This window comes from Capra hircus, chromosome 18 (genome assembly GCF_001704415.2).
Source record: "Capra hircus breed San Clemente chromosome 18, ASM170441v1, whole genome shotgun sequence".
NCBI lineage: Eukaryota > Metazoa > Chordata > Mammalia > Artiodactyla > Bovidae > Capra > Capra hircus.
In genome coordinates, this window is record NC_030825.1 from 15,592,401 (window position 1) to 15,654,107 (window position 61,707).

A 61,707-nucleotide genomic window follows, 5' to 3' on the forward strand; every position below is an offset into this window, starting at 1 on the left:
GATGAACTGTACACATTTAAAAGGTACGATTTAAGTTTTGACATTTGCATCCAGTTGAGACCATCACCACAACTGAGATCATCACCCACCAAGCTTCCTGTGCACCTTGGGGACCCCGGGGGCCCAGGGAAGAGGAGGCTATGGAGGGGATGAGGAGAGGGTCCTGAGAGTCCAGGGCACAGAAAGTCCCAGAGGTGGGCACCACAGGGGTGCCGTGGACACAGCCAGATGGGACCCTCAGGACAGAGGGTCCCCCTCCCCGTGTGTGGTCACTGGGGCCATGATGGCCAAGCAGCCCCAGAAGGCCCAGGATAGGTAGGTAGAAGAGGGGCTGGGGGGCTTCCTGGCACAAAGGCCTTAAGATGCTTTGCAGGAGTCCGTCTGTCCTTTGGTGTCAGAGTGCTCCCGGCCGCTCTGACCTAAGGACAGACCCAGGACCCCTACCATAACGGTTAGCTCCCCACACCTGATGGGCCCCTTCTGGGCCAGCCCCCCTGGGTGGAGGAAGACCACCGGCCTGAGGGCTGGAGATGCTGGAGGCTATTGGGATGCAGGAGTAAAGCCCAGCCCACCGAGGAGCACAACGCGGAACCCGGAGGCCCAGCCCCTGGCCTGGTGGTGCCTTCTCTGTGGGTCACCAGTGCCCGCAATAAGGCCACCCCAGGCCCCACGCTGTTTGAGCTGGGTCATTGTTGGGCCGCTCACTGGCCGTGTGGCTGGAGGCCAGCACTGGGCCGATGAGGAGCACGGGGGTCTCTGAGGGAGCCTCACCTCACACCCCCGCCTTATGGGAGGAGGCTGCTGGCTCTTGGGCCTTGGGGGTGCGGGGGCGTCCACAGGAGGAGGCACAGTGGGCAGGGCCGGAGCCCAGGTGTCCGACCAGGCCAGGCCAGAGGAAAGAGGAAGGCAGGCGGGCGCGGGGAGTTTCCCAGCCACATAGCCAACCCCTTAGACGCTTCCGGGGACCCGGAAACACGGGCTGGCCTTCAGTCAAGCCGGGCTCGTGACCCACCCCCGCCGACCGGCCCTAGACCATGCGATGGCAGGACAGGCTGGGGCCATGTGTCACCTAGGGAAAGGAGGCCACCCCAAAGCCCTCATGTGGACGTGGGATGCCACAGTCTGCTCACCGAGGGGCCTGGGGAAGGAAGGGACCGGGGGGCTCCCCTGAGACTCGGAGTCCAGTTGTTCATATCAGGCCCCAAAGTGGGCCCTGAGCAAGGCAGGGCCCAACTGGACAGGTGACGGTTGGAGTCCAAGACCTGCCGCTCACTGGCTGCACGTATTCCTCTCTGAACTCCAGTCTCTTCGTCTGCTGGCTGGGAGTAGGAGTCCCTAACACAGCTGGCCCATCTGAGAGGACCCCCATGCCAGTTCCTGTTCCTTCCCTGACCCGCACAGCCTTCATTTCAGGGCATGAGAAGCTGTCCTTTCTCACCCAAGAGTGAACTCCCTCTTGGGGGGCCATGTGGTGATTCTAGAAGACACCGAGTAAGTGTCTCCTAGGCCTGTTACCTGTGACCCTTGGAGCTTTACAAGCATTTGAGTGTCAGGGCTGTGCAGTGTCGTGGGTGTTATTCCTAAGACACCCACGCAGAGGCCTTTTAGTGGCCTCCTCTTTGCCAAGACTCCTCTGGCCTCTGCAGGATCAGAGTCCCAAAGCCTGGGTGAGTTGACCGCTGGGTGGACACTCAGTTCTGAGGATTCTTGATCCTGTGGGAACAGCAGAAGCAAAGACTGGCTCCAGGGGGTCAACCGCTGCCCCCTGGGCCTCCAGGACTGATCGAGGCAGCCATCCCACAGGGAGTCAGGCCCCTGCTGCCCTCTGCCATCGTCCTGGCAACCCGGAGAGGTGAGTGTTTGTACTTGTCCCAGCAGGTGTGTGGCCACATCTGACTGGGGCCAGGCTTGCCTGTCACATAAGAGTTTCCTTCCATCGGTCCCAGGAGGCCCTTCCAGCGGCCAGGAGGACACAGAGGCTGCAGGAATTACCCTGAAGAGCCCAAGATAGCAAAGTCCTGTGGAAGGGCTCAGCTCTGGCCACATTGCTTGGCTGCTGCTTCTGGAAGTTTCCATGAACTGAGGCATGTTAAAATGAACCATTTTCCTGTCTGATCACATATTGACCCTGCTGCAAGGAGGGTGTGCCAGGCCTAGGGCCTGGTTTGGAGGCCCCAGCCGCCCCTCCCCCAGCACGGCCCTTCTGCAGCTGGTCCTGGCCCTGGGGAGTGACCATCTATGTGGCTGCAGCCGCACAGACCTGTGACAGTGGAGGGGCAATCCGGCCAGCCCACGTGCTGGCAGCCGTTCCATCAGGCGCCTTGGGCTCCGAGGCCCGCGCCCCAGCTGCACCTGCGCGGATGCGGGCGCTGCGTGGGCGCAGGGATGTTCCGCCCGCTGCGCCCCGCCCACCCGCACTGGGAAGTGAAATTGCTGGGTGGGCGGGCGAGGGGCCGGCGAGCGGCCAGCTAGGGATGGGAAGGTCCACAGGCGAGGCTGCCAAGGCGTCGTGGGAGACTGGTCTTCTGCCCAGGCACAGGGGTGGACTCCTGTGTCCTCCGCACAGGATCTGCAGGCGATGGACCGCTAGGAGAGTGGGAAAGAGACCCCCGCCCTGCCGACATGCCTCTGACCACCGACCAGCCCAACACAGGGAGAAGAGGTGATTGTGCAGTCAGATCCACAGTGCCCATGCACATGGGTGGCCTGTGGGTCCAGCGTCCCACGTGGCCGGTCTGGGGGAGACGGTCCACCTGGCCTCATCACCCATCACAGCCCCGAAGTGGCGTAGTTATCCACGTCCTCCCCTTGTAGATAAGTAGTCAGAACCAGACCCAGGGCTGGCTGCCTCCTCCGTGCAGCCCATGGAAAATGAAAATTCAGGCCCTTGTCTAAAAAGTATGAAGCATTTCAAGACGTTAACAGCTGAGTCTTAACCAAGTGCAGGCGCTCCTGACCCTTGCAGAGGGCCACGGGCTCGCTCCTGCACAGCCCCCAGCAGGCCAGTGCCACCTCCAGGAGCTCCCAGGCCAAGCTGGGGGTCTGAAGCAGCCTAGTCCAGGCACTCTCAAACTGGGTTCCCTAGGGAATCAGTTCCCATGGGCCTCCCAGAGGTTGCCCTAGGGGGTGGCCAAGCAAAACCTCTAACTTCCACCACTGGACCCCCCCGGGAACTCCAATTCTAGCTTAGGTATTTGTGGTCAGTATTTTTTTTTTGGAGGAAAGATGGTTCAAAGAGTTATATGTGTTAAAAATGTAAAACATGCAGAGAAGGCAATAGCACCCCACTCCAGTCCTCTTGTCTGGAAAATCCCATGGACGGAGAAGCCTGGTGGGCCGCAGTCCATGGGGTCACTAAGAGTTGGACACGACTGAGCAACTTCACTTTCCCTTTTCACTTTCATGCATTGGAGAAGGAAATGGTAACCCACTCCAGTGTTCTTGCCTGGAGAATCCCAGGGACAGAGGAGCCTAGTGAGCTGCCGTCTATGAGGTCACACAGAGTTGGACACGACTGCAGCGACTTAGCAGCAGCAGCAGCAGTATGGGCTACCAGGGCCCTGGTGCACTGTGTGTCCCCCAGCTGCAGGTCGAAGAGCCTGTTATAATTTGAATCCCAGACTTTTTTTTTTCTTTTTCTGCTAAGCTTCTGCATTCTGTTGGTAGTTGGGTTTTAGTTCTGGGATTTTTTTTTTCCCCCACAAGGAGTTCATATTTTACAACTGTTAGGGTTTTCTTTGTTTCGATTTTCTTTTTCTTTGCAGTTAACACTCTGGTTCAAACCTGAGTTAACCCAAATATTTCTGCCAACTTTATAATTGTACAGTTTTGTATAAAACATTTATGAAGTTATTAATTTAAATAAAATCATTTAGTTTATAGTTTATATTGTAGTTAATAATAAATGCTATTTTCATTAAGTTGCTTTTTCAACTATTTTACTCAAATTGCCTATTGAAGTTTCCAGCAATTATTTATTTTCAATAAATTCTGTGTTGTGATTAGAAGGAAATTCTTTCAAAGATGAGTTGGGTGTCAAAATACAACAATTTGCTGTAATGTTTGATGTGAATGGTTTCAGTCAGCGGGTTTATATTGACGCCATATTTTATTGTTGTAAAAGATTTAAAAGGTTTAAATAAAACATTTTTCCAAAAAAAAAGTGTAAAACATGGATTTCATCCAAGCCCTGATTTCAACGTGAAGGAAACTGAGGCCCCAAGAGTTAGTGGGAGCTCCTGCAGGGCTGACCCAGGGTCCAGGTCCCCTGCCTAGTCACTCAGAGCTCTTGGACAGGCTGGGAGCCGGTCCCCTGAGTCGGGTCTGGGGGTCTCCTTGCTGACTGGAGGGCTTCTCTTGTGGCTCAGCAGGTGAAGAATCTGCCTGCAATACAGGAGACCTAGGTTTGATCCCTCGGTTGGGAAGATCCCCTGGAGCAGGGAAAGGCTACCCACTCCAGTATTCTGCCCTGGAGAATTCCATGGACTGTATAGCCCATTCACAAAGAGTACAGACACAACTGAGCGACTTTCACTTTTACTTGCTGGCCGGAGGTGCTTCAGGACTCCCGACACCATTTGCAGCACGTCTATATCCACACACGTGACTGTCGCTCAAGGTCCCTTCTTGTGGGACTGTGTCACTCTATCTTGAGATGCCTGCCCCCCTGTCGGGGAGCAGGACCCATGTGTGGGATTGCCTCGGTTGTGGAGGGGCAGGTAACAGGAGACCAGCCCGTCCTCACAGCTGGCTGCGGGCCCCATCCACACCAGCCCAGGACCAGGGGCAGCGACAGTAAAGGGAGGCCCAGCAGGTGCAGGCCAGAGGAGTCGGGGCAGGGGGAACAGGAGGGCACACCCTACCAAAGAGACCAAACTTCCCAGACGCCACTGTGTCCTGGCCAGGCAGCGAGTGTGGCCAGGTCTGCAGTTCAGGCCCCCGCCCCATGCCTTGCAGGCCCTCCTTCCACTACGTGGGGATGTGGGCACACCCCACCCGCCGCATCACTGCCAGCAGCAAGTACCAGCTGTGCAGCTGTGGGCCCCTGCCCTGGGGGTCAGAGCTGGGATCCCACTCTGCAAGGGGCCTGCTGTGTGGCCCTGGCAAGCTGGTAGGCCTCTCTGAGCTTCAGTGTCCCCGCCTGTAAAATGGGCAGTATGCTCAGAGCGAATGAGTGGATCACAAATGTGAAAGGCTGGCCCAGGGGAGGCTCATTCAAGAGGCATTTTGCTTGGGTTTTTTTTTAAGAGTAAGTGTCTCCTGTGAGCCTCGCAGCTAAAGAAAGATGAGAGGTGGGCAGGGGATGGCCTCTGGGGGAACTGTGGGTGCTGACCAGGTCATGTCAATGGTGCCAAAGCAGTGCCCAGCCTCTGGACTCTAGCTGCCATGGAGGCTGGCTGTCATCTGGTGTGCACCTCCAGTGCCGGGGTCTGGTCTTGCTGCTATGGCAAGGGCCCTGTGTGCCTGGGCAGATGTGTGGCAGGCTGCCAGTCAGCCCTGCCCCATCACTGTGGCTCTTGTCTGAAGAGTGTGTTGCCCAGAGTGGCCAGGCCTCCCTGTGGCAGCCCTGCCCCGATCGTGATGCCCAGGGCTGCAGGCCAAGCTTTAGTGGGCAGCTGCAGCCCTTACCTGTTCTGTCCTCTACTGGGGCTGCCAGGTCCCCTCCCATGCAGGAACTGCCTGCCACTTATGCAGCTCAATGTGCTGACCAGTGAGGAGTGATCACCGAGTCCCAGGTGCCATGGGAGACCCGGGGGCAGGGGGTTGGCCCCGTCCCAACACTGAGCTTGTGCAGGGCTCTCACCTGGAGCACTTAAGTCCCACTGCCCAGGCTCAGCCAGACCAACCCATCAGAACCCCCATCAGCCAGTGCCTGGCATCACTGACATGCACTCAGAACTGAGACAGAGCGATGAAAAGACAGTTAGGAAGGGATGTGAACAGAGTCCAGTCCTGGCCAGTCCCAGGGTGGTCTTCCAGGTCCACCACCCACCAGCTCCAAGGCCTTAGCAGATCCCTGCCTTCCCTAGTCCTCAGTTTCCCCATCTGTAAAACAGACGGGAGTACTTTCACCCTCCTGGGTTCTTGGGAAGATCGGACGAGAAGTCAGCCACCTGATATGTACTATGGTGTCATCTGCAGAGGCCAGAGGCTTTGATCCTCACAGCTACCTAAGAACAGAGGCATTGTTATTGCCACTTACAGGAAAGGGGACAGCGCAGCGGCTCAGCAGTTCACAGTTCATGAAGCCATGCAGCCAGGAGAGAAGGGAGCTAGAGATTCAACCAGGATGATGATGGTGACAGCGGTGACGATGGTCGTGGTCGTGGTCGTGATATGTAACACGTGCGTGTGTGCTAAGTCCTTCAGTCGTGTATGACTCTTTGTAACCCTATGCACCATAGCCCGCCAGGCAGGCTCCTCTGTCCATGGGATTCTCCCAGGCAAGAATACTGGAGTGAGTTGCCATGCCCTCCTGCAGGGGGTCTTCCCGACCCAGGGATGGAACCTGCACCTCTTCTGTCTCCTGCATTGGCAAGCGGGTTCTTTACCACTAGCGCCACCTGGGAAGCCCCTGTAACACTTCCATAGCATTTACTCCACACCTACCACTGTTCTTAGCAATTTATACATGTTAACTCCTTTAATTCTCACAGCCAACCAATGATCATCTCCAGTTTACAGGTGAGGACAGGGAGGCATAAAGAGGGGAAGTAAATCACCTGTTTAAAGCTGCACAGCCAGGAAGTGACAGAGCAGGGATTCAGAGCAACAGGATTTGTAGTCTGTGTCAGGAGCTCCCCCGTGAAGCTCTCCTGCCTCCCACAAAGGCACCCAGTGAGAACAGCACGGGGCTGAGCCTGGAGCTGAGTGAGAACCCCGTGGGGGGGGGGGGCAGGGTTGTGCAGGAGATCAGGTTTGAGCTGGGTTTTGAGCGATGCATATAGGGGCTAGGTGGGAGGGTCTACCCGGTATGGGCAGGGCTCTCCCATGGACCCTCACAGAGGGAGTCCCGCTCCAGGGAGCCTCAGCCCCCAAGTCACTCAACCTGCTGACCAGGAGGCTCCCCCCCTGGGCTTGGGGCTTAGGGCCTCTCCGCCTCAACCCTCCCGCCCACCTGGAGTCTTGCCTTCAGACCTGATCCAGGCCACACCTGGTGCCAGATGCCCTGGACGTTACTGGACTCAGGCAGGGACAGTGGGCTCCTGAGGGGGCACCACCAGCAGGTGCAGGCCTCGGAGCCCCTGCCTCCAGAGCCCTCGCTTCCCACCTCCTCCCCGCATCTCACTGCTCCCTCGGCCACACCGCAGGACACAGCCAGAAAACCCCAGACTTGGAAGAAACCTGGACTCCTCGCCCCCCACCTCAGTTCCTTTTCCCAGATATACACCCGCATTCGGCAAACACCACTGGCTGTCTCATTCTCCCTCAGCAACACGGCCCACATCTGCCCCCTGGAGTGACCACCCTGGCTCAGGTGGCAGTGCGGCCGCCGGCCCACCTGGCTGTTGGCAGGACTGTTTGGCAGCAAGGCCTGGGGTGTCCACTGGGGGTTTCCATCTCTACTTCTGCCAGGGGGCCCTCTGGGGAGGTCAGCTGCTCTGGGTGAGGGGCAGAACAGGTTCCCAACTCTTGGCTCTTAGGCCGGTTAGTCAGGCTTTCGGCTGCTTGCACCCATGGCCACCCCATCACCTTCTTGTCCCAAAGATCAGTGGGACGGGGTGGGACACCTGTGTTTGCTGGGAGGCGGGGCCCTTGGGCTCCTTCCTGAGTTCCTCTTTTCCAGTGGGACTCTACTCAAGAGACAGAAGGAGACAGAAGCGACGTCTGTCGGCCAAGCCTGCCTCTTCAATGTTCTCACTCAATCCCCCCCCCACCCCTCTGGAGGTCAGTGCCTCTGCTCAACCCATTTTACAGATGAGCACATTGAGGCTCAGGGAGGCTCGGTGGTAAGTGATGGAACCCGGACCCTCATGCCTGTGTCTCTCCTCTGCTGCCCCTCACAGTTCCTGAGGCTGCTTTCCCTTCTGCTGGGGCCCCAGCTGCAGCTATTTCTGCTCGGCACCCCCTTCCCTCACCCCATGGGGCCTGTCTGTGCTCGAATGCAGTGGTGTGTCTATCCATACCTCCATAAGGAGGACAGTCTCCGCTGCCTGTCACTCGCCACGTGTGGCCCCCCAACCCCCTCTCTGCTTCCTGGGCTGATCTGCACTGGGCAGTTTGGTGGCCTGTGCTGGCCCTGAGGAGAGCTTGGTGAGTTACTCGTGTCTCCACTTCCACCTCACCATCGAGACCACCCTGCCTTGTTTCTGCAGGGCCTTAAAGGCTCAGTCCATCGTGCTCTGGACCGTCAGATGACGGCCTCCTATGCCAAAAATCAGTCTGACCCGTGGCCTCTCCCCAGCCCAGGTACCCAGGGAGCAGCTCCCATCTGAGGAGACAGGACAGGGTCCTGCACAGGAACCATCTGGTCCAGCATCTGGCCCTCCGGGCAGGGAACAGAGGCATCAAGGGGCAGTGGCACAGCAGGCAAGGGAGTGAGGACAGGATGGCTGTGCTGCAGGCTGGCTCGCCCTGAGCCCACTCTGGAACGGCCTGGGGCGAGGGGCCCAGGGCACTCAGCTGTCATTCTGATTACATCAGACGCCCCTCCCACCGGTGCACGCGTGTCCTGGGAGCATTTAAATGAAAAGCACAAGGATGGAGAAGTGTTTCTAGGAACCGAGTGGGGCTTGGGGAGGAGCGAGCAGGCTGTGGGGTCTCCAATGCTCGCCCCTGGCCAATGGTCCTGGGCAGGGAGGTCCTCCCGCCTCTGCCCACTGCTTCCAGCCACTAGAACAGCCCATACCTGCTTGGCAGGAACTGGGCAGGTGTTGAGCATGGGCCCGGGGCCACCTGGCTCCCCTAAGGCCGCCCAGGGCGATGCCTGGGTGGAGCATGGCCCACTTGTTCTGAAGCCTCTGCCCTGGGTCTGGAAATGGGGCGTTGAGCCCAAAGTGACCTGAATTCAATTATTCCGACAGAGAAGAGCAGAGGAGACCAGGAGCGGAGGCTAAGTCCAGGCCCCAGCAGGTGCGGCATGTCAGCAGCCGCTCAGAGCCGGTGCTTGCTGAAGGGTGGGGCGGGGCCAGGCCCGGTGGGAGGGGAGGGGCCTCGTGGGGGAGGGTCCTCATCGGAGGGGAGGGGCCTCGTGGGAGGGGTGGGGCCTGCTGGGCTAAGGCTATGAGCTGCACTCAGGGGACCTCCTGCTCCAGGCTCGTCCTGTCATACAATATGGACGTGAGCCGGGCAGGACCCCGGTCCAGAGCCACCTGCTGAGTCCAGACTACGGCAGAGCTGGGCCCTAGACTGGTCTGGAACCTTGTCAGAACGTGGTTTTCCCAACAATAAACTGCTCTAAGGAGCTGGGGTGACCCTAGAGCCCAAGTGACCACTCAGCCTCTCATCCCCATGGCTCTGCCCTAGGAAACCCAACATCTTGCTGGACCTGGGGACACTGTGAACGAATCCCTCAGCTGCTGGCTTCAGGGGTAGCTCTGAGCTTGTGACTGATGTAGAAAGACCCATGGGGGAGTCCAGGTGCATTGTCTGGTTCACTACTGCCCCTCCGCCTCACTCTTCCTCCCCTCTCCATCCTCCACAGACTCCTAGCACCGCTCACCTTGCTGACACCTGCCACCTCCGTCCCTGCAGCTGCCCAGACTCCACCTTCTTGCTCTTGAGTGAGAAGCTGAGACTCAGATTGACTTACTTGCTATCACTATAACTAGTGGAAGCAGGGTAGTGGCTTTCTGTTACTATGTTCAAATCATCCCACACTTAGCAGCCGCCATGGCACACACTTATCTCACCGTTTCTGTGGGTCCAGAGCCCAGAAGTGGCTTGGCCTTGAGTGAGGCTGTGTCTCACCTGGAGGCTCGATCAGGGCTGGAGGCCCGATTCCTGGGAAGCTCCTCCCTCGACTGTGGGTGGGGCCTCAGTTCCTCCCACGTGGATTCTCCTCGAGCTGCCTGAGCGCCCTCACTACGTGGCTCCCCGGGTAAGCAATCTGAGAGTTAGGAGGAAGTTCAGGGCCTGTCATGACTGTGCCCAGAGCCACTCACAGTCCTGCCCAGGTCAGCCATCTTCAGCTGAGACAGACGGTACATGGCAGGGACACCAGGAGGTGGGTCCAGTGGGACTGGATCTCCCGTCTTGGAGGCTGGTGGCCACAGACAGGGGTGGAAATCCAGGCCTTGCCTGACTCTAACCCCAGCTGCTGACCGGTCTGTCCTCTGTGTGTCCAGGGCCCTCTTGGCGCCCTCGAACCTGTTCCTCACATGACGGCCGTCCCTCTGCAGCGGGAGGCTCCATGCTCACAATCTGCAAATGTTCCCCTCCCGAGAACGCTGCTGCCAGCACATCTGTGTTTTGCTTTAATCAAGTGAAAAGGTGTGACCCGACGCCCCCAGCAGTTTGGGCTCATTAAGCTGGAGGTGTGAACAGAACCAATGGAGGAAAAACCTGCTGCCTGGTCTCCTGGGGCCCGGGGTGCTCCAGCTGGAAGGGTTTCCCCAGGGGAAAGCTGGAGGTCAAGAATGGAGGGGGCCTCAGGGCAAGCTTCAGGTGGCGAGGCTCCAGTCTCAGTTGCCCTCTGTGGAAGCATCCCATTCATTCCACTCCCACTGACTGAGCACCTGCACGGGGTCTCTGTTGAGGGGCGGGCAATAAAGATACTGGTGACTCCAGTAGCAGAGAGTGTCCACAGTTAGCACTGATGAACAGCTCTAAGTGTCCCGGCTCCTGGATCCTCCCAGCAGGATTGAACCAGGAAGGAAGGTGGGAGCTGCCACCATCTGTTTTCATAGACCAGAGAGTGGGGATGCCAGCAGCACCGCCACACGTCCTTGGGGCTCTCAGTTAGAGGCAGGTGCAGACTAAGTGGCCGGTGCCCCACACCCCTGCTGAGGCTGCCCCCACCAATCCTTTCCCCGGGGCACTTCTCCCAGGGTCAGATCCAAGACCAGCTCAGGTCTGGAACAGCTGGACTCCTCCAGATGCCCCAGGAGCAGGGAGGCGCTCATCTTCTGTGGCCTCCCAGCTCCAAGGGGCTGCCATGCAAGGTGGCCCCCAGCACTGCACACAAAGGGATGGCCCCCTCCTGACCACATCAGCGACCATGGGGAGATCATAGTGGCCAAGATCCCAGCAGCCTCTCTCTTCCTCTTTCCAGCCACCCCATCCTTCAGGGCGTGTCCACGTACTCAGCAAGACACCTAGTGCACATGGTTTTGTGTTCCAGTTTTTAAGTGTTAGTATCTAGGAGTTATTTTATGCTATTGGTATCCAGCCAGCTATGGCTGTGAGCAAGTCTAGCATTTCTCTGTGGCTTCGCTGCTGTAGTTTGCATGGCCCTTCATCTTGCTGTTTTCCTCTCTCCTGACTCAGCATGCCCCAGGCAGTACTTAGCTTGTTTCCTGGTTGTGGAAGCAACACCTTTTGAGGACACAGCTGTGGAGACCACTCATTCTTGATGGAAGGAGCTGTCTTGCGCTGTGTGGGGAAGACTTTGATTTTAAGTACAGCAACACACGTCTGCTCATTCACTCAAGAATCTCACAGCCACTGAGAGACTAGAAACCCAAGACAGGGGGCAGAGCTCTATCACTTGGTCAGAGGGAGTGTGGACACTGGAAGCCTCAGTTTCCTCATTTGTAAACTAGGGACGACACAGTCCTGGTGTCACATGGCCCTCACACCCCCCGCCTGGTAGTGTACCCCTCCCAGGGCCCTGGGACCTCTGTGTCTGCAAGCCCCCATGGCCTTGCCTGACTTGATTTTGGTCCAGGTCACTGTCTGTCTTGGCTCAGACGGCCTGTTTCTCACACTTCTGGAGGCTGGACACGTGAGACCCCGTGCCTGATGAGAACTCATTTCATGGCCTCTTCTCACTGTGTCCTCACCGGCTGGACAGCAGAGGAAAGCAGGCTCTCTCATGACTAATCCCATCCTGGGGCTCCACCCTCATACCTCAAATAACCCCGTCTCCCAAAGACCCTGCTTCTTAGCACTGTCACACAAGGGATAGGGTTTCAATATGTGCATTGGATGGAGGAGATTCACTCTATAACATTATCAATGGCATATGACTTGTCTAACTATTCCCTTTTCTTCTCCCCGTGATCATGTTAAGTGACAGGAGGGCAAGGGCTCTGTTTACATCCTCAGTAGCCAGACCATACCTGGGGACACAGGTCACCGGCACAACCACCCGCTGGCCTGTCGTGAGCTGTGGGAGGCCATGGGGTCCTGTGTTGCTTAGCTGAGGTGGTGGCGTGATGATAAGAATTTGCAATGGCTGCTGATCAGGCTCCTTTTCCCATTGTGTGCCTGGTGGAAAGGAAACCCTGGCAATCCTAGAAGTGTTTTGAGAACTGGAGGTGAGAGTGCAGCCACGGAGACTCAATGATGGGCGGGGGCTGCCTGGAGATGGAGAGGAGCCATGTTCTCGTGGGCATTCTTGAAGCGTTTCCCTGTCCCCTCCCCATTTAAAAGTTACTTTATAGTCTAGTTGAACTTTTATCTTTATCACAGGCATAGGCAGCAATCCATCCACACAGTTTAAGAAACCACCCTTCCCTTCTCAATCACCAGAGGCACGACTTTTGGCTGATTCCTTGATATTTACCACCATGTGTCCAAAGAGCCTCCAAGGTTACCCTGTTACAGTTTGCTTCTGCGATGGACACCTGGCTTCAATCTGTCCCTCCATCCCACCCCCTTCCTGTGTCCCCATCCCTCCAAGGCAGGCTGGGGGGGAACTGCCTAAATGCAGATAGATCAGTGTCAATGTTTGCATTATTTGTTGTCATTCAGTTGCTCACTCATATCTGACTCTTTGCAACCCCGTGGACTGCAGCATGCCAGGCTTCCCTGTCCTTCACCATTTTCCGGAGACTGCTCAAACTCATCCACTGAGTTAATGATGCCATCCAACCATCTCGTCCTCCATCGCACCTTCTCCTCCTGCCTTCAGTCTTTCCCAGCATCACGGTCTTTTCCAATGAGTCAGCACTTCTCATCAGGTGGCCAAAGTGTTGGAGCTTCAGCTTCAGCATCAGTCCTTCCAGTGAATATTCAGGATTGATTTCCTTTAGGATTGCCTGGTTTGATCTCCTTGCTGTCCAAGGGACTCTCAAGAGTCTTCTCCAGAACCACAGTTTGAAAGCATCAGTTCTTCAGTGCTCAGCCTTCATTGCAGTTCTGCAAATGCTGTCTGAACCAAGCCTCCTAGAGCCACAGGATACTTTGCCTTTACTGCTGTTTTCCCAGTATTTAATTATCACCTATTTCCTCTTGACCAGTTTTCTACGTATTTATCCTTCTTCTACCCCCAAACTCTCCCTTGATGCTTCAGATCTTCTCTCAGTAGAGCAAATGCACCCATTATTGTCCCAGCTTCACCTTCCTGAGGATGACTGGTCCTGTCTGTCTGGTGGGAGACCCAGAGTCCAGGATGCTAGGATCTGACTCAAGTGGTCACTGGACCACTCCAGTTGCTGTGCTGGGAACAGACTGAGGGGGTTGGGTGTGCAAGCAGGGAAGCCAGGAGGAGGCTATTTTAGTAAGTGGGGTATAGGACCAGGCTCCCTCCTCCTCTGTGGTTGCAGTGCTGGTGGTGGGAAGTGGCTGGACTCTGAAAGATGCTGAAGGAGAAACCAGCAGAACTGCATGTGAGGTGGGAAGGAAGGAGAGGAGAGGAGTGTGCCTGACCCCACGAATGATCGATGCAACAGGATCACTGATTAACATCCTCAGGCAGGGGCAAGTTCTAGTCCATCCACACTGTTTTAACAGATGGCGCAGGCTGCGGGGGTGGGGTGGGGAATGGGGATAGTTATTCCAGTTATGGATGCTAGAAGTCCAAGGTCAAGGTGCCAGCAGACTCCGTGTCTGGTGAGAGCCCCTTCCAGGTTCATGGAACGGGTCCTCTCACTGTGCCCTCACCTGGAGAAGAGGTGAGGGAGCCCTGTGGGGTCTCTTTTCTAGGAACCCATTCATGGAACCCCTGCCCTAATGACCTAATCACGTCCCTGAAGGCCCCCTTCCTGACACCATCACATTGAGGGGTCCGAGCTTCAACACACGAATTTGTTCGGGCACAGACATTCAGGTCATAGCAAGGAAGATGCCAAGTTCAGGTGGGGCCACGTCCACGCGGCTGTCAGGTCAAGTGGGCGGTTAGGATCGTCCCCACCCCCAGGCTCGGAAACAGCCCCGTTGTTCGCCCAAGGGCTGTGGGTCTACTGCCACTCACTCCCACCAGGAGGTTCTGCTGATTTTCTTGAATTTCGTCGGTGACTCCTCCTTTGTCTTGTCTGCGGTCCCTTTCTGAAACTATTACACTTTTCTTACTGGACCGCTCGGAGGCCCGGGGATCTTGTCATTTTTCCTCTCCATCGCAGTCGTTCTGCTGCTCCTGGGAGATTCCCAGCCTCTCTTCCCTCAGGCTCCCGTCTTCAGCCCCCCGGGGATTCACGACCCCGAGGGTGCAGCGGCCCAGCCCTGGATAGGCCCGCCCCGGGCCGCGGGGCCCGGGGAGGAGGGCGGGAAGCACGCTGGCTCTAACCGTGTGTCTGCAGCCCCACAGTGTGCGTGTTTATTGATTTGTTACTTAGGAGAAGTCTCACGTTTCGGTCAAGTGGACTTCGTGCCCAGCTCCGCCCCACAGGGAGTTAGCACACCTGCGGCGCCTGATTCCCAGCCCGCTTTGAGTCCAGGAGTGGGTGCCGACCCCCTGAGGGGAACGTTCGCGCCCGGAACCCTCGCCGCCGTGCCCCGTCGCACCGGGGGAATGCGCTTGGGTGAGGGACGCGCGGTACGCGGGTACCGCGGTTCCTGTTCCGGTTTTGACCCGGCTAGGAGGAGGTGCGCGATCCCGGCCTGCGGAGGTAGAGCCCGCCCCCTCACCCCTCACCCTTCACCGCTCTCACCCCGCCCACCGCGTCCCGTCCCTTCCCACCGCTCCCCCTCCCACGCAAGGGCCGCGTCACGTGGGGACCCTGCGTGGCCTTCTCGGCTCTGAGGCGACGTCCAGGCCCCTAGGTTGTGGGAGGGAGTCGACTTCAAGTTCAGCCAGGGTTGGAGGGGAATTTGCTCTGTTGTGACGGAAGTAGATCCATTTCCTTCCTCGTTGGCTGCTGGAATCCTCCTCGAAGAATCTCCATACAGTCTTTTACACTAAAGAGGAGGTGGTAGTGAGGGGTACTCTGAAGGATGATTAGGAGTTTACCGAAAAGGGGAAGGATGACAACGCAGAGGTGGGAAGAGGAATCACATGTTGGGAAGTCCAGGTTTCCAGCCCGGGGAGGGGCGATGTTTGTCTGGAGGCCTAGGCAGGGACATTTAGGGGTAGGGGCCACCGGTGCTGAGCCCAGGAGCACACAGGTCCACAATGGGCTTCCGAGGGCCCCTGGCGGTTCTGATGTGAAACGTGACAGACCAGCAAGTCTAGCGACCTTTCCTCAGCCCCTGCTGGGGCTGGGCAGCATGCGGAAGATCCACTCTTCAAAGCAGACAAATTAAATCACGGGCTAGGGGTCATAAGCTTCTTCGCTCCAGCTGGCATCTTTAAAATGGTATTTTATGTCCAAATATGGATATAGGTTTAAGCATTTGTTTTCTTCCTTTTTTTTTTTTTAATACGGTATGAATGTCTGTTACTTAAAAATGTAACTTTGCAAACAGCTCCCAAACCTCAGGTGGCGTGCTGAAACAAGTATTCCACCCCAGAGGGAGAGTGTGGTCCCTTCTCCTGCCCCACACCTCCACCCAGGCCTCAAGACAGCAGGAAGGAGGATGGGGGGGAAGGTGGTGCTGACCCATCAGGTGCCATTTTACTCATTTCGAAACCAGCCGCCTTCATTTGAATGCAAGTATCATTCTTATCGAGTAATTTTTGTCACACGGCTCCGTGGTGAGCAAGGTGCTGAGCATGGCTGGTCCACTAGCCTCCCCCCTCTGTGGGTTCTCACAGGAACTGAAGGCTCAGACAGGTGAGGAAAACTCAGAAGAACCAGTGAATGTTTCAGTCTGGGTCTGTTTTGACTAAAATCTGTGCTGTCAACCAGCACCCTGGTTAGGACATGACAGATGTTATCATCTTCCAGGTGTCGGGCTTGTGTCCTGAGAGGGCCGTGCACCTCAGTGCTCTCACCCGAGCACTCTCTGATGGTCAGAGCACCGGGTGGCCTCTGCCGCGTCTCTGCTGGGCTCCAGCCGCCTGGCAGAATCTGAACACAGGGTGGCCTTCCCAGGAGCAGGTGTCTGGCTCACCACAGTTCAGGTTTCCGTGCTGTTGGCTGGGATCCTTTCCTGTTGCACACTGTGACGGTGGTCTCGTGATGTCGTTGACTGAGACGGAATATTCCTGGCCATGTTGCACGGCAGCATCACTCCAGCCTTACCATGGTGGGTGAGGGCAGCCCATGACCAAGCGCACCTATGGTTAGGAGGCAGGGCTCTTCCTGAGGCAGCTGCTCTGTCTGGACCTGGACCTGCTCAGGACACAGTCCTCTGGCCTGACCTGGTGCTTTTTGCTGCTCCCCATGACCTTGGACATGTCTGTGACCATGGACGGAAGAGCCTGGCTTGCTATAGTCCATGGGGTCGCAAGAGTCGGGCACGACTTAGCAACTAAACCACCCCTATGACCTTGGAGGTTTTAGCTCTATTGAACGACTGGAAGATGAGTGGCTTCAGGAGCACATGAAGCTGTTCTGAAGGGGTGACCCCTGTCCCCACACATTTGGCCGGAGAATAAGTTAGTGCAGCCTCTCTGGAGGCCACTTGGGCCGTATTTACAGTAAAAGTCACTGTTGTTGTGAGGCTCAAGGGTGAGTAGGAGGGGTCCCTCTCAGCCTCTGCTTCACAAACACCCCTGGGTGAGCACAGCTAAACGTCCCCCCAGCTTTCTTCCCTGCAGGCTGATGTGACAGGCTCCCTGTCTCCCCAGCTTCAGCCACCTGCCCCACTGTGCCACAGAACACCCATCTCCACACGGAGCCAGCTGATCTCGCCACCTCCGAGCCCTGGGACACTGGGGTCAGGTCACTGCTGCTGGGTACTGCCTGGCGGTGCTCTGAGCGCCAGTGTAGCAGGCCTTCCAACTGACTTGATAACTGACTTCTTCATTCTCCATGTGAGACTTCCGTGAACTGCTAGCCTTAATTAAGAGAAGGCCATGTCTCATTTTTATTTGCTTCTGTCATTTTGAGAAATTAAAGAGTTATTGACAATTACAAACACCCTGTAGATACACCATCCAGAACACATAATTTTAATATTTTCCTGTTTCTTTTATGTATCAAAATGTTTGTGCTGGGGTTGGAATAGCTCCATTTTAAAATATAAGCATCATTTACTAAATTTTTATTTTCTTGGGCTCCAAAATCACTGCAGATGGTGACTGCAGCCATGAAATTAAAAGATGCTTGCTCCTTGGAAGAAAAGCTATGACCAATCTAGATAATGTATTAAAAAGCACAGACATTACTTTGCCACCAAAAATGTGTACAGTCAAAGGTATGGTTTTTCCAGTAGTCATGTATGAATGTGAGAGTTGGACCATAAAGAAGGCTGAGCGCTGAAGAATTGATGCTTTTGAACTATGGCATTGGAGAAAACTCTTGAGAGTCCCTTGGACAGCAAGGAGATCCAACCAGTCCATCCTAAGGGAAATCAGTCCTGAATATTCACGGGAAGGACTGAAGCTGAAGCTCCAATACTTTGGCCACCTGGAGCGAAGAGCCGAAGCCCCTGATGCTGGGGAAAGATTGAAGGCAGGAGGAGAAGGGGATGACAGAGGACAAGATGGCTGGATGACATCACCAACTTGATGGACATGAGGTTGAGCAAGCTCCAGGAGATGGTGCAGGACAGAGAAGCCTGGAGTGTTGCATGCAGTTCATGGGGTCACAAAGAGTTGGACACAACTGAGAGGCTGAACAACAGGTAGACTTTTAAAATCTGATCACAAAAGTCATACATGCTCATTGCATAAAAACTGCAGAGAGTGGAGAAGCACGAAGAAGAAGAAAAAAGCCACCTGCCACCTGGAGGCTCACCTTCCCGTCCCTGGGTGGGATGTCCCTCCCCTGGGCCTCACTGAGGGGGCTTGTGTGGTCAGGCTGTGGCCCAGCCCTACACACACGTGTGTGCCCTGCTCCCCTCAGATCTTCCGGATCACCCAGGTCAGCCCTAGTTTTTCAGTATCAGAAATAATGCTGCAGTGAATACCCATGGTGAACCTTCACATACATCGCTGATTATTTCCTTAGGACGCATTTGAAAAACAGCCGTAGGAACAGAGGGCTTGTATTTCCTTTTTTTGTGTTTCATCTTGAAGGGACTATTGAATGTCCACTGGGATGGCTGAGCCGAGGCCCCAGGCCTCACTAGGCTGGGGGCGCCGGCCAGTTAATGTGCGGTATCTCTTGGGGCAGCTCGCAGCATGGTCTTGACCTTCCTCGCCCAAGGCCTTTCTCACCTCACGGTGGTCAGGGCCTGCGGGCAGCCGGGCCTGGGTCTGGGAGCTGCTTTTTCTGCTCCTCTCTGGCCCTGGGCAGGTGGCTTCACCTGTCTGTCTTCCTTGGAGGCAGTGCTCTGGCTGCTGGCTCACTGCATCCGTTTCCACCTGCCCCATGTGCAGTCAGAGGTCAGCTAGCCCTCCTGCCTTGGCTGGGGTGGGGGGGTGGGTAGGGAAAGTGGGGTTCAGCCCTCTTTTTTCCAGTTCCAGTCCTAGAAGCCCAGCTTTTCGCTGGGGTGATGCAGCCCGATTCCCCAGAGGGAGCAGGCAGATGGCTCGCCCCTCGGCCCCTTGTGGTGGTAGAGGAAGGCCGCTCCAGTGGTCTCGCTGGCAGCAGTGTGACACTGCCTGTGCCGCCCTGTGGGGCCTGGTAGGTAGATGGGTGGGAGCAGCAGCCACTCCTGGCCGTCCGTCTGCTCCTCTGCACCCCAGAAAATGCTGCCACTTCAGCAGGCATCCCTGAACATCTCTCTTGCATTGTCACCAGCAAAAGTCAGGCCTCGGGCCATAACCCAGAAACAGGCGGTACGTTTTCTGTTTACGGTTTCCCTTTGTTTTCATTTCTCTGCCCTTAAAGCAAATAGAGAAGGATTTGCTAGAAGTGAGAAGGGGAAGCACTGAACCCCTGCTTTGCTTTTCAGTGGCTCACTTTCTCTCTGAATCTGTCACATCCCACATGTTCGTCACATTTCTTGTTTTCTCTGGTCCAGCCGAGCTGTTTTCTTAGAACTTGTCATGTTTCTTTATGGTAACAAAAATCCAGAGGTGTGAACGGCTATGAGCCCACCTCTGAACCCTGCATAGAGGGTAAGCCATAAGACACTCCGGCTTTTGGTCGCTGCCTCTGAAAGGGGCGTGGGCCACGTGCCCTGGAGGGGCCATGGTGATGGAGGCCTGGAGCCTTCCGGAGCAGCTGCCGGCTGGGCAGGCGTCTCCCCCGTTCCAGGCTTCTGCCTGCTGGGCCTGGAGGCTGGCAGACCTTGTGTCAGGAGCCCCTGCTGCGGGGAGCAGGTGGCCGGCAGGCTGCACAGGGAGGGGCTCAGGACAGGCCTTTACTGCTGGGGGCTGTGTTTGTTTTGTTAGGTAATTATAAAGTGCTGTGTGTAATCTTGTTTTAAATGAAAAACAGAGGGCAAAACTGTTTGGTAGGTATACCAAACACAACACATTCTTTTTCTCCTGGAGCACATTAGTGACAGAGAAAGTGAGGCTTGTCAGGAACGGGATGCCTGAATCCAGGGCAGGGTGTGGGGGCTGGGGTGGGGGGGCAAGCCACCGAGCCGTGGGTGAGGGGCCACCCGCTCATTTTAGCCTCTGACATTCAGAAGAGCCCTCTGAGGTCCCTGCACCTGTCCTCTGTCCCTCAAACACGGAGAGATGCTTCCCCCCACAGTGCAGCCAGGATCAGGCCATTTCCTTGTGCTCTCATGAACGAGGAGGACATGGGGTCTGGCATGGTGGCTGATGGGGAACAATGGCTGGGGGTGAAAGGCTCTGGCTGGCTCTGGGCTCTGATTTAGGAGCAGGCTGACTTGGAATTTTCTCATGGGTGAGATAGGGTCACCAAAGGTTGCCCTATTTCTTGAACAAGGCAGTTGAAGATGAAAACACATCATGATATATAAAGTGTGGTGTTGCTGTCAAATAACACTTGTTAACAATCCTCTAAGAGAACTTCCCTCGTGGTCCTGTGGCTAAGACTCCGCTCCCAGTGTAGGAGGCCTGGGTTCAACCCCTGATCAGGGAATTAGATCCTACATGCTGCAACTAACACCCACTGCAGCCAATTAAATATTTTTTAAAATCCTTTGGGAACAACTCAGAAAGCTGGTCTACCCATCATCTCCTGGTCAGGATGCTGCTCTGGCCAAGAGCATCGAGGTGGAAGAGGTTGGGCCTTGAGACAGGGCAGGCAGTGGTCTGTGGACCTTGCAGGCCGCCCTACTGCTGGGAGGGAACCATCTTCAGTGGTACTGGGTGGCAGGCGGGTTCCTGACTGCTCCAGTTGTGGGGAGGCGTGGAGAGGGTGTGCCCAGGTCCCTGACCACCCAGGGTGGGTGGGGTCCTAGGGCAGGGCAGAGTCGGACTAGCCCTCCCCCAGGCTTTGTCCTCTGAAGCAGTCTGAAGAATTCCAGGTGCATGTGGCGGGTCACGGTCCTCCTCCTGGCTGTGTTGGTCGTTGTTTTGTCATCAGGTTGTGGGGGAGAAGGAGGGAGTTCTCTTCTAGCTTAAAGAACAGATGCACAGACTGTTGAGTGTGCTGCCTCTGAGGGTCTGCTCTGCTTTAGACAAGTTCCTGGGTGACCTCAGCGGGGCGAGTGTCCGGAGCAGAAGTGAGCCCTGTGTCTGTATCCGGCTCGCTGGAGCCTCCAGGCCCCTGCTGAGGGCGAGGGAGCACAGTTTGGGGCCTGGGGTGGGGGTTAAGGCACCAACCCCACACAGCTAGAAATCCAAGTAACCTCACAGTCAGCCCTCCTGTGCATCCTCAGTCTCCATGTTCATGTCGTGGAAGGACGTAAGTAGCTCTGTTTCTCCTTGACTTACCTAGTTTAGTTCATTGTCTTAGAATCTTGTATGTTTTTAAAATCCTTAACATAATGAGATTAAATTAAAAGCCATTTAAGTTCCAAAGGCATGCATGGAGAGGGCGTTAGTGTTTCCTGTCTTGGGACGACCCCCAGCTGGAGGTGAGGCTGCCTCTCCTGGCCACCATGGGAGTCAGGCCAGGGCAGGCTGTGACCTTAGTGCCCTCTTTTCCCTCCCAGGTACCGCCAGCTGGCGTCTGCTGCCGCGATGCCATCGCCACATGTGGGGATGGCCCTCCGGCGCCTGGCCTGGGCCATGGCTTCCCGCTGGCTGGCCCCCTGGACATGTAGAGCGAGTGGCCTCCTGCACACGGCCCCGGCCGCATGCTCGGACTGCAGTGCCCCGGTCTTCAGCCGCGCCCCAGCCTTCGGGGACAGGCTCGCCCTTGTCGACCAGCACGGCCACCACACGTACAAGGACCTCTATTCGCGCAGCCTCCGCCTGTCCCGGGAGATCTGCCAGCTCCGCGCTCGTGCTGATGGGGACCTCCGGGAGGAGCGGGTCTCTCTCCTGTGTTCCAACGATGTCTCCTTCGTGGTGGCGCAGTGGGCCGCGTGGATGAGCGGCGGCGTGGCCGTCCCCCTCTACAAGAAGCACCCCCAGGCCCAGCTGGAGTACTTCATCCAGGACTCGCGCAGCTCCGTGGTCCTTGCCAGCCCGGAGCACGTGGAGCTCCTAAGCCCAGTGGCCCAGAAGCTCGGAGTTCCGCTCCTGCCTCTCCCGCCCACAGTCTACCATGGGATGGCCGAGGACCCTGAAGAGGGCCTGGTGCCGGAGCGGGACTGGAGAGACCGGGGCGCCATGATCATCTACACCAGTGGGACCACGGGGAGGCCCAAGGGCGTCCTGAGCACCCACGACAACATCAGGGCCGTGGTGAGTGACCGGGCCGCCACCTTCGAGAGGGGTGAGCTGGGTCCCTGTAGTCAGTCCCTGCAACAGCCATGCCCAGACAAGTGCCTTCCTGGTGGCCTTGTCTTCACAGGCCCGTGACAGCTCTCACCATCACCCCCACCCTGCTGGAAGCACCCAGAGATGTAGGGCCAGGGCCGTGGGACCATCAGCCCCACTGGCCATGTAGGGGCGCTGTGCCAAGGTGCCAGGGTTATGGGCCCCCCAGGCTCCTCCAGCACAAGATGGGCCACTGTACATGGGGGAAGGTTTTCAAAGAAACCAGCTGCCAGTGAGTACCAGGATGGTGCCCTCAGCACCTTGAAGCGCAGCTTTTTTGGGAAGCAAGAGAGCAGGAGGTGCGTGCCATGGCTCAGGTATTACTCTGCATACTTAGTTACTGTCTTTGTAAAGCTCCGCAGCTGCTTTATTCATCTGTAGTTTATACTCTTCTTGCTTCCAAAAAGTATATGCGTGTACAGCAGGAGTGGGAAATAGAAGCTCAGATCCACCAGAGGGAGGCCAGAGATCTGGCTAATTCAGTCCGTAAGTCAGCGTGAACCGAGTTGGGCTGGCTGCAGGCCAAGCAAGATTACAGACTGTCCCTGTCTCCCAGGAGAGGCCATCTCTGGGCCAGTATTTCTGGGGGGTGGCAGTCACCACAGCATGCACGAGGATGGGCTCAGCAGTGACTCAGGAGTTTTTGGTGGAACTGGGGAGAAAGGTGCTGGAATCAGCAGGGTCAGGCTGGCAGCTGGATTCAAGCCTGGGCTTGAATCTACAGGAAGCACTTGTAGATTCTCTGACCGCCTTGGGGGAGAGCTGCCCAGAGTCTGAAGAGGTCTTGGGACTCCAAATCTAAGGTCCTTTTAAACTGGCTGAAACCCCTGACTGCATGCAGCCCTGCTCTCCAACAGAAGGGTTGGTGGCTGGACAGACAGCCCCAGGTCAGACGCCAGGTCATTTCGTTATCAGCTCCCCGGGATGTGCCAAGGGTGGGCCAGCGGGTCTCCCTCTCCCCACCTTGGCTAGGGAGGCCAGCCCTCCTGCCCTGAGGCTGTGCTGTCGTCCTGCAGGTGACGGGGCTGGTCCACAAGTGGGCCTGGACAAAGGACGACGTGATCCTCCACGTCCTCCCGCTGCACCACGTCCATGGCGTGGTCAACAAGCTGCTGTGCCCACTCTGGGTAGGGGCCACCTGTGTGATGCTGCCCGAGTTCAGTGCTCAGTTGGTAAGTTGGGGATGAGCTCTCAGTGTTGCCGGCTGGGCCCCTATGGGCCCAGCACCTCCTGGGGGGGGGTGTGCAGGCACCCAACGGGGAGTTTCCTGTTGCTGCTGGAGCCAGGGATCCCGAGTCAGAGCTTCAGGCAGCACAAGTTATTCTGTCAGTTCTGGAAGTCCAAGTCCAGAAGGGTCTCACAGAGCTGGGGTCCAGGTGTCTCGGGCCTGATTCTGTCTAGAGGCCCCAGCAGGATCTGCTCCTGCTTCTCCCAGATCCCTGCATCACGCTAGCCTCTGCTTCTGTGTCCTCGTGGCCGCCGTCCCTTCTGTGGTCAGACCTCCCACTGCCTCCCTCCCGTAAGAACCATGTGATTGCATCGGGCCCACCCAGCGTCTGGTCTGGTGGAGTACGTCACCGTGGTGTCGTCTAGTGTGTCTCGCTGTCCCTTCTACTTCTAGAGATGTGATGCCAAACTGTTTCCCAGAGTGGCAGTAGTGTTCACATTCTCACCAACAGTGCGTGAGGACTCCAGCTCCCCCCATTCTCACCAGCATTCGTTATCTCACTGTGGTTTAAGTTTGCATTTCCCTGATTACCGAGGATAGTGAACATTTTTTCATGGTCTTATTGGCATCTGTGTTTCTTTGGTGAACTGTCTATTCAGATGTTTTGCCCATTTTAAAGTCAGGTTGTTTGACTTCTTAAGTTTGTTTATTCTGGATGCTGGTTCCTCATCACATAGGTGGTTTTGCAGGTATTTTCTCCCATTTTGGCTTGTCTTCTCATTTTCTTAATGACATCTTTTGCAGCACACATGCTTTCTTTGATGAAATCCATTTTATCCATTTTTTTCATTTCTTAGATCATGTTTTTGCTGCCATACCTAAGAAATCTTTGCCTAACCAAAAGTCATGAAGATTTTCTCCTACATTTTTTCCTTGAAGTTTTATGGTTTTAGCTGATACGTTTAGGTCTCTGACCCACTTTGGGTTAATTCTTAGGTATGGTGAGAAATGGGTCTAGAATTCCTCTTTTTGGATGTGGATATTCAGTTGTCTCTGCACTGTTGGTCGGAAAGATTGTCCTGCTGGAGTGATCTGGTGCCCCTGTCACAGATCTGTTGGCCGTCATCGTATCGATTGTTTCTGGAATCTCGTCTGCTCCAATGGTCTGTGTATCTGACCTTAAACCAGCGTCACATGCTGTTGAATGTAGCGGTCTGGAGTCAGTTTGGGGGCATTCTTCACTTTCCTCCCTCCTTTCCACATTTGTTTTGACTCCTCCGAGTCCTCTACCTTTCTCTGTAAATTGTAGGGTCAGCCTGTTGATTTCTGCAAATCAGAGTATGCTGGGGTTTGGGGAGAACTGCTGTCTTAGCAACACTGGGTCTTCCCATCCGTGGACGTGGATGCATCTCTACTGACCAAGCACGCTGTCTCTCCTGACATGTCATGCTGTGTCATCTCGTCCTACACGTGGTGACACTCTTCTTTTTCCTCTTCTCTCCTGTATGTATTTCTGTTTGGATCGTTTCCATTGACTTGTGCCTGACTTCTGTCTTTTCTCTGCTGCGTCTAGTCTGTTAGTGTTTGCAGTGAATTCCTAGTTTTGCATAATGTACTTTCCAGCTTATAATGGTTCTCTTGTATTCCTACTTCTCTGATGAAATCCTTGATCATCCCCCAATTCATTCCTCTTCTCCAAATTTCTTAACCTATTTAATAATTTCTACTCCTTGCCATAATTTCAACATGTGTATTCTGAGGGTCTGCTCCTGTTGACTTTTCTTCTTTTCATACAGGCTTTATAAAGGGGCGGGGTTGTCTGTAAAAGAACGATACAGTTCTCTCCCTACAGAGGCACGCCTTTCCTGTGGAGTAGCTCAGGTGAGGAGCTAGCTACTAGCGTCTGATTAGGAGCAAGGGTAGGGGCTGCCTGTGGGAGCAGCTATCTGTGTGGGGTGTGCTGAACCCCTGTCCCACCCTGACTAGGTGCTGGCGCAGTGGCTCCATGGGAACGAGGGTGAGCACACACGAGCACTTTGCCAGTGTGAGCTGAAAAACTTGAAGCATCTCTATATTAAAACAAGAAACATCTGTCAAAGAGAGTAAAATACAAAATTGACGTGACTTCTTCGGATACAACAGTACCACCCTCTGCCCCCATCGTGTGTGGTCTGTGCTGCGCTCCAGCCTGCATGGCCCCTTGCCCAGCTGCGTCCACGCTCGTCTGCATGGCTGGAAAAGTCTGAGGTGCCACCTCTCGCCTGATGGTGGATCTGAGGCCAGTCCCTGAGCCAGGACCCATCCCCTGCCCACCCCCCCATCCTCTTTCACCTCAGACCAGACGCCAGGGTCCGCTGCACAGTGACCAGGAGCTTCTGTCACCCTGTGAAAGTGAGACCCTCTGGCACTTGAGAAAAGGGGGTCCTCTGTTAAGAGCACTATTCCTGGAACTGAAGGCCCACACATCTGTCTGTGCAGGTGTGTCTTCTAGTCTTTTTGCTGTCTGCGGCCTTTTCTCTTTTAAGGTTTGGGAGAAGTTCTTAAGTTCTGAAGCTCCCCGGATTAATGTATTTATGGCAGTGCCTACCATCTACAGCAAGTTGATGGATTATTATGACAAGCATTTTACCCAGCCTCATGTCCAGGATTTCGTGCGTGCAGTTTGTGAAGAAAAAATCAGGTCAGTGAATATAGTCCACCTTCCCATCTGGAAAGTCCTAAAGATCAATAAATGTAACTCACTTTTAGTGAGTCAGTTCCACTAAGTTTTAGGAAGCACTGTGTTCTTTGTCCTTTAAAATGTGTCTCTACGTCTCTCTCAACACACCTGTATTCCCAGCACAGCTGCCTGGGTTCTGCATCTGTGTCTTTGTTCTGTCTCTGGGTCCCTCTGTCCGTCTATCTCTGTCTGCCCACCCATCTTCCAGTGGAGCCTGAAGGATGAGGGTGAGAATGTCCTATCTGAGCCCACATCTGCAGGCTCTCAGCAGCCTCCCACCGCCGCCCACCCCCCCACCCCGCCACGCAGATACCCTTCCTAACAGACGTGCTAGCTCTTCGGCCCCATCTGTGGCGCGTTTGGTCTCCATGTTGCCACAGGTCTGCAGACCACGGCTCCTCTCCGTTTGTAGTTGCTTGGTTCACCTGGGAGTGCAGGTATGGAAGTGACTAGTTTGGCAGGTCTTTACATGTCTGATGACATGTGCACTGAGAGCCCGGACAGCCGTGAACTTCGCACCCTCTGTGTATCTGATTCCTGGTTCTTACGAGGAGCTCAGGAAGGGTTTCCTGGAGAGAGTTCCCGACTGCCTGAGATGAATATCTGATCTGGGCCTTCTGCTCCCGTTTAACCGGTCTCTGCTCCTCTTCTATAAGATGCTTGGTGGAACTGGCGCCCTCTGTGAGGGTGCCACCCTCCCACGAGGCACTGCTTTGGGGCCCCCAGGACAAGGATGGCATGCACTGTGCTGAAGCAGCCATATGCTCCTGAGAGACTGAGATGCCTGTGGTTGTGCTGGGCAGGTTGATGGTCTCGGGCTCTGCTGCGCTGCCCCTGCCAGTGCTGGAGAAATGGAAGGGCATCACCGGCCACACTCTGCTGGAGAGGTACGGGATGACGGAGATTGGCATGGCCCTGTCCAACCCCCTGACCGCAGCTCGCCTGCCAGGTATGAGCAGCACCCGCCATCTGTGTCCTCCCTCTGCTCTGGGTCCTTGGGTGGACCAGTCTACAGGCGATGCTGCCCTGCTGGGTTAGGGGAGCCTTCCCAGGTGACCCTGGATTCCACGTGACCCAGAAGCCATGTGCTTGGTAGAGCACCCCCAGGCTGAGTGCTGCGTCCTCCAGACCAGGTCACCTGTGGCCCAGAGCCTCCCATCCAGGTGCCCTGAGCCACACAAGGGCAATGGCAACAGAGGAGATGGCGGGTGTGGGGGGCAAGGGAGGAAGGGCCCCCACCTGTGCTTGGTGACCTGCGTGCCTCTGGATGGCCTGCTGCTCTGGGAGGCCTCCTGCCCTTTGGTCTTCCTGTCCCTCCTTCTCTAGGGCATTCCACACAAACAGCCTTCAGATCTCGGATCCCTGAGAGGGAACCTTAGGGCAGAATCCGAAGCCTGAGACGTAAGCCTGTTCTGTTCTGGGCTCTTTTCCAGCCCTCTTGGCCTGTCTCCTCCAATTTGTCCAAAACACAGGAGGAGTCTCAGAAATAAATCTAAGGTGATTCTGTGCCTGTACTTCTGTCTGTCCATTCACTTGTCTTACATGGACAGTAAAAGGCACCCTTCTTGGGGGGTGGTCTGTGAGTTCTCAGTATGTCCACCATCACTGTCAGGTAGACGACTCTGAGTCACCTCAAGAGCCTCCCCACTTAGTGGTCAGCACCTCCCCCCTGGCCAGCGAGCAGGTCCCTGGTCGCACTCCCTGTAGCTGTGCATCTCCTGGACCGTCACACAGACTCAGCCTCTGGACCTGCCTTTGGGGTCTGTCTTCTCTCACGTGGTAGGACGAGTCTGAGACACATCCTGTGCCAAGCATCATCTATGGTGTTCATGGGCTGCCTTTTGCTAACCTGTCCACCACTGATGGATACTGGATTATGTCCAGTCTTGGACAGTTACTAGTCAGGCTGTTGGGAAGGTTTGTGTGCAGGCTGCTGTGTGAACATGTCCTTACATCTTATGGGCAGATGCCTCAGAATGCAACTGCTAGGTCACAAGGTGGGTGTGAACTGTGCACAGAACAGTCCCAAAACAAAGTTGATCTTACCCCCGACAGATGAGGACCCTGAGGCTTGAGCAGGTGTTCATGCTCTGTTGCCACCAAAGACAGCCAGGTCTGGGGTAAGAGAGGGGCCAAGAGGTGGGCAAGGAATCTCCGGTCAAGACCAAGAGCAAGCTCAGGCTGGGAGCTGGGACCAGGGCCAGGATAGGATTCAGCAGCACAGGGCCACTCGGGCGTCTGCAGGAAGGTGTGGGGCACGCTTGGGGTAGAGGCAGAAGCCAGGGACAGAGGGACCTGCGCCAGCGCCCTCCTAGGGTGAGGCCCCAGGGGTGACCTGGACACGCACTGACGGGAGGCTGCCAGCACTTACTGGGCCCGGCCAAACAGGCACCCCAGGACCCAGTGCAGCACGGCCTCCAGCCCCAGAAGCCAGGAGGGGACATAAGACAAAGTTACCCGGACATAGCTGACACCCATTTTAAAGAAAAGCAGAAGGATGGAGTGACCCTGACCACAGCCAGCATGCTCCTTGGTGGACACGACCATGCAGTGTGGGAAGGGCTACGTCACAAGGCAAAGAACGGGTACGCCTCCATGTTGTGGGAGGGGCCGCATCCCCGCTCTGTGGGAGGGGTCATGCCCCTCTCTGTGGGCGGGGCTGTGTCAGGCAGTGCGGGAGAGGTCACGTTCCATGTTGTGGGAGGGGCCGTGTCCAAACAGTGTGGGAGGAGTCACGTCCCATAGGATGAGAGGGGTTGTATCACGCACTGTGGGCGGGGCCACGTCCGTCCAGCGTGGGAGGGCTTTGTCACACAAAATGGAAGGGGCTGCGTCACACACTGTGGGCAGGCCAGTCATGTTCACGGCATGTGGGAGGGGCCACATCAACATCGTGTGGGACAGGTTTCTTTCTGGGCTGACAGAAAGTTCTGGAACTAGATAGGGGTGCTGCTTGCACAACGTCGTGAATGTGCTAAGTGCCACTAGTTCTATGCCTTATACTAAATAACTGCATCATATATAGATTTTGCTTCAGTTTTAAAACCTTTAGGAGCAAAAGAGGAGGAGGCCCCTAAAACCTTAAAAGACAGGCGGAAATGAACAAGACGTCACCATCTAGCAAACTGAGACCCGGTCACAGACTCTCCCAAGAGTGTGGATCCCAGAATACTGAGCAGCTCGTGGAGTTTGCCTACTGGGTTTCCTGGGGGTTTTTCAGTTCAGTTCACTCACTCAATCGTGTCCAACTATTTGCGACCCCATGGACTGCAGCACGCCAGGCCTCCCTGTCCATCACCGACTCCTGGAGTCCACCCAAACCCGTGTCCATTGAGTCAGTAATGCCATCCAACCTCATCCTCTATCGTCCCCTTCTCCTCCCGCCTTCAATCTTTCCCAGGATCAGGTCTTGGCATCAGGTGGCCAAAGTATTGGAGTTTCATCTTCAACATCAGTCCTTCCAATGAACACCCAGGACTGATCTCCTTTAGGATGGACTGGTTGGATCTCCTTGCAGTCCAAGGGAGTTTCAAGAGTCTTCTCCAACACCACAGTTCAAAAGCATCAATTCTCCTGCGCTCAGCTTTCTTTATAGTCCAACTCTCACATCCATACATGACCACTGGAAAAACCATAGCCTTGACTAGATGGACCTTTGTTGACAAAGTAATGTCTCTGCTTTTCAATATGCTGTCTAGGTTGGTCGTAACTTTCCTTCCAAGGAGTAAGCATCTTTTAATTTCATGGCTGCAATTACCATCTGCAATGATTTTGGAGCCCAGAAAAATAGTCTGACACTGTTTCCACTGATTCCCCATCTATTTGCCGTGAAGTGGGTTTTTATCCTGTGACAAATGTTAAAATAAAAGGCCTGAAACCTTAAAGTGAAGGCTCAGACACCAGGCCTCTGGCCCTGGAGGCTCTGTCCCGCCTCAGTTGTTCATTACAGTGTTGTCGCGGCCACCACCTGCCCTCGCTTTTGCAAGTTCAAAAGTTGATTGTAACTATGTGGAGGAATGCACTGAGCAAACTACAGGGATCTAATAAGTGAGCCAGGATGCTAGCTGCATCACTCCTGCTGTGAGGATGCCCACTGCCCCCGCCCCACACCTGTTCCACTCTTGCCCCTCACCAGAGACAAATTACGGTCACCTAGGCCCTGACTACCCAGACAGGTGCTCAGTGAGGCAGACGTGCCCTGCATCCAGCTCTGGGTGCTGGGCAACCACCAAGGTGACCTGAAGACCTTCTGGGGCATTTGGAGCCCCAGCTGCTGCTCTGTGGTTCTACCTAAGGCTGCTCTTGGCTGCTGGTGCTTTGCCCCTCGGTGTGCACCTGACTCTAGGTGGGATCCTCCTGTCTGTGCACGAGACGGTCCGCGGGTCTCCCCCCACCCCACCCCAGTGTGCCCACATGACGTCAGGCAGCTCCCAGCACCTCCGCATGCGGGCACTCTCCAGAATCCTACTGACCACCTCTGTTACTTGTGCCTTCCCGCCCCTTGCAGGCTCTGTGGGGACCCCACTGCCTGGCGTCGAGGTGCGCATTGTGTCAGAAAACCCACAGAAGGACGGCTCCCCCTACATTATCCATGCAGAGGGAAATGAGGAGGGCACCAAGGTGAGTCTATTCGCACTGGTGGCACGTGGGCAGTGCACGGCCATTACCACCCAGCAGGCCAGGGGCAGAGGCAAAGTCCCTGCTGTGCAGGGCAGCCCCTGGACCACAGCAGTGCTGGTGGGCCTTGACTCCGGGCACTGCTGGTGTTTAGGGCGCTGCCCGCTATGCAGACAGTGCAGAGCAGAGTGAAGCCAGGTTTCTCCCCAGCTCCTTCCTCTGAGCCATGTTGAGGGGGGTCAGGAGGACCTCAGCTAGGACAGCCTGAGCTGATGGTGAGACTGGCCCCCCAGCCTAACAGTCACCCCTTTGGAAAAAATTCATTGGAAACGGAGATTCCTGCTTGGGAAGCCACTGTCTGCTGTCTGTGTTGTTCTAAGATCCGGAGGTGAAGGGAAGCAAGGACTGTGGTCTCGTTTCAGTGAGGACTGTCACAGCTACAGGCCTGCTGGTCACCAGTGATCAGGATCACAGAAGAGGTCGGGATTGGTGGGAAGTGGAATTTTTAAGAGATTGTTTTATGTACAGCAGCTCTTTATACTGTGGACTTCTGTTAAAGCTGAAAGTACCAGGGGTTCCTCATTTCAGCATTTTTTTTCTTCCTGCCCGTACTCTAGCGTCACTCCCCGTGCCCCCCACCCCACCCCTCACCTGTGCCTGGAGGGGCCCAGGCATCCCTGCCCTTGTGGACCTCAGTCTCATCATGGGAGATGGCAGCATCCAGGAGATGGTTGTTGAATGTCTGAGATCGAGCACGTGGGGGGAACTTGGGTGGTTTTTACTGTGATTTTATGAAAAATGACATCAATGCCGTGGCCTGGGCATGGGTTGGAAAAAAATTTTGGGGCAAGAGGCAGAATGAGAGGAGAATGGAGTTTATTAGGATGGGAGACAGTGAGCTGAGACCTTTTGTGGGCTAGTAGCCAGTGTTTACAACCTCAAAACAAAGGTCCTGCTGGAAGAGTGGCATTAGGTGATTGGTTAGGGTGCTATAAGGTGGGTATTTTTAGCTAATGTGAGGTCAGGAAGCTGCTGGTTTAGATCCTGGGGGCTCATGGCAATGGTTGCTATGGGACTCGGTTGTTCTGGAGATGACCTTGGTATAGGACTCCTCAATCAAGAAGTATGTGTTCCTTTAATGCAAGAACCTCTCACCTGGGTTGCTTTTGCTGGGCTCGTGCCCTCTCGGCCTCTCCTCCCAGGCGTAACGGGCCTCTAGACCAGCCTTGTTCACGTCCACAGTGTGTGGGCAGCTTTCAGTTTGGCCTAGAGATCCCCAGCCCTGGTCATCACTCCCTGACCATGCTCTGCCTGGGCTCTAGCGTCAGCCCAGCTGGTTCAGGGCCGACAGCCACACTCACATCCCAGGATCCTTTTCTGGCTCTTGGCCTGTTCCCTGAGGTCCCCTCTGCCTCCTCATGGACTCCTGCCCACACCCAAGTCACCTGCCCCAGCATCGAGCCCTCCCTGCAGTATCAGGGCAGCTTCCCCCCGCACCCTTCTCCCCGCACCCCACCTCAGACGCTCAGCCCACCCCCCATTTTTGGTGTTTTTCCAGGGACCCCGCACTGGAGGAGGTCTCCCTAGCAGAGGAACTGTGTGGGTAGCTGGGCCCATAGGCAACAGCAGCACAGACAGCATGGGGGCCCTTGCACCACCCTCCTCCAGGTGCCTGAACACCTTTCTGCGAGATATCTCGAGACCTGCTGGAGAGAAGGCGGGGTGGGGAGCAGGTCCCTTCTCAGTCACAGCCAAGCCTAATGACTTTGTCCCTGTGGGGCGAGCAGCCCGCCCCCTCCGCCAGCTCCTGCTCCAGCCTGTAGGGCCCTCCTCACTGAAACATGCTCAGAATAGGAGGCTCCAAAGCAGCAGCCCGGGCCCTGAGCACCTTGATAGAGAAGGAAGTGAGTGGTCCACAGAAGTGGGGGCTCCAGGGCCCTGGGGACAGCAGAGGTGAGGAAGCTTGGGACTTGGAGCTCTAAGTGGCGTGCTCTGGAGCGTTTCCAGTTCAGTCGAAGGACCCATGGGAATGCAGCTGTCTGGATGGCTCACCAACAGGTCTTTTGCCCCCTCTGCCACGCATCCCCCCCCCCATGCTTGTGCTCACGAGAGGGGTGGCAGCGCCCCCATTCCGAGGCTGGGTGGGACTTGGGGTACTTCTCACTGCCCTGCCCCTGTAGGGACCCTGTAGAGAGAATAAAGCGAGTCTCCACACAGGGGCAAAACCTGTATGGAGCCTACGCCCAGCTTCCCGCGCTTAGCGGGACAAAGCGGCCAGGGTGAGGCCCAGAGGCATGGCACCCGGGCTCAGGCCTTGCTGGGGGGAGCTGGACGCAGGTACTGTGCACTGCTGATGGCGATAGAGGAGGACGCGGGCTCCCAGGTGCGCACCTGGTTTGAACACGTTGCTGAAAAGTACTGGTTATGTCCCTGACCTGGGACTCGCAGCAAAACCCTCCAGCTCTCATCTGATGGCTGCCCGCACTCCACACAGTCCAGACAGGAGGGACTGTAATGTTCGGAAGTCAGGGGGCCTACTGATGTTGTGGTTCAGGGGTTTTGTTAATACCTAATTGAAAATCACTTCAAACTTACAGGAAAGTTGCAAAAATACTTGAGTCAGGAAAGCCCGCTGGCCTGTGCCCAGTGCACCTGTCCTTCCCCACACATGTGGGCTCACCCTCCTGACGGTGGGCCCAGGCAGGCGTCCACTCCTGCCGGTCCTTGGCTCACTGCCTGCACACCCCACCACCCCACCTCCGTGCAGTGACACCACGTGACAACTTCCTCCCCTGCAGGCTCATCAGGGGTCTTATTTTTTCCATATGGAATACAGTTGTTCATATGCTATTTGCTGAGAAGATAACTCTTTCTTGTTTGTAAAGTATATACCTGTGGATCACAATAAACTGTGGAAAATTCTGAAAGAGATGGGAATACCAGACCACCTGCCTGCCTCTTGAGAAACCTATATGCAGGTCAGGAAGCAACAGTTAGAACTGGACATGGAACAACAGACTGGTTCCAAATAGGAAAAGGAGTACGTCAAGGCTGTATATTGTCACCCTGCTTATTTAACTTATATGCAGAGTACATCCTGAGAAATGCTGGGCTGGAAGAAGCACAAGCTGGAATCAAGATTGCCAGGAGAAATATCAATAACCTCAGATATGCAGATGACACCACCCTTATGGCAGAAAGTAAAGAGAAACTAAAAAGCCTCTTGATGAAAGTGAAAGAGGAGAGTGAAAAAGTTGGCTTAAAGCTCAACATTCAGGAAACAGAGATCATGGCATCTGGTCCCATCACTTCATAGGAAATAGATGGGGAAACAGTGTTTATTTTGGGGGGGTCCAAAATCACTGCAGCCATGAAATTAAAAGACGCTTACTCCTTGGAAGAAAAGTTATGACCAACCTAGATAGAATATTTAAAAGCAGAGACGTTACTTTGCCAACAAAGGTCCATCTAGTCAAGGCTATCGTTTTTCCTGTGGTCATGTATGGATGTGAGAGTTGGACTGTGAAGAAAGCTGAGCGCAGGAGAATTGATGCTTTTGAACTGTTGTGTTGGAGAAGACTCTTGAAACTCCCTTGGACTGCAAGGAGATCCAACCAGTCCATTCTAAAGGAGATTAGTCCTGGGATTTCTTTGGAGGGAATGATGCTGAAGCTGAAACTCCGTACTTTGGCCACCTCATGTGAAGAGTTGACTCATTGGAAAAGACCCTGATGCTTGGAGGGATTGGGGGCAGGAGGAGAAGGGGACAACAGAGGATGAGATGGCTGGATGGCATCACTGACTCTATGGACGCAAGTCTGAGTGAACTCCGGGAGTTGGTGATGGACAGGGAGGCCTGGCGTGCTGCGATTCATGGGGTCGCAAAGAGTCAGGCACAGCTGAGCGACTGAACTGAACTTATATACCTATTTGAATATATGTGTTGTTGTTTAGTTGCTCAGTCCTGTCTGATTCTTTTGCACCCCAAGGGTAGCCTGCCAGGCTCCTCTGTCCATCTCCTCTGGGATTTCCCAGGCAAGAATACTAGAGTGGGCTGCCATTTCCTTCTCTAGCGGATCTTCAACACCAAGGGACCAAACCCACGACTCCTGCATTGCAGACGAATTCTTTACTGCTGAGACTCCAGATATATTTTCTTCCATTGATATGTGTATCTGTTCTTCTGCAGTACCACAGTCTTGACCACTGTGACTTTATAGTAATCTCAAAATTGTAGTGTTAATCTAGCAACTTTATTCTTATTCAAAGTTTTTTTGGCTGTTCTGGTTCTTTTGCTTGCCCATACCATTTTAGAAATAGTTTGCCTATATCTACAAAAAATTCTTTTGGGAGCTTGGTGAAAATTACATTCAACTATATATCAGTTTGGGGAGAGTTGACATCTCTACTCTAAGGATTCTTTCAATCTGTAAATGTGGTACACCTCCCCATTTACTTAGTTCTGCTTTGGCAGGAGTTGTGTGAGTGAGATCTTTAGCATGCTGCTGCTGTACATGTTCTGTTAGATTCATACCTGAATATTTCCTCCTTTCTCCATCTCTTACTCCTTTTTCTCTTTTTCAGTGATTGTAAGTGCAGAATTTTTTTTGATTTTTGTTTCTAATTATTTATCCCTAGTATATAGAAATAGGATTGATTCAAGCTATTCACTTTGTATCTTGGTAAATTCATTTTTTAACTTTCAGTTCAGTCGCTCAGTTGTGTCTGACTCTTTGCAACCCCATGGACTGCATCACACCAGGCCTCCCTGTCCATCACCAACTCCTGGAGTTCACTCAAACTCATGTCCATTGAGTTGGTGATGCCATCCAACCATCTCATCCTCTGTCCTCCCCTTTTCCTCCCACCTTCAATCTTTCCCAGCATCAGGGTCTTTTTCAACTGAGTCAGTTCTTCGCATCAGGTGGCCAAAGTATTGGAGTTTCAGCTTCAACATCAGTCCTTCCAATGAATATTCAGGACTGATCTCCTTTAGGATGGACTGGTTGGATCTCCTTGCAGTCCAAGGGAGTTTCAAGAGTCTTCTCCAACACCACAGTTCAAAAGCATCAATTCTTTGGCACTCAGCTTTCTTTATGGTCTAACTCTCACATCCATACATGACCACTGGAAAAACCATAGCTTTGCCTAGACAGTCCTTTGTTGGCAAAGTAATGTCTCTACTTTTTAATATGCTGTCTTGGTTGGTCATGGCTTTTCTTCCAAGGAGCAAGCGTCTTTTAATTTCATGGCTACTGTCACCATCTGCAGTGATTTGGGAGCCCCCCAAAATAAAGTCTGTCACTGTTTCCATTGTTTCCCCATCTATTTGCTGTGAAGTGATGGAACCAGATGCCATGATCTTAGTTTTCTGAATGCTGAGCTTTAAGCCAACTTTTTCACTCTCTTCTTTCACTTTCATCAAGAGGCTCTTTGGTTCTTCTTCTCTTTCTGCCATAAAGGTGGTGTCATCTGCATATCTGAGGTTATTGATATTTCTCCCGGCAATCTTTTTTTTTTTTTTCACTCTATTTTGCTTTACAATACTGTATTGGTTTTGCTATACATTGACATGAATCCACCACGGGTGTACATGCGTTCCCAAACATGAACCCCCCTCCCACCTCCCTCCCCATAACATCTCTCTGGGTCATCACAGTGCACCAGCCCCAAGCATGCTGTATCCTGCATCGGACATAGACTGGCGATTCGATTCTTTCATGATAGTATACATGTTACAATGCCATTCTCCCAAATCATCCCACCCTCTCCCTCTCCCTCTGAGTCCAAAAGTCCATTATACACATCTGTGTCTTTTTTGTTGTCTTGCATACAGGGTCGTCATTGACATCTTTCTAAATTCCATATATATGTGTTAGTATACTGTATTGGTGTTTTTCTTTCTGGCTTACTTCACTCTGTATAATCGGCTCTAGTTTCATCCATCTCATCAGAACTGATTCAAATGTATTCTTTTTAACGGCTGAGTAATACTCCATTGTGTATATGTACCGCAGCTTTCTTATCCATTTATCTGCTGATGGACATCTAGGTTGTTTCCATGTCCTGGCTATTATAAACAGTGCTGCGATGAACATTGGGGTACATGTTTCTCTTTCAATTCTGGTTTCCTTGGTGTGTATGCCCAGCATTGGGATTGCTGGGTCATAAGGTAGTTCTATTTGCAATTTTTTAAGGAATCTCCACACTGTTCTCCAAAGTGGCTGTACTAGTTTGTATTCCCACTCCCAGCAGTCTTGATTCCAGCTTGTGGTTCATCCAATCCAGTATTTCTCAAGATGTACTCTGCATATAAGTTAAATAAGCAGCATGACAATATACAGCCTTTATGTACTCCTTTCCCAATTAGGAACCAGTCTGTTGTTCCATATCCAGTTCCAACTCTTGCCTCTTGACCTGCATACAGCTTTCTCAGGATACAGGTCAGGTGGTCTGGTATTCCCATCTCTTTAAGAATTTTCCACAATTTGTTGTGATCCACACAGGCAAAGGCTTTGGCATAGTCAATAAAGCAGAAGTGGATGTTTTTCTGGAAATCTCTTGCTTTTTTGATGATCCAACAGATGTTGGCAATTTAATCTCTGGTTCCTCTGCCTTTTCTAAATCCAGCTTGAACATCTGAAAGTTCATGGTTCATGTATTGTTGAAGTCTTGCTTGGAGAATTTTGAGGACTGCTTTCCTAGTTGTGAGATGAGTGCAATTTGCAGTAGTTTGAGCATTCTTTGGCATTGCCTTTCTTTGGGATTGGAATGAAAACGGACCTTTTCCAGTCCTGTGGCCACTGCTGAGTTTTCCAAATTTGCTGGCATATTGAGTGCAGCACTTTCACAGCATCGTCTTTCAGGATTTGAAATAGCTCAACTGGAATTCCATCACCTCCACTAGCTTTGTTCATAGTGATGCTTCCTAAGATCCACTTGACTTCACATTCCAGGATGTCTGGCTCTAGGTGAGTGATCACACCATTGTGATTATCTGGGTCACAAGGATCTTTTTTGTATAGTTCTATGTATTCTTGCCACCTCTTCTTAATATCTTCAGCTTCTGTTAGGTCCATACCATTTCTGTCCTTTATTGAGCCCATCTTTGCATGAAATATTCCCTTAGTATCTCTAATTTTCTTGAAGAGATCTCTAGTCTTTCCCATTCTATTGTTTTACTCTATTTCTTTGATTGATCACTTAGGAAGGCTTTCTTATCTCTCCTTGCTAGTCTTTGGAACTCTGCATTCAATTGGGTATATCTTTTCTTTTCTCCTTTGCCTTTTGCTTCTCTTCTTTTCACAGCTATTTGTAAGGCCTCCTCAGACAACCATTTTGCCTTTTTGCATTTCTTTTTCTTGGGGATAGTCTTGATCACTGCCTCCTGTACAATGTCATGAACCTCTGTCCATAGTTCATCAGGTACTCTGTCAGTCAGATCTAACTGCCTGAATCTATTTCTCACTTCCACTATATAATTGTAAGGGATTTGATTTAGGTCATACCTGAATGGTCTAGTGATTTTCCCTACTTTCTTCAGTTTAAGTCTGAATTTGGCAATAAGGAGTTCATGATCTGAGCCACAGTCAGATTATATTCTTTGGCTGCAAAGAATACAATCAGTCTGATTTTGGTGTTGCCGATCTGGTGATGTCCATTTGAAGTCTTCTCTGGTGTTGTTGGAAGAGGGTATTTGCTATGGCCACTGCGTTCTCTTGGCAAAACTCTATTAACCTTTGCCCTCCTTCATTCTGTACTCCAAGGCCAAAAATGCTTGTTACTCCAGGTATTTCTTGACTTCCTACTTTTTAGCTTTAGGACTTTTTAAAAATTATTTTTCCTTGAGATTTTCTACATACGCAGTTGCAAATAGAACAAATTTATTTCTTCTTTTCCAATCTGTATCCCTCAATTCTTTTTCTTGACTTATTGCCCTGACTAGGATTTCCTGTATGATGTCAAATAGGAGTAGTGAGAGTGAATGTCCTTATCCTATTTCTGATCTTATAGGGAAGGTATTTGGTCTTTCACTGGTAAGCATGACAGTAGCTAGACTTTTTGTAGATCCCATTCCATTTTTGACATGCTGAGAGTTTTTTCTCATGAATGGATATTTTCAAATGTCTTTTCTGTGTTAATTTCTTCTTCCTTATTTGGGTGCTAATATGATGGGTTATGGCCTACCCTAGTGGTTCAGACAATAAAGAATCTGCCTGCAATGCAGAAAACCCGAGTTCAATCCCTGGGTTGGGAAGATCCCCTCGAGAAGCGAATGGCAGCCCATGCCAGTATTCTTGCCTGGAGAATCCCTTGGACAGAGGAACCTGGCAGGCTGCAGTCCATGGGGTCGGACACAACTGAGCAACTAACTCACATGGTGATTGCACTGAATGATTTTTCTTTTTTTAACATTTACTTATTCATTTGGCTGTACTGGGTCTTAGTTGTGGCACTTGGAATCTTGGTTGCCTCATGCAAGAGTCTCTCACTGTGCTGCGCGGGCTCTCTGGCTACAGCCCCATGAACTGTAGCCCGCATGTGGCACCTTAGTTCCCCAACCAGGGATCAAACCCTTGTGCCTTGCATTGCACAGTGGATTCTTAACCACTGGACTACCAGAGAAGTCCCTGCATGATTTTTCTAATATTGAACCAGCCTTGCATTTCCAGGACACACCCCACTTGGTTATGGTATATCATTCTTTCTATATAGTATTGGATTTGCTTTACTGACATTTGTTGAGGATTTTGGCATCTGTATTCATGAGGGATTTTAGTCTGTAGTTTTCTTGTACTTTTTTCTGTGTTGCATATGAAGGTAATGCTGGCATCATAAAATTATTTGGGAGGTGTTCCCTCTTTTATTTTCTAGGGAGGATTGCATATAATTAGTGTTGTGTATTTTACAGAATTTCTACCTATCCGTCAGGCCTAGTGGTTTCTATTTTTTATTTTTGGAAGGTTTTAACTATGAATTTAGTTTCTCTAATAGTTATAGACGATTCAGATCATCTCTTATATTTGGGGTGAGTTTTGGTAGATTGTGGTTTTTGAGAAATTGAATACTTTATGCATGAAGTTTTTCACAGTATTCCTTTATTGACCTTTTAATGTCTGCTTAGTATAAAGTGATATCCTTCTCACAACACATATTGATAATTTGTCTCTTCTATTTATTTTTTTCTTTGTTATTCTTGCTAGAATTTTATCCATTTTTAAAATGTTTTTTTAAAAAAATTCACTTCAGGATTCCTTGATTTTTCTCTATTTCTTTTCTCTTTGCAATTTTAATTGGTTTCAGTTTTTATCTATATTGTTTCTTCTGCTTGCTTTTGGCTTACTTTTCTCTTTTTCTATTTTCTTAAGGTAAAACTTTAGGTTATCGATTTGAGACTCCTTTTTTTCTAATATATGCATTTAATGATATGAACTTCCCTCTAAACGTTGCTTTAGCTTTGGTGGTCTAGTTGCTAAGTGGGGTTTCCTTCTCCAAGAGATCTTCCCAACCCAGGGATCGAACCCATGACTGCTGCATTGCAGTTGAATACCACTGAGCCACCAGGGAAGCCTTACTTCTGAAATTTTGATACATTGCATTTTAATTTTCATTATATTCAAAATATTTTCTAATTTCCCTTAAAACTTTTTCTTTGACTGATGGATAAGTTAGAAGTATGTTGTTTATTTTCCAAGTTTTAAAATTTTTTCTTTTATTGATTTCTAATTTAATTCCCCTGCAGTCAGAAATGGAGAAGGAAATGGCAACCCACTCCAGTACTCTTGCCTGGAAAATCCCATGGACAGAGGAGCCTGGTAGGCTACAGTCCCTGGAGTCGTGAAGAGTTGGACACGACTGAGTGACTTCACTTTCACTTTTCACTTTCATGCATTGGAGAAGAAAGTGGCAACCCATTCCAGTGTTCTTGCCTAGAGAATCCCAGGGATGGAGGGGCCTGGTGGGCTGCCGTCTATGGGGTCGCACAGAGTCGGACACGACTGAAGCGACTTAGTGGCACCCACAGCAGCAGTCAGAAAACATACTCGGTATTGTTTCAGTTTTTATAAATTTGTTGAGATGTGTTTTATGACTCAGAATGTGGTCTTTCTTGGTGACTGTTCTGGTGCACTTGAACAGTGTGTATTCTGATGATTTTGGTTGGGGTATAAATGTCCCTTAGATGAAAATGGTTGATGATGGTGTTCAGGTCTCTCTCATATCTGTGCTGGTGAAGAGGAACTAAAGAGCCTCTTGATGAGGGTGAAAGAGGGGAGTAGAAAGGCTGGCTTAAAACTCAACATTCAAAAACTGAGGTCGTGGCATCTGATCCCATCACTTCATGGCAAATATAAGGGGGAAAAGTGGAAGCAGTGACAGATTTTCTTTCCTTGGCCTCCAAAATCACTGCAGATGGTGATTGCAGCCATGAAATTCAAAGACGTTTGCTCCTAGGAAGGAAAGCTGTGACAAACCTAGACAGGGTATTATAAAGCAGAGACATCACTTTGCTGACAAAGGTCCATTTAGTCAAAGCTATGGTTTTTCCAGCAGTCACGTGTGGATGTGAGAGGTGGGCCATAAAGAAGGCTGAGCGCTGAAGAATTGATGCTTTCAAACTGTGGTGCTGGAGAAGACTCTTGAGAGTCCCTTGGACTGTAAGAAGATCAAACCAGTCAATCCTAAGGGAAATCAATCCTGAAGATTCACTGGAAGGACTAATCTAAAGCTAAAGCTCCAATGCTTTGGCCACATGATGCGAAGAGTCGAATTATTGGAAAAGACCCTGATGCTGGGAAAGATTGAAGGCAAAAGGAGAAGATGAGATGATTAGATATTATCACTGACTTAATGGACATGAATTTGAGCAAACTCCAGGAGATAGTGGAGGACAGAGGAGCCTGGCATTCTACAATCCATGGGGTTACAAGAGTTGGACACAACTTGGTGACTGAACAACCGTGAAGCTGCTGGTAACATTCTGCTGTTAAATTTATTTTGTTTGTATTAATAGAGACGCTTCCTGATCTATGGCTTGGTTTCTTCTGACTGGTGTTTGCATGGCAAATATTGTTCTATCCCTTTGCTCCTAACCTGCCATGCAACTGTATTTGAAGTGAGTTTCCTATAGATAGCACATGTGTTAGTCGCTCAGTCATGTCCGACTCTTTGCGACCCCATAGACTGTAACCCGCCAGGCTCCTTTGTCCATGGAATTCTCTAGGCAAGAATACTGGAGTGGGTTGCCATGCCCTCTTCCAGGGGATCTTCCCAACCCAGGGACTGAACCAGATTCTCCCGCATTACAGGCAGACTCTTTACCTTCTGAGCTACCAGGGAAGCCATGTAGATAGCACATAGTTGGATCATGTATGTCTTTTAATCTAACTTGAAGTTTGTCTTCTAATTGTTATATTTAGACCACCATGTACATTTAATGTGACTGTTGATATGTTTGAATTTAAGCCTCTCATTTGTTATTTGCTTACCGTTCTGGCCCTCAGTTTCTCGTTGCTTGGCTTTCCTCCAGCTGCCCTGTTTGAGGTCATTTTTTTTAGTATTCCATTTTAATTTGCCTGCTGAGTTTTTGAACATACATCTTACAGTTTTTAGTAATTGGTCTAAGGACTACAAAATACATGTTTCACTGCTTGAGATCTACTTAGACTCAACATTGTGACACTTCCAGCAGGACACAGAACTCCTACTACTGCCAGAGAAAAGGTAATCATTGCTCGTGTGAAGTTCTGAAGCTGACAAGGACCCAAAATGATGGGCATAGGGACCCGTCGTGGGATAGGCAGAAGGCAGAGAGACTGGGCTCAGCCCTGAAAAGAGCATCAGCAAGAGGGGGTGACAGCCAAGGAGCAGTGGGGGTCACTGGATGGAAGTTTACCAAGAGGAAACCTCATGGGTCAGGGGGATCCTGGCTAAACAGGATCCTAACAGGATTTGTACTGAAGGCCAGCTGGGTGGGTGGTCAGCCATCACCAGCGAGGTGGCAGGGGATGAGGAACTGGACAGATAGGAGGGTAAGCAGATATCCGAGTGGAGGGGCCTCTCACTAAACTGACTTGGCTGAGTTCTTGCTAAAACTGGCTTTCTTAGGAAGTACACTTTAGCTCAGTTGGTGAAGAATCTGCCTGCAATGCAGGAGATCGCGATTTGATTCCTGGGTTGGGAAGATCTACTGCAAAAGGGTTAGGCTACCCACTCCAGTATTCTTGGGCTTCCCTTGTGGTTCAGCTAGTAAAGAATCCACCTGCAATGCAGGAGACCTGGGTTTGATCCCTGGATTGGGAAGATCCCCTGGAGAAGGGAAAGGCTACCCACTCCAGTGTTCTGCCCTGGAGAATTCCATGGACTGTATGGAGTCTCAAAGAGTCGGACACGACTGAGCGGCTTTCACTTTCACACTGATGGGCCTAGGAGAGGTTTAGGAGGCTGACCGCTGTTGAATGGAGCAGAGGGTCTTTGTCATACCGCTTGGGTCACTGTGCCTTCTCCCTTTTAGGTTGTCGTTGTCATGCATAATGGCACCGTGTACGGCAAGCTTCCTTAGACAGTGGTACAATTTTTGCTTTCAGTGGTCAAAAATTCACAAGGAAAAGAGTCAGTTTTATTCAGCCAAATATTTACCAGTTCTGTTGCTTTTCCTTTACTTCTGATCTTCCAGGTTCATTCTGACTGAGGAATTTTGTAGTAACTTTTTTAGGTCAGATCTGCTGATGAAAGATTCTTTTATTTCTTTCTTCATCTAAGACTGTCTTTACTTTATCTTCATTCTTGAAAGTTAGTTTCACTGGATTTGGAATTCTGGGTTGTCAATTATTTCAATGCCTAAAACATGTTATTCTGTTTTTTGTTTTTTTTTTTTTCCTGGTCTCCACTGTTTCCGCAGAGAAGTAATTAGTTGTTTGAATGCCTCAAAGTTATACCCTGATGTTTTGTCTTTCTTTTTAGTTTTCAGTGACTGGATTATGATATGTCTTGGCTTGTATTTCTTTGGGCTTATTTGGGGCTCATGGAGCTTCTTGAGTCTTGAATCTTGAGCCTCTTGAATACATTTCTGTATTTCACCAAACTTGAGGGATTTTAAGCCAAATTTTATCAAATATCTTTGTGTCCCTAGCTTTTCCTCTTCTGGGAATCCGATATCATCACTGTTAGCCATTGTGATACTGGTCTTGGCTTCTCATTACTGGTTTATTTTTTCCAGTAGTTTTTTCTCCTGTTCAGGTTGAGTAATATCTATTGCTGTTTCTTCAGGTTCTACGATTCTTTCAGTTTTGCTACTGAGCCCATTCACTGTTAGTGTTAGTCACTTCAGTTCAGTCGCTCAGTCGTGTCCAACTATTTACCACCCCATGAATCGCAGCACGCCAGGCCTCCCTGTCCATCACCAACTCCCAGGGTTCACTCAAACTCATGTCCATTGAGTCGGTGATGCCATCCATCCAGCCATCTCATCCTATGTCATCCCCTCCTCCTCCTGCCCCCAATCCCTCCAAGCATCAGGGTGTTTTCCAATGAGTCAACTCTTCACATGAGGTGGCCAAAGTACTGGAGTTTCAGCTTCAGCATCAGTCCTTCCAATGGACACCCAGGACTGATCTCCTTTAGGATGGACTGGTTGGATCTCCTTGCAGTCCACGGGAGTCTCAAGAGTCTTCTCCAACACCACAGTTCAAAAGCATCAATTCTTCAGTGCTCAGCTTTCTTCACAGTCCAACTCTCACATCCATACATGACCATTGGAAAAACCATAGCCTTGACTAGATGGACATTTGTTGGCAAAGTAATATCTCTGCTTTTCAATATACTATCTAGGTTGGTCATAACTTTCCTTCTAAGGAGTAAGCATCTTTTAATTTCGTGGCTACAATCACCATCTGCAGTGATTTTGGAGCCCAAAAACAAAGTCTGATGCTGTTTCCGCTGTTTCCCCATCTATTTCCTATGAAGTGATGGGACCAGATGCCATGATCTTCGCTTCCTGAATGTCAAGCTTTAAGCCAACTTTTTCACTCTCCTCTTTCACTTTCATCAAGAGGCTTTTTAGTTTCTCTTTACTTTCTGCCATAAGGGTGGTGTCATCTGCATATCTGAGGTTATTGATATTTCTCCCGGAAATCTTGATTCCAGCTTGTGCTTCTTCCAGCTCAGCGTTTCTCATGATGTACTCTGCATATAAGTTAAATAAGCAGGGTGATAATATACAGCCTTGATGTACTCCTTTTCCTACTTGGAACCAGTCTGTTGTTCCATGTCCAGTTCTAACTGTTGCTTCCTGACCTGCATATACGTTTCTCAAGAGGCAGGTCAGGTGGTGTGGTATTCCCATCTCTTTAAGAATTTTCCACAGTTTATTGTGATCCACATAGTCAAAGGCTTTGGCATAGTCAATAAAGCAGAAATAGATGTTTTTCTGGAAATCTCTTGCTTTTTCTATGATCCAACAGATGTTGGCAATTTAATCTCTGGTTCCTCTGCCTTTTCTAAAACCAGCTTGAACATCTGAAAGTTCATGGTTCATGTGTTGCTGAAGCCTGGCTTGGAGAATTTTGAGCATTACTTTGCTACCGTGTGAGATGAGTGCAATTGTGCAGTAGTTTGAGCATTCTTTGGCATTGCCTTTCTTTGGGATTGGAATGAAAACGGACCTTTTCCAGTCCTGTGGCCACTGCTGAGTTTTCCAAATTTGCTGGCATATTGAGTGCAGCACTTTCACAGCATCATCTTTCAGGATTTGAAATAGCTCCACTGGAATTCCATCACCTCCACTAGCTTTGTTCGTAGTGATGCTTTCTAAGGCCCATTTGACTTCACATTCCAGGATGTCTGGCTCTAGGTGAGTGATCACACCATTGTGATTATCTGGGTCATGAAGCTCTTTTTTATACAGTTCTGTGTATTCTTGCCACCTCTTCTTATATCTTCTACTTCTGTTAGGTCCATACCATTTCTGTCCTTTATCAAGCCCATCTTTGCATGAAATGTTCCCTTAATATCTCTAATTTTCTTGAAGAGATCTCTAGTCTTTCCCATTCTGTTGTTTGCCTCTATTTCTTTGCATTGATCACTGAGGAAGGCTTTCTCTCTCCTTGCTAGTCTTTGGAACTCTGCATTCAGATGCTTATATCTTTTCTTTTCTCCTTTGCTTTTTGCTTTTCTTCTTTTCACAGCTATTTGTAAGGCCTCCTCAGACAGCCATTTTGCTTTTTTGCATTTCTTTTCCATGAGGATGGTCTTGATCTCTGTATCCTGTACAGTGTCATGAACCTCTGTCCATAGTTCATCAGGCACTCTGTCTATCAGATCTACTCCCTTAAATCTGTTTCTCACTTCCACTGTATAATCATAAAGGATTTGATTTAGGTCATAACTGAATGGTCTAATGGTTTTCCCCACTTTCTTCAATTTGAGTCTGAATTTGGTAATAAGAAGTTCATGATCTGAGCCACAGTCAGCTCCTGGTCTTGTTTTTGTTGACTGTATAGAGCTTCTCCATCTTTGGCTGCAAAGAATATAATCAGTCTGGTTTCATTGTTGACCATCTGGTGATGTCCATGTGTAGAGTCTTCTCTGTGTTGTTGGAAGAGAGTATTTGTTATGACCAGTGCATTCTCTTGGCAAAACTCTATTAGCCTTTGTCCTGCTTCATTCCGTACTCCAAGACCAGATTTGCCTGTTACTCCAGGGGTTTCTTGACTTCCTACTGTTGCATTCCGGTCCCCTATAATGAAAAGGACATCTTTTGGGGTGTTAGTTCTAAAAGGTCTTGTAGGTCTTCATAGAACCATTCAACTTCAGCTTCTTCAACGTTACTGGTTGGGGCATAGGTTTGGATTACCGTGATATTGAATGGTTTGCCTTGGAAACGAACAGAGATCATTCTGTCATTTTTGAGACTGTATTCAAGTACTGCATTTTGGACTCTTTTGTTGACTATAATGGCTACTCCATTTCTTCTATGGGATTCTTGCCCGCAGTAGTAGATATAATGGTCATCTGAGTTAAAATCACCCATTCCAGTCCATTTTAGTTCGCTGATTCCTAGAATGTCGACCTTCACTCTTGCCATCTCCTGTTTGACCACTCCCAATTTGCTTTGATTCATGGACCTGACATTCCAGGTTCCTGTGCAATATTGCTCTTTACAGCATCGGACATTGCTTCTATCACCAGTCACATCCACAGCTGGGTATTGTTTTTGCTTTTGCTCCATCCCTTCATTCTTTCTGGATTTATTTCTCCACTGACCTCCAGTAACATATTGGGCACCTACCTACCCGGGGAGTTCCTCTTTCAGTATCCTGTCATTTTGCTTTTTCATACTGTTCACGGGTTCTCAAGGCAAGAATACTGAAGTGGTTTGCCATTCCCTTCTGCAGTGGACCACATTCTGTCAGACCTCTCCACCATGACCCTCCTGTCTTGGGTAGCCCCATACAGCATGGCTTAGTTTCATTGAGTTAGACAAGGCTGTGGTCCATGTGATCAGATTGGCTAGTTTTCTGTGAGTGTGGTTTCAGTGTGTCTGCCCTGTGATGCCCTGTCGCAACACCTACCATCTTACTTGGGTTTCTCTTACCTTGGACGTGGGGTATCTCTCCACGGCTGCTCCAGCAAAGCGCAGCTGCTGCTCCTTACCTTGGACGAAGGGTATCTCCTCACGGCCGCTCCTCCTGACCTTGGACGTGGAATAGCTCCTCTCAGCCCTCCCGCCTCTCCTTGGATGTGGGGTTGCTCCTCTCAGCCGCCTCCCCTGACCTCGGGCGTGTGGTAGCTCCTCTCGGCCGCCATTAGTCACTTAGTTGTGTCCAACTCTTTGTGACCCCATGACTGTAGCCCACCAGGCTTCTCTGTCCATGGGATTTCCCAGGCAAGAATACTAGAGTGGGTTGCCATTTCCTTCTCCAGGGGATCTTCCCAACCCAGGGATTGAACCCCGGTCTCCGACACTGCAGGCAGCTTCTTTGCCATCTGAGCCACCAGGGAGCCCATTCAGTAAGTTTTCCTTGTTTCTGTTGTAGTTTTAGTTCTAAAATTTCCATTTGGTTCTGCCCTGTGTCTTTTATTTCTCTGCTGAAACTTTGTATTCCCATGTATTTGCAGTGTTTGCCCTTACCTGTTGGAGCATGTTGATAACTTGTGCTTTAGCGTCTTTCTTAGGTGCACCCAGCACCTCTGCCATCTGGTGCTGTCCCATACTGATGCCCTTTTCTCATAAGAGTTGGTACTTTCTTGGCATTTCACGTGCTGAGTTAACTTTGTATTGTGTCCTAGACACTGAGTGTTGTGTCATGAGACTCTGGATCTTGTTCACGTCCAATGGAGGGGTCGGTATTTTTCTGTTACTGTTATTTAGTTGGTCTAAGTCTGCAACCTGCCATCTCTGAGGTCAGTTTCCATGTCAGTTTCATTTTCACGGCCTCTGCTTTACTGTGCATACCTGCCCTGCAGACATGGCACCCCATGGTCAGGCCGATGTTAGCAGTGCAGCAGATGAAAGATGGCAGTGGGAAAAATGGTGAAATTCAAGTAAAGTCTGTGGTGTAACTGAAAAAACAAATACCTCCTCTGAGCAGACGGGGTGGCAGAAGCCCTGCCAGCCCGGAACATGCAGCCCAGTCCCCCTGGTTGACATCACTCCTGCGTGGGAGCCAGGCGGTGGGGAGGGTCCCCTCGCTGTCCACCCGCTGTGTCAGTCCCAGGGGCATTCAGCTTTCCATCCAGGCCTCAGACAACTCAGACGATTTTATAGCACATTTCCAAGGGTGTCTTTTCTTTAAAATAGGGGGATGTTCTCCCCCCCGAAAAGTTCATCCCAGGTGGGAGCTGATGAGCTGAGCGGGGTTTTCCGGGGGCACTTGGTCTCATGGGTCATAGTTACATTGCTGTCAGCTGAGCCGTGAGCGCAGAGCCAGCGAGGCTCTACTGAACGTGGTTCCACCTTCACTCTGTCCTTTTCCTGCATCACAGACCCCGACTCCATGTCTTAGAACACTCAGCCCCCTTCCACCCTCACCCTGCCCACAACGGGGGGACTCTAGGGTCCCTGCTTATGACCGCCTGGCTCTCCCAGGCACCCAGCTTCTCCCCCCGTAACCCCCGTGGACCCCCTTCCCGCCCTGCACAGCTGCCAACCCCAGGCTCTTCCCAGCAGACATGGCAGATATGGGCAGCTGCCCACTTCTCCCGTGTCTGAGGTCAATCTAAGAGACACCCTGAAGACAGTTTCACAGGAGCGTGGCCCTCAGAAGTGGACAGACAGGCCAATCATGCTGGGCTGTGAGCTCTGGGACAGGGTGGGCACAGAGGCCTCGGGCAGCGTTTCTGAGGGGCGCATGAAAGCTAGTTGGTGCTTCCCATCAAAGTGTCTAATCTCAGGAGAGCGTGTGGGCCTCGGGAGGAGCCTGGGTGGTAGAGACCAGCCTGAAGGGGTGAACTCTGATGCCTACCTTTCTCTCTCACCACAGGTGACCCCAGGGTTCGAGGAGAAGGAGGGTGAACTCCTGGTCAGGGGGCCCTCCGTGTTCCGAGAATACTGGGACAAGCCGGAGGAAACGAAAGCCGCCTTCACCTCAGACAGCTGGTTCAAAACAGGTAGGCGGGTGGGTCCAGAGGGGACGAAGGGAAGTCAGTACCGCTGCAGCAGGACACCCCCAGAATCCTCTCTGGAGAGGGGAAGAGGGCACTTTGTATCTCCTGTCTTTAAAGCTGCACCCCTGACACTGTACCCTAGTCCCCTGCAGCCTCTGGAAAGAAGATTCTGAGACTGTGGGCCTCAGGGGCCAGCTTCCCCCAGCCCTGCAGCCAGACTCTGGCCCTGTCCCTTGCCCGGCCGCCCTGCACGTGGTAATCTGTCTGTCCCTCAAGGTCAGGATTCCCCTCCCGAGGGACCACTGCTCTCCACATCAGAGACCCTCCCTGCCTTCCCATCCCCACTCCCCCTGCTTCGTAACCCCTTCCCCACCCCCACAGAAGGAGTTTGCTTGTGGTTTTGTTTGGTCCCCTGAAGTCTGCTCCCTGTCACCTGCCTGCACAGTGTGTGTAGCCAGAGCCTGGGGCCCTGTGCAAGGGCAGGCAGGGGTCGCCCGACGTCCGCGCACCCAGAGACTGCTCTGAGGTGCCTCACCCCTGCCGCCGTCCTCCATGCCCGTCTCCTTGGTCCCAGTGGTCCCGTTGAGTACGAGGCCGATTCAGCAGATACTGGGAGTGTTTGAGTTTGTAGCTGCATGGGATTCACTGGTGTGTGCTCACACAGGACACTCCCAGCAGTTCCTGACAGCCAGGAGAGGCGCTCCGGGCATTTGTCCTTTGCTTGTTGCCTGTCTGAATTTCTAAAACTTGCATGCTGAGCACGCATTATGTCACAATTATCTTAATAATCTTAAAGCAATATTTTCCCAAAAGAAAGGCCTGCTCCTCTGTCATCGTGAGACAGCCTCCTAATTAGAAACACATCTCTTGGCAGCTCCTCTGTGGGCAGCAGAGCTGAGGAGAGAATGATGCACAGCCGTGAGGGCGCACGGGTGCGTCTAGGGGTGGGAGAGGCGGTGGGCGTGCCCTTGGCCTGGTGACCCCCTGGGAACCACTCCTGGCCGAGGCACACACGTGAGTCTTCATGGGCTCAGGCAGCGTGGGTTCTCAGGGTAGAATTCACTCTCCAGTCTGCCACCATCATGGGCCTCAGGTCACCGGGTGACAGAGCAGTGCCATGTGCATACCCCCCAGCAGTCCTGGGGTGCTGGGGGCCCGTCAGGTGGGGCTCAAGGGGGAGGGGGCAGATGAGAGTTCCCTGGAGCAGAGCAGAGGCCTGCTCTGGGGGCCCTGGCTGGTGCTGGCAGAAGGCTCAGTGGTTGGGCCCCAGGGCCGGGACAGCTGTTCATGCATTCCAGCTTCCCTTTGTAAACGTTGAATTCATACAGGCCAGCCTGGTGGCAACAAGATTACTGCTGCCCTTGAAAGGCAGGGTTTAAGAAATACAACTTTAGGCTCATCCTGCTTTTGTGTGTCCCTCCTGGAGCCCTCTGAGCATCCTGACTTGGAAATCTGACTTCTTTGTGGCCATCTTCCTTTATTTTTAAACTCAGCTAAAGCTGCAGTCTTTTTCTTTAAAAGCACGGGAACCAAAGCCCTGTGGACTTTGCCAATAGCAGGGCTCGCGCACGCCGGGCCGGCAGCGTGCAGTGAGGGGCAGTCAGCATAACACGTCTCAGTCCCTGGTCGTGATGAATATTTCAGTTGAAAGGAATAGCATGCATTAATTATCGTAAAGAGATGTCTTTAGGAGAAAATGATTTTGAAATTCAGTTTAATTTCATTGTAATGCGCAGCAAACAGGAAGGGAGTCTGTGTGTTTAATTGGCTCTCGGGGGTGAGGCCTGGAAGCCGCGTGCCTTTGTCACAGGCCATTAGTGATACAGGCTGCATAATGTGCGCGGCAATCAGCTCACAGCTGCCGCTCCTGCGGGGCAAGCGAGCGGGATATTAAGTAGAAATCAGGATGAATTAAACTTAACCCTTTCCCCGACCGGCCCTCCTGCCACACACATTCTGGCCCAGGCTGCAGGGGGCTGCGTCCGGGACTTCTCAGAGGATGAGGGGAGAGAGGCCGCCCTCCCCAGCCTGCACAGAGCCCAGTTTCTATTGCCTGGAGCTCCCTGCCAGCCCCTGGGGTCCTGGCTGCTGCTCAGGCAGGAAATCAGAGCCCTCCCTCCTGGAGCGCCCCCAATGATGACCCTAAATGCGTCCCACCTTCCACACGTGCGTGCGCACGGGCTCAGTGCTGGCCCCGGGTTGGGAAACGGTGATGCCAGAACTCCCTCCTCAGGGCTTTACACTGACCCCGCTGTCGAAAACGAGGATGTGGGACAGACGAATGTAAGGACACAGGATGAAGCTAAAGAGAGAGATGAGGACACAGACAGCCTGGAACAGATGATGACCGAGGCAGAGCCGAGGACACGGGACAGATGTGGGGATGCAGCACGCATGTGGGAACGCAGAACTGAGCCGAGCCAGTGCTGCGATCGTCCTGCCCTCTGGACGCAGTAGAGCAACTGGCGACTGAACAAGGAAACAGAAACGTCACCTCTGCCTTATTCTAGAGAACGTCTCCTCGGGCTTCTCTGGTGGCCCGGGAGTAAAGAATCTGTCTGCCAGCAGAGACACAGGTCCATCCCTGACTCAGGAGGATCCCACGTGCCATGGAGGCGCTGAGCCCATGCACCACAACCACTGAGCCCGTGTGCCCGCCCTAGAGCCCAAGCTCTGCAGGAAGAGAGGCCACCACAGTGAGAGGTCCGCTCGCTCGCCACAGCTAGAGAAAAGCCTGCCCACTAGCCAAGACCCAGCACAGCCAAAGTTAAACATATGAAAAAAGAGACAAAGTCTCTACTCTTTAAAGGTCTCCTCACACAGTGTGCTGTTAGTGACATAGGAGATGGAACATCCCTGATGATAAATCCACACATTTGTAGGAGAAGCTCAGGTAGCTGGGGAAGGATGCGTAGGAAGCCCACCAGAATGTAACAGGGTACCTTGGCACTGAATTAATGATCCCTTTTTCTTCTGTTAACGAGCACACAGTGATATTACCAGAGAAAAACCTTAAAGGGTATTTATCTAAAAAAGAAGAAGATTCACCAGCAGAAAACAGAAGGGAGCCATTCCGTGGCCCTGCGCATACTTGGCTAAGCGTGGAGTCCGCTGAGAGGTTGGGGAGCCCAGGACATGAGGGCTGACCCAGGCCGAGAGCATGGCCCCCTGCGCCCAGAGCCCAGGAGGGAAATAAGGCCATAGGCAGGTGGAGGGGAAGTGCGGTCGGCCATAAAAATGCAGAAACTGTTTCACTTCCCAGTGGTGAAAGGCAAGAATGGAGACAGACTCCATCCACCAAACTGGCAGAGACCCTTCTGGAGCTGACGCTCAGTGCTGCAAGGTGGGTGCTTGGCTCCCACGGGCGGGGTGTGTGTCAGGAGGGCTCCTGGGAATCCATTCACAGATAGAGGTGTAGGCTTCAGTGTTTATAGACCCCTCATTTGCTGCTGGGTTCATGGACCCCTTGGGTGCGTCCAACCCGCAGAGGATCCGAGCCTTCCGCATCCACAGCCCAAGTGACCCCGGCCTCAGGGAGCCCTGCTGGCATGTGCCACACACGCGTGTCCGCGGGCATGCGCGGCCGTCATAGACGGGTTTGCGCACCATGTGCAGGACACTAACTGCTGTCTCTGCATGATTCCCTCTAGTCCTTTGTTTCTCTCGGCAGAATTTCCTGGGTGAGCTCCACCACCCCACGTGAAGGTGAGATGCTCTCAGTTGTCTGAGACAAAGGCCCCCCTGCCTGGCGCTCACCCTGTGCCAGGCTCTCCTGCCCTGTGCTCACCTGCCCAGTGCTCACCCACTGCACGCTGAGCTCTGACACATTTTTTCCATAACCTGTGCATCCACTGTGACCAACAAGAGTCAGGAATCAGGCAGCGTATTGAAAAGAGGGGGTTTCTTGTTAGGGTATGACAGCACGTGTAGCTGGAGGATGTCGAACCCTTCACATCTGCTGACCGTGAATGACTGGCACATGCCCGCCCCCCGGCAGGGCCCTCCAGACCCCCAGGACGTGCGGTGTGGGCAGGCTGCTGACCTACTGGCCCCGCCACCCCGCGGGGCACAGCCTGTGCGGCAGACTGTGGTGCAGCCTGGCGGCCGTCCCTTTATGTGGGCTTTACTTTGTGTCTTGCATGAAACCCTTTGTTCCCCAGTGGTTGCCGTGATCTGCTTCTCTGTGTTCTTCTGGCACACCCCACTTTGCTTCGCCTGGCACGGCTCCTGTGCGGACAGTGGGTCTCATCCAGTCTCGCTCCTGCTGGGCCTCTGTGCTGCCCTTTGGCCTCCGTGTCTGCCCAGGCCGGCCCAGGCCTCTGGGCAGAAGGTCCTTGTTTTCATCAAGGTCCCATACAGGCAGCTGGGAGACTCCAGCCATCTGTCAGATTTGGGGAGGAGCCCTCATACCCAAGCTTTGTCCACGCTGGCAGCTGGAGGCCGCCCAGGGACTGCCAGATACTCATGGACACACTGTTCGGGGCTTCCTGAGTTGGGGTGCTGGTCTGTCCAGCCCCCACAAGAGATCCCCCAGTGCTCCCCCTCCGCCACACCAGCATACAGCTCCCACCCACCTCCTCCTTCCTCCAGGATCACGTCTGTCCCTGCACCCCTGTGTCATCTTCCTCAACTTGGACCATGTTCCCAGGAGCCTCTGAAGCGGGCAGCAGCAGGTGCGCTCTGGAGAGCTGTGTCCACCAGCATACCTGTCTGGCTGGGCCGGGCCGGGCCAGAGCTTCTGGGGGCGCTGCTGGCTGCAGCCGTGTTGCTCCTGGTGCATCGTGACCTTTCCTCTTTCTCGAGTCCCTTTGCCCTGGGAGCCCTTTGGTCGACAAGCCCCCTGTCTCCAGGGCTCTGACTGTCCTCGTCTCACTAGCGCGCTTGATGGCTGAGTTCCCTCCGATGTCCAGCGGGGGTCGGGGGCTGAGAGCAGGAGGCGGGTTGGGGCTGGGCTCTGTGCTGCCATCCACCCACTCTGTCCCCAGAGCGCAGGCAGCGGCCGTGCACTGAGGGCCAGTGCCCCTGCGCCCTGCTCTCAGCCGCCCTCCACGCCTCCCCCCGGGCACCTGCCAGCCCGGCCGTAAATGGCCCGCAGAGTCTGTCTCCCTGCCTCTCAGCTGCCTGTCTTCTCCTCAGCATGCCCTCTCCCGTCCCCTCTGCATAGCTTTGGTGCCTTAAAAAAGCCAGTTGCTGTTGACTTTATTCCAGGAGGGAGCGATCTGAGCTGTGTGTTGAGGCCCCACTCAAGGGAGGTGTCGTGTGTCCACTTTCCTTCTGTTCTCCTTGGCCTCCTGCTGGGCCACACTGAGGGGCACAGACCCTCCGGCACCTTCTGCCTCCATCCTCATGTTCTGCGTCCATCTGTTTCAAATCTCTGTCTTCTTCCCTCTTATGAGGGTGTTGTGACCAATTTGAGGCCACTGGGTAATCGAGGACCTCCATGACTTGTATCCTTACTTCCTGCCTGACGGTGACCCCAGGGAGTAGCAGGGCCTCCTTCACTCAGCACACAGACCCGGGACCTCCCCCAGTCTGGTGTCCCTGTGTCCTTCCACCAGCCCTGCCATCTTGGGGCTGGCTTTGCTCAAAGACCCTAGTCTCACTGCTCTTCATGTGGCTGGAGGAGGTCAGTAAGTGGACCACTGGTGTGCAGGGTTGAGGGGGTGGCAGGCAGCTGGTGAGGCCATGGTGGTGATGTCTGAGCGGAGTGGCGGACAGGTGGAGAAGCAGATACTGCAGGTGGGCAGTGGGTGGTGGGTGTGAGCACCCCCGGGCGAGGGGCATGGCTGGGGGTCTGCTGGAGGATGTGGGTGCGGCTGTTGGGAGCTCTCGCCCTGGGTTTAGTTGATATCAGAGCAAGGAGGGTGCAGGTGTTGTGGCTAGGAGCCCTGAGGCCACCTTAGCCTTGGTGTGGGCATTGGGGGTGTCCCTGGCAGGACCAAGTGTGGGACGCGGAGCCCAGGGCAGGGCAGTGACCCCCACATCCCGGGTCGCTGGCAGGTAGAGGCCAATGGGAGCCAGGTCTGGAAGCCGCAGGAGGGACCACCCTGGGCTGGGGTTGATACTCAGGGATGGAGAAGCTGTCCAGTGTGGAGGGGGCACGGCCAGAGCCAGAGCCGCATAGCCAGGGCCCTGGTGGGCCTCAGGGGACGGGGCACCCTGCGTCCTGTCCCTGCAACCTGCCTGTCACTCCTGTCACACGTGTCCTTCCCCGCCATCCATCACCCATCCGGGGACCGCGGTGGCTCCCAGGGCCTCCCTTCATCCTGCTTCATGTTGGGCAGGAGGGCCCCAACTCAGGAGCCCAGCTCCTGCCGCGGCCAGCCGGGCACAGCCATCCATCTTGTTTAATAGGCTGGAGCGCCCCGCGCGGCTGGGCTCCGGGAGAGCGAGCTGATGGATGGGCCTCCTGCGTTGGACGGCAGTGTATCATGAAATATTGATTTATTCCAGCTAATCACCCGCGTGAAGTGTGTGAGAGCAGACGGTGGTGCGTCAGTGCGGCTCTCAGAGCACAGGCAGGCGTTCCCATGTGCCCAGTCTCACTCACGCGTGCACACTTGTGTGAGCGCGTTCACCCTCCGCCCTGCTCCCCCTGTGCCCATGGTGCCCCAGCGGGCATGTGTCCCGTGCCCTTGCTGGGGTGGGAAGCACCCACACTGAGCGTGGCAGGGGGGGTCCCTTCCTCCTGCCAGATCCCCCACGTGACACCACGTGTGGCCCATGCCCTGTGGGGAAGGGTCTACCTGATGCCCATGCCAGGCCCTTCTGTGGCAGGAACCCAGGGAGGCCCCGTGGGTTGTATCTCCTTCCTCTGTGGTCCTGGGAAGCTGTGGGCTATTTCACAATGGTCCTTGTGGGATGTGGCCACAGAGGCGTCTGTGTGGGCATCACACAAGGTCCCCAGCTGTCCACATGGCACTGGCTGGCTTGTTCCAGAAAGATGTAGACACCCCGAGTCACAGGGCCACACCCAACCAGCTGACCCAGGCCTCTCCCCAGGTGACACAGCAGTGTTCAAGGACGGCAGCTACTGGATCCGTGGCCGCACCTCTGTGGATATCATCAAGAGCGGCGGCTACAAGGTCAGCGCCCTGGAGGTGGAGCGGCTCCTGTTGGCCCACCCCAGCATCACCGGTGAGTGGCCCTGTGGCCCTGCCCTTCCGCTGGCACAGCTGCCCTCAGCTTCCCCGGCCATCTTGGGACCGGTCCACAGGTGGCTTCCTGTGTGTGTCGGGGCACACCTTCAGGTCCTCTGCTCCCCTCCCCTCTCCCTGTCTCAGGTCCAGGCTGCCCAGTGCAGGCCGTGACCCCGTGGTCAGGAGTGGTGGTGTCCTAGGCTGTCCTGACACCCCAGGGTGCCCTGTGCCCCCGTTTCTGGCCACTCAGGCTTCTCTGGGTCCTTCCCGCAGCCTTCGGTGCTCGTCCTCTTGTGTCCTGAGATCCCTCCCTCTGCTTCCTCCACAGACGTGGCTGTGATTGGAGTTCCAGACATGACATGGGGCCAGCGGGTTACCGCAGTGGTGACCCTTCAAGAGGGCCACTCGCTGTCCCACCGGGAGCTCAAGGAGTGGGCCAGGTGAGGGCTGAGCTATGTGGTCCTTATGGGAGCTGCTCCGCGCCCTGCCATACACACAGACACTCGCGGTGTGAAGGACCCCAAGACAGCTGTGTAGTGATGGCTAGGGGGCACTGTGGTCCTTACAGGAGCTGCCCCCACATACATAGACATAAGGTGTGAAGCTAGTCCTTAAGGAGCTGCTCCCTCCCCCACAAAGACACATGTGAGGCGTGAAGGACCCCAGGAAGGCTGAGTTGTGATGGCAGGAGCAGATGTAGGACCCTGACCCCTGCCTCAGGTCTGAGCTTCCAAGGCAGGTTCTGAGGCAGACGGGGGACCCGTATGCGCCTGTGTCCTCTCCTGGGTGTAGGAGGGATCTCGTCAGGGAAGGTCCATTTGCAGAGCCCAGCTCAGAGGACACTGGGGCAGGCTGAGCAGGCTGGGGGCACCGCTGAGCTCGGAGCATCGCAGGGGCCTGTGGGTGCTTGCTGCCGGCTGAGCTCAGAAAGAAGCTGTTAGTTCTGTCCCCAGGTTCTTTATCTTAGATGTAGGAGGCTCCTCCCTCTCCCCTCCCCACCCGCCCCTTCTGCTGCCTCCTCGACACCGAAGATACTTGTGGCTCTCCCAGCGGGATCTTGGGAGCAGTCGGAGTCCTTGTTTATCGGGCAGCACAGCTGGGCCATTAGATTCCCCTGGATTTGCAGAATCACAGCTGGAACATTATAGTTTCACAAAGGCGTGAGCAGGATTCTAGTTGGCTTTGCTGCTTTGGTTAAACAGTTGCTTTGTTAAAAGGCAGAGCTCACCATCCTGTGTTGAGAGCAAGTCTCCCGGCATTAAAGCTGCCCCTTGTCGCCCCAGACTCCCGGCATCCCTCCACAGGGTCTGCTGCCTGCCGAGAGCTTGGGGTCCTGGGAGATGCTCCCCGCAGGGTGGGCCTGGGGCAGCTGGGACCCTGGGCTTTGTGTCCTCACACAAGGCAGCCATGGATAGTGACCCCACAACTGCCCACCCCGTGGAGGGAGGGCAAAGGTCCTCCTCTCAGAGGGCAGGGCCAGCTCCAGGTTTGTCTACACCCCTGGTGGGGGAGTATGGAGGAGGGGCCTCACTCCAGTCCTTCTTGACACTGGCTCAGTAAAGCTGCTGTTTCTATGTCATGTCTGTTGCCATATAAGGGTCTTTTTTAAAGGTTATTTTAGAATAATGTTTTCCCTTTCACTGCTGTTTTTTCATTCCTGAAGATTATTGCCTCACAGTCTGTCTGCCCCCCAGTAAAGGTCCATCCTGCCCCTTCCCCCAGACTGCTGTGCTCCTAGCGGAGTTGGGGGAAGCTGGCAGCCACCCCCTCCCAGCTCAGGCACTGTGACACTAGGGGTGCGCGTGGCTTGGGGCTGGGCAGCAGTGCCACATTCCCGGGTCTGGACATGGCCTGCCCATCACACTGCCCAGTCACAGAAACCCATGTGGGGCTTATACCCTCTGGGCGGGGGCGGGGGGGTTAGTTCAGGAATCCTGTGCCCAGATGGAGCTCTGTGGGATCAGGTATTGAGCAGGGACGGTGCTCCCAAGGGGCTGAACAGTGGGGATTTCCCCGCAGGGAAGCTCTGGAACAAACAGCTCAGCTCTGCGGGGTTCCCACTCAGGCAGCACTTTGCCCTGACCGGTTCCTCCCAGACCACTTGCTGAGCTGATGCTCTCCAGAGGAGAATGGGTCTGTTCTCAGAAATGGCGAGCTCACAGGCTTTTAGACTGCTCCTCTCCATGCCTGCGACTTCTGTTCCCGTTGTGGTGACTATGGGTTGGGGTTCGGGCTATGCGTCCTGCCTCTGTTGCCCCCCTGCCCCAGGCAGCGCCTGTGCTTCTGCTGGTCTCTTACAAAGGGGCCCGAGTGCGGCCAGGGCGCAGGGAGCTCTGCTCAGGATAGCCGTGGTGCCTGTAGCCTCGGCGTGGGGTTCAGAGCTGACCGGGGCTGTTCACAGGAGGATGCCTCATCAGCTGGGCCCCACCCGCTCTGTGGGTGTCAGCTCTGGTGTGGGCGGGGCAGTGCTGGTCGGTGTGCATGCACGGTCAGGACACCCAAGGGTGTGCGAGGTGCCAACCACCCCCCTCCAGTAACCTCCCACTGGAGAAAGGTGCCAGCCATCCCCACGGCCCCTGCAGTCAGGCCCCTTGTCTCTGCAGAGGCGTCCTGGCCCCGTACGCTGTGCCCTCGGAGCTGCTGCTGGTGGAGGAGATTCCGCGGAACCAGATGGGGAAGGTCAACAAGCGAGACCTCGTCCGGCAGCTTTACCCGCATGAGAAGGGCACCCCCGAGGCCGGGAACCAGTGAGCCAGCCTCCCACGTGGCCAGAATGAAACCACCGTAAACCCAATGGCATCGTGGCTGCAGCCACACCCCACAGTTCAATATGCTCTGCACCCCTGACCCCCAGGTCCCTGTATGTCCAGGTGTCTCGGGGAAGCTGGTCTCCCTGGAAACTCATTAAAGGCCTCGCAGAGAAGCCAGTGTCTGTCCGGCAGTCCTGCCTGGGTCTGTGTGGTCCCTGCCCTCGCATGGGGAGGGTGTGGTCCGCACGTGTGTGCACACTGCGGGGCAGGGTGGACGGCGGCCCTGGAAGGGCGTTTCCTGCAAGAGTGGGTGGCTGTGGAGTGTCCAGCACCTGTGGCCCTGGCCGAGGCTCACTAGGCCTTCAGGGCCAGGACCGTGGCTCAGGCGACCAGAGGGCAGGGAGTGCCTGACTCTTGGCCCCAGAGTGGCCACCTAGACCAGGTCGGGCTGGAGGCTAGTATCTGGGGCTCTGGGGCCACTTGTTCCCAGTCATGGCTGCAGCCCGGATCCCACCATCCTCAGGGTCCAGAGTGCTCAGTCGCCAGAGGTTGGCCACGAATGGCCCCACTACTGCACCCCTGACCCTTGACCCCTTCCTTCCCCTGTACTGTTCCTCTGCAACACCCTCAGCCCACTCCAGTCTTTGTCTGGATGTCTCTCTCCTTCCCAGACACCCACTGGCCCCTGCTGCCTGGCCCCAGGCTCCCCTGCCCTCCCGAGCCAAAGGCAGAGGTGCCCTGGGAGGCCCAAGGGTCATGGGGAGGCTGAGTGGGAACGAGGACTGAGCCGAGGCCCAGATGGGGAGCATGTGGGGCCAGGGCCCCTGCCCCACCCTGTGTGTGCGGCCTGAGACTGCCCAAGGCCAGCCCCGGGCATATCCACCTCAGCACCCTCCTGCAAGAGGCCTGGCCATGCACAGCCACCGCCTATGCAGCAGGCTGGCCTCCCCGGCTGGGCACTGGCCGGTGGCCAGTCCTCTTGGGCGGCACTGGACCTCTGGCTCCTGCTGTTCTCATGTCGCTGGCTCTTCACCTGATCCCACTGGCTGACTCTGGCTGAGGGGACTTCGGGGTAAGAGCTAGTTGTTCTTTAGTGCTTGCTTCTTTTTTGTCCAGGAAAAGCATTGGCAAGTTGGACAAGGCATGGTGTCCACTCAGGAGAGTGTGAATCAGGAGTCAGTTTCGGCTGCCTAGTGATGTCACCCCTATAATTAGGTTCTTGTAAGGTTATAGGGGGAGAGAGCTGCCTTCACCATGCCAAACCTGCCACAGACACCTGGAGATGGGGTCCCCACGCACTGGCCAGGGGTCTCACTTAGGGCTCTGAGGGAGGGTGAGGCTGGCCCGAGACCCCCAGGGCCAGTGGTCTCCTTGGTCGGCCTGGGCTGTCTTTGGTGATGGATTTGGGCTCTTCAGGGGTTATGGGTTTATTCAGTGATGTTACTTCCATTTAATGACCTGAACCTGCTATAAAGACGTTTACTTCATCCAGGTTTCAGACCTACTGGCACAAAGTCCCTCTCCAGTCTTGCTGGTGCGTCTGGTTGGCTCTCCTTTTTGTTGGCTCACCCTCCTCCCGGTTTCTTCTGTTTCTTTAGCGTCTCTTTTCCTGGTGGCTGACTGGACCTGCCCTCACTGTCTTCACCTGGCTGTTCTCCTAGCCCCTACCTGGGCGCCTCCCTCCCCACCCAGCTCCAAACTCTGGGTCACTTCTGCTTTGATTTTTTTTCCTTAATTTTTTAAAATTGGCTTTGTTTTTGGCTGCACCGGGTCTTCGTTGCTGTGTGCAGGCTTTCTCTAGTTTCGGCGAGCCAGGGCAACTCTCTAGTTGTGGTGCGTGGGCTTCTCGTGGTGGCAGCTTCTCTCATTGTGGTGCACGGGCTTGAGAGCACAGACTCAGTAGTTGGGGCTCCCGGGCTTAGCTGCTCCACAGCCCGTGGAATCCTCCTTTAACCAGGGATCGAGCCGATTTTTAATCACTGGACCACCAGGGAAGTCTGCTGCTTTGATTTACTCTCTTAACCCATGAGTGATGAAAGCACATCCTGTGTCCACTGTTTCCCCACTGGTCTCTGCAGTGACCCCGAGAATGTGGGCCACGGGGCTCCAGTGCTTTGGAGTTCCTGGTACCTCCTGTGCCCCCTTAACAGCAGCAACTTCTGTCCCTTCAGGAGGCTGCTCTTCTGACTTGTTTCAGCAGTAGGTGCTTAGCCCCTGGTCATACCCCATTATTACATATCAGTTCAATTCAGTCGCTCAGTCATGTGACTGACTCTGCGACCCCATGGACTGCAGCACGCCAGGTGCCTACTCCCGGAGCTTGCTCAAACTCATGTCCGTCAAGTCGGTGATGCCATCCAACCATCTCACCCTCTGTCGTCCCCTTTTCTTCCTGCCTTCAATCTTTCCCAGCATCAGGGTCTTTTCCAACGAGTCAGTTTTTTGCATCAGGTGGCCAAAGTATTGGAGCTTCAGTTTCAGCATCAGTCCTTTCAATGAATATTCAGGACTGATTTCCTTTAGGATTGACTGGTTTGATCTCCACAGTCCAAGGGACTCATAAGAGTCTTCTCCAACACCACATTTCAAATTACATATGGAGTCTCTCC

At 53.3% G+C, this 61,707-nt stretch overlaps 1 protein-coding gene across 4 annotated transcripts; it reads left to right on the forward strand.

Moving 5' to 3' along the window:
- Positions 14,871-59,276, forward strand: ACSF3 (acyl-CoA synthetase family member 3). Of its 4 annotated transcripts, XM_018061873.1 has the most exons (10): positions 14,871-14,930; positions 21,331-22,027; positions 23,119-23,274; positions 25,796-25,950; positions 26,793-26,938; positions 30,497-30,609; positions 49,086-49,212; positions 56,212-56,346; positions 56,677-56,788; positions 58,952-59,276. In XM_018061873.1, the coding sequence occupies exons 2-10, from the start codon at positions 21,359-21,361 to the stop codon at positions 59,097-59,099; spliced, it is 1,761 nt and encodes a 586-aa protein (XP_017917362.1). In that variant the 5' UTR covers positions 14,871-14,930; positions 21,331-21,358; the 3' UTR covers positions 59,100-59,276. The 4 variants fall into 4 exon arrangements, with proteins under 4 accessions (XP_017917362.1, XP_017917364.1, XP_017917365.1 ...); XM_018061875.1 differs by lacking the exons at positions 56,677-56,788; positions 58,952-59,276 and adding an exon at positions 52,472-52,552 and having other exon boundaries at positions 56,212-56,299; XM_018061876.1 differs by lacking the exons at positions 56,212-56,346; positions 56,677-56,788; positions 58,952-59,276 and adding exons at positions 52,472-52,552; positions 55,663-55,727.

What these genes read in the sequence shown, in the direction of transcription:
- ACSF3 (XM_018061873.1), top strand. Translation starts at nt 21,359, where the DNA reads ATGCCATCGCCACATGTGGGGATGGCCCTCCGGCGCCTGGCCTGGGCC. An exon ending in GACCGCAGCTCGCCTGCCAG is followed by an intron (nt 26,939 to 30,496) that starts GTATGAGCAGCA and finishes CGCCCCTTGCAG; the next exon opens with GCTCTGTGGGGACCCCACTG. An exon ending in GAAATGAGGAGGGCACCAAG is followed by an intron (nt 30,610 to 49,085) that starts GTGAGTCTATTC and finishes CTCTCACCACAG; the next exon opens with GTGACCCCAGGGTTCGAGGA.